The following is a 71,006-nucleotide window of genomic DNA, read 5'->3' on the forward strand; positions in this document are numbered from 1 at the left end:
ACCTTGTCAATGCCTTTGCTCAGTTGGTTTCCCCATGCCTAACATATCCTCCCTCCCTCCTCTCTAGCAACCCAAACCTTCCCCATCCTTCAAGGTGAGTCCCCCATCCTCCAAGAAGCCTTTCTTGGCCCTTCTCCGTCTTACCCCCACCATTGTCCTGCCTCCTATAAACAACCATACCATCCCTGGTCTGTACCTTACACCTTACTATTTAGCCCTAGTCTATATTATTTGTTGTTCTTTTCTGTTTCTTGTTCTTCTCTCTGCCCATTAGAATAGCCTCTTTGAGAGAAGAGACCTTATTTTCTCTCTGTATAACTTAGTATAGGACTGAACACTGTAATAAAAATAATCATGAAAAACAATAGCTCCCTTTATACAGCCTTTCAAAAGGCTTTTTTGGTATATTATTTCATTTGCTCATCCCAACAAATCTGCAAATTAGGAAATGAAGATAACATACTCCTAACTTGGCCATGTGATGTCTGGGGCCTCAGCCGGAGGCTAGAATCATCTGGTAGTTGGTGCTGGCTGGCCGCTGAGACTCAACTGGGGCCTCCGGCCAGAGCACCTACAAGTGCCCTCTCCATGTGGCTTGGGCTTCCTCACACCATTGCAGCCTCAGGGTAGTTGAACTTCTTACATGGTGGCCCAGGGCTCCATAGGCAAGTGTCCCAGAGGAACTAGGCAAACGTTGTATGACCTTTTCTGATCTAGTCTCCAAGGTCATGCAGGGTCACTTTCTACTACATTCTACTGGTTACAAGTGAGTCACTAAGATTGGCCCGGATTCAATCATAAGGGACATAGACACCCCTGGCCCCCACCACTTCTCAATGGCAGGAGTATCAAAGAATTTTCCCAACATGTTTTAAAACTGCCACAATTCCCCATTGGACAGATAGAAAAACTAAGGCCCAGAAAGGGTGAGTGAGCTTGCCCAATGTCATGCAGCTGACAAGAAAAGCAGAGTCAAAGTCACACCCCGCTCCCTGAAGAGGTGTCATCCTCCTATCTGGCACCTGATAGGCGATACGTTAATGGAGGATCTCGGGAAGGTGACGGCCAGGCCAAGAAGGACGGGGAGGGGCTGGTGGTCTTCTCTGCTCGGGTGGGTTCCTTGGATCTCTCTGACCATTTTGGACTCTAACCACTTTGAGAGGTGCCCACTTTCTCTGTGCTAAGAAATAACTCTCGCTAATAGCTAGGAGATAAATAAAGTAAGGAGATCACTGCCAAATGTGTGTGTTGTATATTGATCAACATATAGCAAGCAGATCTGTCTATGGCCTATTTCAGGATCCAGCTGTACAATCATGCAAAAGAGGCTGGGTTTGAAGTCTGAGCTGGAAGCTGGGGGCTGGCGGTTGGAACTGGAGGCTAAGGGCTGGGGGGCTGACGCTGGGGACTAAGACTGGGGGCTGGAGGTAGGGGTGCAGGAGCGACTGTTCCACATTCCAGTATGGTCTGATACTCACCCACAGTCTGCCTGCTTATTCACACATCTGCTCAGCACTTGCCTGCAATCATTTCAGTTTTATTATTGGACTTGTCACCATATTAATGTAGCTGTACCCTTAAATTGATTGTAAGTTTCTAAAAAACCTTGGGTTTTTTTGCAAGTATTAATTAACTGATTCACTTACATTAAAAACAATTATGTAACCACAGACCTGCCTTCCTAGCTCTTCATGTAAAAAATGGGGGTTTTGTGTAATGCATAAAATATGTAGATCAAAATTTCACAATTAAGGTCAATTTCCATTTGGAAAGGAAAGCTAATTAACTGACTCGCACCTTTAATCTCCTGACATGTTTCAATTAAGGAAACAATTCTTTATAAACTTTGTAATCTGGACACTCAGAGAACACATAAATACGGCTACTGATAAATAGAATCATTAACAAAATAAATCAGGACCCCTGGCTGCAAATCTGAGGTGGCATGTGTTTTCATGTTAAACCAATGACGCTAGAATTTGGGAAAGCTGGTACAAAGGCACAGCTGGGTCCTTAAGCAGCTGAGGAAAAAACACCGTGGCATTCTCTGGCCTGCCCCCGGAGGTACACAAAAGCTGAACATGCAAAGATTTTTCATGCTTCCTCTGCTGCTTCCTAGCTGAGTGACTCTGGGCAAGAGACTTGACCTCTCTGAGTCATTGTTTCCTCACTTATTACATGGAAATAAATTGTACCAATCTCATATTGCTGTTAGAATTGTGCATGAACTGATATATGTAATGTGCTCAGCACTGTGGCTGGTGTTAGTCAGAACTCAGTAAAAGGGAGATGCTTTGTGTCTGTTGAGGAATCTCTATCTGGGGAAACCTGGACAAGGCCCTTCCCCTCTCCGGCCCTCCAGCCTCATCTGTGGATGTCCTTCTGGGTGGCCCTCTGTGACCTCTCCCCCAGTGTGATGGGGTGAGGTACCAGCTCCCCCACCTCACGCTCCTTCGCGCATGCTGGGAGCTCACCCAAGGCCTCACACCCCATCAAGGTAAGCGAAGGAGTCTCCCAAAAGTCAAGGATCTCATCCATTTACAAGGTCTGTCCAAGGTCGTGGCAAAAGAGCAAGTAAATCCCTCAGCCCACAGCTGTCTTTGTGACAAGGCTCTGCTTTCATTCCCTGTCTGAGACACCCTCACCATAAACCCTAGAGATCCCCCGTTTTGCAGGCCTTAAGCCCCTCATGGGCAGTTGAACTCCCCAAACAATAGATCTGACCCCTTGAGACCCATTTTCAGAGTTGTCCAACAACAATAACTTCTCGATGTGTGCAGGTGGCAAGAGAGGGGAGAGGGAACCTGACCCCAGCTCAGGCCCACCTCTCCCCCGAGACTCCCCCAAGTCTCTAAATGAACTTGGCCCATCCCAGCCTCCCAGGCCCTTCGTTTCCTCATCCGGAAATGGGGCTGATTAGAGGAACTCCAAGGTCCCCTGTGCTCCCCAGTTATATATTCTTTTGTTATTCTTTCTTATCTCCTTCAGAATCTATTTTACTATTTTTACAAAGTCTAAGACTCAACAGAGGTGTTTGACATTCCTTTTCTAAAAAGAAGACACTTGCCCCGTGGGACTGGGGCTTTGATAGGTCTCTGGTAATGGGGTGGGCTTCTTTCCCTGACCCAGCCACCCCACAGGACCGCAAATCTCTCTCTGATTTCTCATTGAGGTTCAGTGCCCAGGGAGTTCCCATGGGGTAGATGGCAGGGTGGGACTGGGGGTCTGGCCAAGGAGGCTCGGGGTGGGGATCAGCCCTCCACCTGGGAGGTTGTCAGGCCAGCATGGTCCACAAAGTTCTCATCATTGCAAAGATAGCCCCCTCTGCACACTAGTCACACCATTCTCCCCCTCCTGGGAGTCTGTCCCCTCACTCTCCTGCCTGACACCCAGCAGGATGGTGACAGGGCAAAACTCCGAGGGCTGCCCTCCCCGATCCCACCCTCGACATGCCTTCTCATGCGGTCCCCCAAAGGTAGCTGTTGCATAAATTCCCTGGCTCCAAGGAGGCTAGGGTCTGCAGAGAGATGACCAGGAAAGCGAGGGCTGCAGGGGGAAGAGCTTCTGACTGAGAGCCGTGAGTCCCGGATTCTTTTGTTCATCCATTCAACAAAAGTTACTGAGGGCCAACTAAGTGCCAGGCACGCTTCTAGATCCTGAGGCTATGGATGTGAACAAAACAAATAAGATGCCTGCCATCATGGAGCTTACATTCTAGCGGGCAGTGAGAGACCATAAAAGAAAAAGTAGATAAAGTATAGAATATGGAGAAAAATAAAACAGGGAAGATCCCCAGGGATGGGGAGTGTGCAGTTTTTAAAAGGTGATCAGGGACAGTCTCACTGAGAGGGTAACATTGGATCAAAGACATGACACAGGTGAATTTCTCACTGTTGGCTCCTTGGGGAGCTGGGAGAGTTGCTTTCCTTCTGGGTTTTCCTGGAAAATAATCAAACAAATGGACTAACCTAAATCAGTAACTTACCCCCATTTTGCCCCCTGCAGCAGACTCCTTTAGTCAAATGAAGAATTACCCAAAACCCTGTAGATTAAGATTTCCAGACAAAAGACAGAACACTCCGTTAAATTTGGAATTTCCAGGAAACAATGAATCTTCTTTTAACATACGTATATCCCAAGTATTGCATGGGATGTATTCACACCAGAAAAGTATTTGTTGTTTATCCGAAATTCAAATTTCACTGGGCGTCCTGTCTTTTTGTTTGCTAAGTCCTGCAACTTATGGGAGCAGAAGGTACTTCTCAGGGCTCTGCGGCTCTCCTGCCCAGCGGCCTCTCTGAGCCTCTGTTTCTCTGGGGGAAGGTATCGCAGAGAGATAGTGATGGATCTCCATGGGAAGAATGAGTGATCACCACATTCCAGAGTTCAGCCTGAGGTAAATACCAGGCCAGGAGTCCTCAGATCATAGAGAGTTTTCACTCAAATACCCAAGGAGAGAGTGTCCCACCCAGGGCCTGGTGACGGTGGGTGCCCAGAAACTGTGTTTTGTTTGGGTCTAGTTTTCTGGAAAACCGCCTTGTCCTCTCCCCCGCCAGGCTTTCTGAAGGCCAACTTCTGGTCCATTTATCCCAGATGGCCCCTTAGCTCCCCAGGGCCAGGAAAAGGTTGACAGAGCATGTTACTGAGTCTGGGAAAGGACCCAGGAGGGCTTGGTGGTTTTCTCTCTTCCTGGAAGTTTGCTCATTCCTGGGCTGGTTGCGGAGCTGGGTTTGGCCCTTTCACCTCATTTGTCTTGGAAGGACTGGCCTCGGGCTCTCCCACCCAGTGAGAGCTTAATTGGAAAAAGGGTGACATTTTTTTAATGAAAAGCAAAACCACCCTCCAGGCTAGATAAAGAGCAGAAATGGGAACTGCAAAGTATCGGAAGGTTCCTGGCAGGTACTAGAAATGGTCTCTTAATGGCATGAAGTTGAAGAGAGGCCAACGGCTCCTCCAGAGCCCATAGCTTCGGAACATGCTCTGAGCAGCTGGGACTCCTCAGCTGGTAGCAAGCACTTGTTTTCTCCCCGGGGTAAAATCAGTAGCCAAGGCAGTCTGCTCTCAATTATCTGCGTTTTGGCTTCTCTGAGGTGGGAGACCTTCAGCATGAGGGAGAGGAGGACTGGGGACAGAAGGGAAGGGGTGAAGGCGGTCCTGAGGAAGGCACAACACGTCTGTGCCCATCCCTTTTAACTACGGCTGGGTCACAAACCACCCCAAAATACAGTGGCTTCAGACAACAATGTATCCTCATTTCTCGTGGTTTCTGTGGGTTGACCGGGCTTAGCTGGACAGTGCTCCCTTGCGGTCCCTCATGCGGTGGGCTTCCGATGGCAGCAAGCCTCGACCAGCCTGGGCATCCGTCCAAAAGCACTCCTTCATCCATGTGCCTGGTGCTTGGGCTCAGATGGTGGGAAGAGCTGGGGGAATGGTACCCGCACAGTCCCACTGTGGTGCTGGCTAGGCTTCCTCACAGCATGGCGGTCTGACGGTGGCGGACTTCTCACACCGTAGGGGCTTTCTCCAGATCGTGTGTTCCCAGAGACCAAGACAGAAGCTGCAAGGCTGTCTATGAACCAGTCTCAGAAGTCACACGGTGCTACTTTAAAGGCCAGCCCAGGTTCGGGGCCTGAGGGGCTACACAAGGTGTGTGAATTCTGGGGGCGGAGTTCATGGGGGGCCATGTGAGGGGAACTAGCTACACATGTCCTTTCTGTGGGGCTGGGGCTGGGGTGGAACACCAGCTGGTGGAGGACGGGTTGCCTATCAGCCCAGCTTCTGGGCAGAGCAGCGGTTGCTCACTGATGTAAACGATACTCCCAAACCTTGAACGGTAGGGTTCTGTGGCACAAAGAACCAAGAAACCCGGGTCCTTGGACTGGATCTAGTTTTCTCTAGCTGTGTGTCTTTGGGCAAGTCCCCAGGCCTCTCTGGGCACTGCCTTCCTCATCTTGAAATGGAGGCAATTGGATGAAATCACTTGAAGTTTCCTCTCAGCCCCGAATTAAGAAATAGAACATGTTACGTGAGTCCATCACAGAACTCAAGCCTCTCTCTCTCTCTCTTTCAAAAGGCAGAGACAAGCGTCCCAGGGCCATTTTCAGTACAACTAGAAGAATCAAGTCACCTGTCATCAATCCCCCCACTTTCTGGAGCCCCAAAACCCACGTGGCTAATTGGTATGTCCAATTCGGGGGACGCGACATGTCCCTTCCTGACTGCACGTGTGAGTGCTCGTGCATGTGTGTACGTGTGTGCGGGTCTGTGCTTGTGCGGGGTCAGTGTTGGGCAAGTGTCCCACTACACATTGTTTCTCCTCAAGAAAAGGCTGCCAACTGGGTAGTTTATACTGGAAACAGCCCGGAATATCTCACTATTTCTCTGACTATGTGTTGTGTGGCCTTTTAATTTAGCCCTCATTCCAAATGCATGACACGTCCTTTTGACACCTTGAAGAAATGTTTCTCAGATGGCAGGCTGGGCACAGCAGCTCCAGGCTGCGAAAGGAAAACACACAGCCCTGAAAATTAAAAGTGATTTAGGTCCTCTCAGGAAATGCCTTCCTTCAGGCTACTTGATGTGGTCATTTATTAAGTGACTTAATCAGGAAAGTAACACAATCTCAGAGCAATTAAGTCCCTTTCTGGGCACTCCTGGATCCTCCCAATTACGAGGCGGATAATGCATTCATGATGGGACTATCAGAAGAGAATCGCTTCCTGGGGCTGAGGAATGGTTAGCTGCTCAGCCAGGAGAGCTCTGTGTTGCTGAGAAACGTACTTAAACCACTAAGTCTGGGGAAACTTCCCTTTTGATTGAATTTAAGCAGTTATTAGCATGGTTTCACTTGCCCGACAGTGGGACATGTTAAGGTTAGAGAGTCACAGCCCATCAGAGAGTAAAGAATCTCAAAGCTCCCCTTATCCACACTTGCCACCTCTCTGCCAAGGAAACACAGAAAATGACAGTGCCCGAGGCCATACACCTTGCCTTTGCAGATTTGGAACCAGCACCCAGTCTCCTTTCTTGCATGTCAAGCCACTTGGCTAAACTAGAGGGGAAAGGGACCATGGGAGCCTCTGTTGGAATGGTGAGGGGACATTCTGGACTCTCCAAATAACCAGGTGTGGCTCTGGAGATGAGCAGGGACAAATGGACTCGATATTGCAGAAGCATCCTGTGCAAGGGTAAATGGCTAGATGAGTGCTCTGTGAGAGAATATGTTCAAAAATGTTTATTGAGGGCCTACTATGTGCCTAGAACAATGCCAGAAACCAGGAATACAGCAGAGAGCACAGTCTCAAGCCTAGTGAGGGAGCTTATGCTGGAGGAGGTGAGGAGGTAGGCAGAGAGGGGAAGGGAACAAGTGGCTGAATGGATGGATGAGTAAATAATGGATGGATGGAGAGATGGATAATAGGTGAATGGATGGATGGACGATTGGTTGCCACACTTAGAAAGCTAGGAGAGCAATAACACAGGAATAAGTTGGGCCTGGAGTCTGGCCCTGCCCTGCAAACCTGTCCCCCAGCCAGAATCACCTCTCCTGCTTAGAACAACTTAAGGGTCATCCAGTCCTCTGTAATCCATACCCTACCTCCCACAGCTGGCGCTCCGAGACTTGCCTTTCACCACAATCCCAGTTGATGTCATTACAGCGCCCTACCACCACCACTAATCAAACCCTCTCCTGCCCCTGGGCTGGGGCGGACACCCCTTGCTGGAATGCCACCCCCGCCCCCCCATTCAGCACCTCTGCTCAGTCCAGGCCTCTCTTCCTGGCCTGCCTGGGCCACGGGCCTAAATTCTTCCGGGACATGTGCTGTATCTGGCGAGCTGGACTCGTCTCCCCCAGCTCCTGCTATGTTGCCAGGTCACCAAGGATAGCAGCTGTCTTCCTCTTTAGGGTCCCCACAGAGTGGAGCATGTGGCTGGCCACACAAGGGATGATCCATAGAAATTCTGGGAATAATACCCACTCCGGACAAAGTAAATGGAGGAGGACCCCAGGGCAGGTGCCTGGCTTGGGCTCATCCCTAGGAAAGTCTGAAACCTGGGCTGTTCTCCTAGCACCTGCTTCATAAAGCCCCACACCCTCCACCCCTTTCTTGGAGGCATCCCCTCGGAATCAGAACTGGGTTGAGGCCTAGCATGCTGGGCAGGGATGGGAGACAGGCCTCTTGGGCTGTTGTACTACAAAAACTACCCTTCTGAGCTGGCCAGTGACTCAGCATCTTGGATCCCAAACTGAGAAAAGCTGTTTTCATCCTGGCACGCAGGAGGTGCAGAGGGTCCCACTGACTTTGTCAAATCCCGGCACCTAAAGGGTGGACTGCTCTGCCAACCTCCTGACCAGTCAGGAAGGGGGAAAGAACACCTCCTATTGATGTGCTTTGCCACCCCATTTTATGGATGGAGAAGTCGAGATCTAAACAGATCAAAACCTCTTAGGGTTCCCCAGGTCGTTCCTCTTTCTCCCCGATGTCTGGTCAGGACTCCTCTGAAGGAGGGTTGAAGGGTTAACTCTTATTCAAAATGGCTACAACTCTGCACTGGAGGGAGAACCCCTAAATACACATCAATTTCATGGGGGTCCTTAACCAGTTTTTGTGCCTTTGGCATCTGGTGAATCTGTCTATGCACCCCTTCTCAGAATAAAATTTTCTAATGCATAAAACAAAGCATGATTGCAAAGAAAACAGATTATGTTGAAATAAAGTTATAAAAGTAAATTTTTAAAGTGATAGAGTAACATACATGCTTCTTTATTAACATTTTAAATGGCAAGATCTAGGAGCGCCTGGGTGGCTCAGTTGGTTAAGCGTCTGCCTTCAGCTCAGGTCCTGATCCTGGGGTCCTGGGATTGAGCCCTGCGTCGAGCTCCTTACTCAGCGGGGGGCCTGCTTCTCCCTCTCCCACTTCCCCTGCTTGTGCTCTCTCTCTCTCTCTCTGACAAATAAATAAATAAAATATTTGAAAATAAATAAATAAATGGCAAGATCTAGCAGCAGGTCTGATAAGTACCAAAATGTCAAAGTAGAGATGAACATAATAATTGCAAGATGTCTGCATCAACGCTAAGATGGTATGAAAATATCCGTGGTTTCTGTTGGTGGGCAAGTCATCAATATTGCCTAACACTGTGATGGTGGAAGCCTACATTCTTGAAAAAGCAGCTAAATTTCAGAGAGGGATTGGTGGAAATGCAGATGCAATTTTCTTCCCATCCAAGTTCACAGCTAACTTGAATGCTGCCCACTGGACCTCTGAGTCAGCATCATCACAGAGTGACTGACTATTTAATGGTGGGATCACGGGCAAAAGCCTGACGTCCTCCTACCTCAGACCCAGTCCCCAGCACACCTCCAGACCCTGAAGGAAATGTGTTCTGGATTGACTCAAATACTTCTCAGCTCTCACTCATGAGTGAGGTGTGGATAGCAGACTACGCCTGCCTCCGTATCCAGCTCATTCCTGAAAGTTCGGGGCTTTTCATAGAGGGGCTTTATTTTCATTTATATATATTTGGAAGCAGAGGGAGTTGTCCCGGACCTGCTAATGGGAGACCCATACAGCAGCAGGAAACATTCAAGAACAGTTCATCCTTAGGAAAATACCCTCCCTCTGACACACCAGCTGGCTTGGGAGACGTGGGGCGCGGGGCAGTGGGAAAAGAATCTCCCTTCCCGAATGAGCTGGTTATTTCAGCGGGGCGGTTTCCCTCCTGCCCACCCCCTGGCTGAAAGAAAACACCAGTGAGGTGTTGCTGTGCTGGCTTGGCTTCGCAGCCCAGCTCAGGTTGTCCCTGGGACCGGCCCGGAGTGGGGGGCAGAGGGTCCCAGCCTGGCCACAGCGCTCCGTCGAGCAGGCACCCATGAGCCCGCCTGGCATCTGCACAGGCTTCGGGACCCCTTCTTCCCCCCTGCTCCTGCCCAATGGTGGCCAGTGTCCTCAACATTAACTGAACGGTTATGCTGCTCAGAGGAGCAATCTAGGAGAGCGGTTACAGGCTCAGACTTTGCCAGCAGACCTCAGTTCAACTCCTTGCTCTGCCACTTCGATAATGTGACCTCAGTGCACCCCAAGCACCCACTTCACCATCTGTAAGATGCGCCTAATAATGATATCCACTCTAGAGGGTTGTCAGGGAAATCACTGAAATGCTGACTTTAAAGCCCTTTGCTCGGTGCCAGCACATAGTAAAACATGCAATAAAATATAGCAATTACTTATAAATTAAGTTTGTTTTTGAGCTCCTGCTGGGACAGGGCACCTACAGCGTGCTGGGCCATTTCCACGTTCAAGGATGGGCAAGGGCTGCGAGGGAGAAATTATTCAATCAGTTAATTTTGAACAGCTATAGGAAAGGAAAAATATTTGGTGTTTAAGGAAATCGACCATATTAACTAAAGGCTAAAAACAGTACCTGCCCTCGACAATGGGACTGGCTGGATGAGCACAAAGATTTTTCCATCCACTTGTGCTTGTCAGGCTAGTGGCTGTGAAGGGAGGCAAAGGCTCTGTTCTTGACCCCCAAATGGGGTGCTAGAAACTCCCAGGAAGCACCACAGACCCAGCGGGAGCTCAGGGCTGGGGGTGTGGCGTCTGTGAGTTCCTGCAAGAGAATGCCACCTTCTATGTGCATGTGCATATGGGCATTTTCTTGGGAAGAGGAATTTCCTTGCATTTCTGACTGGATCTCTGACCCCCAAAGTTAGGGAGCCCCTGCTTTTCAGAATAGCTTCACCATCTTGTATGGTTCTCAGACTACAATTCAAACACCAGTCCTTTCTCTGCCATAAGACTGCATTTGCCATCCCTGGCTGTCCCCCAATGGGGCCAGAATAAACGTGCTTCGGGGGGTTCTGAATATTCCTACATATTTTGACTTTTCCCAGAAATCTCACTGTCTCACTTTGGGGAGCTGGAGGGAGAGAGGTGATGAATGCAAACCCTGGGAGGCCTTCCCAGGCATAGCTAAGGTAGGTCAGGAAGGCTTAGCCAGACTTTAGTCTGTCTCGCCCTCTATCCTAATTCTCCCTGTTGTTCAAACCCTACATTAAGACCACCTTTTCAAAGAAGGCTTCCTTGCCCACCCAGACACACAATATTTCCTTCCTCTCCACCTCTGTGCCTGGCCGTTTTGACAGCTTCACACAGCTCGGTTCTGTTGCCCTACTAGGCCATGAACTTCTAGAAGACAGAATAGTGTCTTCCTCTCTTCCCCCCCCGCCCGCCGCCCCCCCCCCCCCCCCCGACAGAGCCTAGCACAGAGTCGAACACAGAGTAGAAGCACTTCAAATACTCCTTAGACTGATACTTTAGGAAAGTAAGTATATTTGTTTCATTGACCGGAATGGGATGAGATTGAATTGAACTGAATTGCTGGTAGGTATTGTCAGTATTGATGTGGGTGACATTTGACCTTCCAGAAAGATCTCAGGTTAAATATGAGCTAGGAAAAAAATCTAGTAGAAACTACAGAATCCTTAAGAATGACCTTATCCCCAGCCCTGTCCCAAGTATCCACAAAGTCTGTAGCACATTGAGCATACAAATTTTTCCAATGAAGAACGCCTGCTATTCAGAGGGGGAAAACCTCAGTCACCGAATGTGTTTATATTTTCTAATTTCAGCCTCTACCCCTTACCAGCTAAATCTCCTTCCCCCAAACCCCCCAGTTATGACTAAACTCTCAAAGAGAACTGGTTTGGGGATGACCCAGAGGTATATTCACCAACCCATCGAGGGTGAAATGGTCCCCGTGACTTCAGGAATTATGTTCTCATGTGAGTATGAATGTGTGTATTCCTCATTTCCTATGACTATAAGTACATATGTGTTTGTGTGTATCCACATGTGTATGTGTGGGGACAGGTATTTGCCTATATAAACATTTATTTATATGTGTGTGCGTATACATTCCTGTTTTGTTTCTGTGTGTGTGTGTGTGTGTGTGTGTGTGTGGTCTCCAAACACCCTCTAAAGAAGATCCGAAATTAAAGTCTTGCTGAGACTACAAAATGTATCACTTAATAATCTTGGAGGCTTAATTTAAGCCTTCCCCACGAGGAAATCTCATTTTGTGAACCGCTCATGGATTTCATGGTCTGAATCTGTTCCTCGTCTGCACGAGTCTCTTCATGGTGCCTTTCCCTGGGTCTGCCCTCCTCCTGGCCCTGGCTCTAGCCCTCCCCATCTTGTGAGAGCCTCCGTTTAAGACAGGGAAACTTCACCCACTCGTACCTCAGCTTGCATCCACATTAGACTATTTTTGTTTACTCTCTAATATTAACTTACTGCTTAAAATTATATATTTTTATTGTAGGTCCTCTGTAGCAAGTTACAGTGCATGTCCTTTGAGGAGGAATGCGCTTGCTAGTAGTACAATATACTAGATTGTATCAAGAGCTTTCATAGGCCCCTAAAAGTATTAATCAGATGCTGAAAGCATGGGGAAAGAGGAGGCTTGACTCTCACAGCCATGGGTGGAGACGATTAGTTGGGTTCATAGCCCATCACAGACCCACTCAGAAAAGGACCTGAACTTCTGGGGTCAATGCTGGAGGACTGTGCCCACTATGGCTGGGAATATGCACTCAACTGGATGTGATTTCTTGCCCCTACAGATCTTCATGGATGTGCACATATGTCCTTAGGCGTGTGTGTGTGTGCATGTGTGTGTGTGTGGTAGGCAACACCCATGACCTCTGAGTTTTCAAACACCCCCGGAGTCTGGATGTTGACTTTGGCCAACATGGGCTCTGTGTGGAGCAAACTCAGCTTATGGAGTCTAAAACAGTGAGTCCTATGTGGTCAGAAGTTCAGAAGAGCACTTTCAAAAGCCCAGATCCTGCCAATTCTAACGGGGGATCCAGCATTTATTTCCACCCGTATGCTGGGACAGCATGAAAGGTCTTTGGGATGTTGTACATGATAGACTAGACATTAAAAGGGAAGGGGTATGGCCGAAGTGGAGGAGAGGATGACTCAGAAAGATTTGTTTGTAGCTATAACCCTTATGTCTATTTTGGAAGCTCTTCCTAGGCAACATTAATTCTGGCTGAATAAACTTATAACAATACTGAAAGTTTACCAAATGGTTCATGCATAGAATTACAGTTAGCCTTCACACTAACCTCATGAGGCAGCTGTTAATATGAATCTATTTGCAGAAGAAGAACGTGAAATATTGTCCTAATTTAGGCATCTCAACAAAGGCGTGGGCCACAGTGGCATGGACCAGGGAAAAGAACTGAAGCGCCCTCAGGGTGGGGAATTGCCCCAGCTGGGTCCTGGCCCATGATGGACAGCATGTGGGCAATGTCTGCTGTCCAGTGGGGACTGGGGCACTTAGGATGGATTCCCCACCCTAGCATGTGTGTCCAAGAGCTCTAGTCTAGGGCAGGCAGGAATTGGGGAAAGTACTATCCAAACCCAGATAGAAGGCAGCTCAGAGTTCCATAGGCTAAGATCTATCAGTTACCCCAGCCAGCAGCTGGGGATGTGGGCACGGTGTCTGCCCCCTAAGGTGAGAGGGCAGAGAGGCTGGGGTTTAGGACAGGTATTCTGATCCAAGAGAAAATTGGATTGTTAGGAGGAAAGCCAAATGTTCTCATTATCAATTGCTGTGTAGCAATCACTCCAAAACATAGTGGCTTAAAACAACAGCAATCATTTATTTTACTCACGGATCTGCAATGGGGACAGGGCTTGGCAGGGATGGCTCATCTCTGCTCTTTGTGTGTCAGCTGGGACCATTTGACTAGAGCTGGAAGATCCACTTTCAAGATGGCGCACTGACATGCTGGCAAATGAGTGCTGGTTGCTGCTTGGAGCTTAGCCAGCTCTGGGGCAGGGCAGTGGGGGAGGGCTCAGTTCTTTTCCACAGGGGCCTTTCAACAGGGCTTCCTTACAGCTTGGTGGCTGGTTCCAAGAGCTGGTGTCCCAAGAGAACTAGGCAAAAGCTGTATTGCCTTTCCTGACCTGGCCTCACAAGTCATATTGCGTCACTTCTGCCACCATGACAAGCCTGCCCAAATGTAAGGGGAAGAAACATAGACTACCACCTCCACACAAACACACACACACACATACCTCGAGAAGAAGAATATCAAAGACACATTAAAAGAAGAGTATATGGGATGGAGATACTGTCGTAGACGTCTTTAGAAAATCAAATCTGCCACACAAAGGTAGATTATTAACATCATCCCTTTTCAAAAATATTTTTTGAGAACTTACCATGCGCTAGCTGAACCAGAGGATCCAGTCCCTGCCTTCAAAGAGCTCACAGCCTGATAGTGAAGCCAGGTACAAAATCAAGGGGTTGTCGTACCATAAGACGGTGTAATGAGGGGGATGAGAATAGGAAGGTGACATGGGCACTGGTGTAGAGCCACAGACCCAACCTGGGGGAGGAAGAGCATCAGGACAGTTTTCCAAAGGAAGTAACATCCAATCTCAGTCCTGAAAAATAAGGGGTTTGGGAATGAGGGAGAGGTTTCCAGGGAGAAGGAATAGGACACACAGAGATCTGAGGGAGCGAGACTTAGCCCTTAACTCTGCTGCAGTGACAAACAACCCCCAAATCTCAGAGGCTTCCAGCCACGCACGGTATTTCCCACTCATAATAAATGCAGGCTGCTGGCCACTTGTGATTCTGCTTTAAGCTGGGGCTCTGCTCCATCTTCTTTTTCATCCTGTGACACAAGCTGGAGCAGCACCTGTCTGGGGGATGAGGGCAAAAGAAGAGAGAGTCCTGGTGGCAATTTGCAATGTCTCTAAAAGCTTCTGTTCACCCACTGACATTTCATTAGTCAAGCTTGTCATGTGAGGGTCAATGAGGCAGGGACTTAGGCTTCTCCCATAAAGGAATAAGTGGGTGGTGATGGATATGTATCACAGGAGTGGAAGAGTCCATGGAAATTACTCAGGATGGCTGAAGTGGGCAGCGTGGCAAGATGAGCTGGATACATGCACAAAGTCCGATGACAAAGGGCTTCAGAAACCATGCCTTTAAGGAGTCTAAATTTCATCCTGAGGTTAATAGGTGCCGTTAGAGGGATTTAAACACAGAATGGCACAATCGTATCTGTGCTCTAAATTGGTGGCTCTGGATGATTCTTGATTGAAGGACAGAAAAAAACAGCACACTGGGGAGTGAGGAGAAAGGGGAAGCCAAGGAACGAATATTTGTTTAATGCTTCTTATGTATCAGGCACTAACTTCTACATTCCGTAGCAGGCTAGAACAGTAGCCCACCCATCACCTCATTCTGCCATGTCTGGGCTCACAGTCCCTGCAGATGGGCAGTGGGCCATAGAGTCCCTCCCACCCACCCACCCAACATCACTGATTGCAGTGGGGATCACATGACCTAAGATAAGCCTATAAGATTTCCTTCCCCCCCCCTTTCTCCTCCATCCCTTTTTTCCCTCTCTCCCTCCTTCTCCCTCTCTCCCCCTCCCCCACTTCTCTCTCTCCCTCTCCCCCCTCCCCCTCCCTCCCTCAGTCTTCCTCTCCCCCTCTCCCTTCCCCCTCCCTCTCTTTCTCCCCTGAATTCCAAACAGGGGCAGAGATTCTAGAGTGCCTCCTGAGTGGCTGAACCAGGGGCTCAATGAAAAGCCAGGGAAGTATGAAAAGGAGTGGCACCAGGGAAAGTGGCTCTTCAGAGAGAAAACAAGGACGGACCCTCACAGGGGAGCAGAGGAGAGACCACTCTGCCAAGAGGAGGGAGGAAAAGCCTTGACTTCTAACTATTGTCAGGTTTCTGGATCCACCCCTGTTAAGGACAATGGTGTTCCCTGCCCTTGAATCCATGAACCCTGCCCATGAATTCCTATAATAAATTTATTCTTTTGTTTCTCCTGTTAGTCTGAGTGGATTTCGTGGTTTGTACCCCAAAATACCTTGACTAAGACACTTGAATTCTCTGAGTCCCCCAAGTTCACCCCAGGCATAATGGGACCCTGAGTCCGTCCAGACTTTACCTGCTTGGGACTGAGGCTGCTGTGCAGCTTGCCCTGATCCCAGAGGGTTCCTGCCCAGTAGGGGCTAAGACTGAAGGCCACAAACCCCATGGCCCGGGGGCTGAAATCTCAGAGGGGCAGAGATGGCTTTTCCTGGAACCTAGAGCCATCTTTCTGACATCGGCAAGCAACTCTCAATCACTGGGAGCTGGAAGTGCCCAGAGAACCTGAGTGGAAAGGAAAGAAAGGCTTGGGGGTGAGGGGGGAGAGCTTGGTGGAAGGCTGCCCCAGCGAAGTGGGTCAGAGCCAAATGACCCGGATGGAAAAACTCAGGTTTTCCATAGCTGCTGGACTTGTATTTAACTTCTCTGAGCCTCAGTGTCACCACCTGTAAAACGGAGCTATGAGTTATGCCTCGCTCATGGAGGTGTTTTGAGACTATGTGAGATACCACATTTCCTGGCACATAATAGGCATTCAGCAAATTCTTCCAGTTACTATTATCCTATTATTTTGCTATTATAGAGGAACTCAGGGCAGTAAGCCTTATGGTTTATAGTATGGGTTTTGGCATCAAGGACTGAAATTTCATAGGCTCTTTACCATCTGTATGGTAAGTTGGTCAAGTTGCTTAGCCTCTGAGCCTGTCTCCTCCTCCATAAATGCTGATAATACCCATTTTACAGCATTATAGCACCCACTATACATTAGTGTACTGCTTTGTGCCTAGAGGATACTCTCTTAGTGGAAGCCATTTTTAATTTTAACCCATAACAAGCTCTATCTCAGGACACAGGGGACTGATGAGGAAAGAGTTGGGGGGGTAGGGGTTTACTCTACGTCACAACACAATCCACACCTATCTATGGTGTGAATTCTGCTTTGTGAGAGCAAACACAACAGAAGAAGAAGCCTTGGTCTCCACCCCATAGGAACATGCTATGTCACACTTGTATGCAGCTGTCTTTTGATTTCTGAGATTTGTCTTAATGAGACCCAAATCCTGGAAACACCATAAGCTAATGCAGAACATTACGGCAGCCAGAGCTCTCCTGTTCCTCTCCAAACAGGGACCCAGCCTTTCCATGTTCATCTCCTCTTCCCCAAACCCTGGGAGCAAGGTGTTTGTTACGCCAACTTTTTATTCTCCCTAGACTGGCAAACTGACTCCATAAGATTAAGTGACTTACCTTTGGTCACACTGTTACTAAGTGGAAGAGGCAGCGTTTAACCAGATGGCCTGACTCCAAACCCTGCACTCATCCAAGGCTGCTGCGGACGGTGAGCTGCAGAGACCCAGGTCGTCTCTTGTGTGCAAGTTCTGACATTTCCAACTGCTCCAGAACCTCCAGCCACAGCTCTGAGCATTTCCCACAGTGCCTAGCCCAGGTCTGGCCATACGATGGAGCTCTGATAATATTTGTCACCTGGAAATTAAATCTGTCTTTTGACACTTAAGTCGGGTGCTTTCTGAAATAACATTAATTGTATGTAATTATGCAAACACACTATCCCCACCACATCCTGATAACAATAGCCCTAATTATCAAGCACCTATTGTGAACCAGATGCTGCATAAACGTTATCCCTAATCCCAAATGCAACTGTATTCAATTCAACAAGAAATTGTTGAATGCTTATTGTGCGCCAAGCACTGGGTCATTATTCTCATTTTCCAAATGAGCAAAATAGGCTCCAAGATTGAGTAATTTACTGAAGTGGTGGGTCTGGACCAAGGACCCAGGTCTGATGACAAAGCCCACGCCCTCTGCTCAACCCACACGACTGTCCCCAATTGTGAGCATTTACTAACAGTGCAACTATACTAGAATGATTGGAACAAAGATGGTAATTGCCAGAGGGCCAACCACACCTGTCATCACAAACCCGATGCCACAGCGCTACGAGAGGACATCTATTTGAGGCTGACATTGACCTGGTCCCTCTGCAGCAGCCTCATGCACAGGTTTTCCTAAGCTCTGTGCCCTCCCCCAGCAGGGCTGTATCTTGTTTCTACCTACTTTATTAGAGCGTTTTCACAGCACAGTGCATAAATTAATTAGCACACAGTCTTCGATAGGAAACAGCCCCTGGATTTTAGCCTTAATTCACAGAGACAACAAAATAAAGTATTGGATTTCCAAGCTAAGAACAATCTGGCTTTTTCCAGGTTCCCTTTAAAAAATGCAGAACTTGGTGGAAAGCCCTGTGTGCCTGCTTTCAATGGCTGGGGGAGAGTACCCCCTTGCCCAGGTGCCACCCAAATCAGGAGAGCCAAGAGCAGTCACCAGCCAGGGGGAGGGGGTATCACTGATGAGTGGGACTGATGCATTGTAATTAATGCTAATAAAAATAGATACTGCAGGAGAGAGAAGTGCCAAGCCAGGAATCCCTACTCCCGGATAGAATTTCTCACAGGTAATGGAAAGAAGAAGAAAAAAAAAAGCCACTTCTTATAGGAAACCTAATCTACACGTTGCCTACAGAGGATTTTTGTAAAGTAACTAAGGAAATGCAACTAAAGACAGCAGCCCCAGAAAAATTAGACTAGCTCGACTTAGAAAACTTTCCTGCAACCCAAGGGAACCTGGTAATGCTACAGGCGGAAAGAATTTCTAAGAGCAGCGCGTTCAGTCTGCAGTTTCTATGCGGTCCTACGGAGACTCCAGCACCCAGTGCTTCTGGTTGGAGGAAGCCAGCACAACTCTCGGAGACTTCCCCTACAAAGAGGACGAGAGCTGGGAGGGAAGAACAGGGGAAAAGGAGAGGAAAAGGGCCGTTTTCCCATTGGCCTGGTTCTTCTCAGTTGCGGCTGTCAATCAAATCCCACTGGTCATTCTGGCATCCATTCAAACATTTCCTGGGCACCTACTGTGTGCAAGGCAGATCCAGATCCTGGGGCGGGGAGAGGGGGGCGCTGGAGGGCAGGAGGTGGAGTAGAGGTGGTGGAGTTACGAGGGTGAAAAGCCGGTGTCCGTTCCCCAAGGATCACGTGATCAGACCCCGGCAACCTGGTGCGCCTCCGAGGGAGCGCACCTCCTGGACGCGCCGCACTGCTAGTGGCCTCTCTGCCAGAGCAAACGTCCGGCTAGTGCTGGGGGCCGGTGGGTACGGAGGCACCATCGGGCCCTCCCGGCGGCCTCCCCCTCCTCCGCTAGAGGCCTGGGAGCGCTGCGCATCCCCCCAACGACCCGGACTCTGGGTCCTGCCGCTTGGGGGCTCTCGCGGGCAGACCCGGCCAAAGGCAGGTTTAGGGACGCAAAGGCCCTCTGCGGCCCACACGAAAGAAAAAACAACAAAAAGCAAAAACAAAAACAAAAACCGGGCGGCGGACATAGGCGGCTTCCTGAACCCAAAGCCGAGAGCCTGGCCGCCTCACCGGATGCCCGGCCCGCCGTGCCCGCGCCCCAACCTCTCTCTAGGCGAAGGGGCCAGGCGTCCCCTGCCAGCCCGGGAGGGAGCGTGGCGCGGGCACGAAGGGACTCCAGCCCTGACCGTGACCGCGGGCGGGGACAGGAGGCTGGGCGTCGTCGGAGGGTGGGCAGCGCCCGGGGCCTGGGTACCCGCCTCAGGTCCCACTTGGTCTCGCCCGGTCCCGGCGCCTCCTCCGGCCGAGTCACCGGTTTGGCGGCCTCCAAACGGGCCCGAGCCCTAGTTCTCTCTCTTTTCGTTTGAACAAGAACCCCTGTGAGCCCGCGACCTCCAAACCGTTGTCTCGGGAGGGCCTTCTAGGCCGCCCCGTGGGTCCGGCCCAAAGAGGGACCCCCCTACTCCGGCCCTTGGGGGCCTGTGACCGTGCCAGGCACGTGCGGCGCAGGCGACGGCCCGAGTCGCGCCGTTTCCAGAGGCCTGCCGCCCGGAGCCCAGGGCCTGAAACCTTGCCCGGGGTTGGGGTGCCGTGGAGACCACTTTCTGAAATGGAGATTTATGTGAGCGGAATGCCTGCGCCTTGACTGCCCCCAAACGTTGGGCAACACAGAAAACCGTGGGGGCGGGATTCTGCAAATACCCCTCTTGTCCTCTGGGCCGCCGGGCGGCCAGGCAACCTAAGTGGGCCCAGGGCCCCGCGGCAGGGAGGCGCCCCGAGCTTCAGCGCACACCCGCCCTGCGCCGCTCGTCCGCTTGCAACGAAACGCGCCGCAGCCCAGGCGGGAGCGGGATGCCAGGTCTGAGCGAGCGTGCTGCGGGAACAGAGGGCTCTGAGATCGCGGACGCCGGCTGCCCCCACTACCCACAACACCGCCCCCACCCCCGACGGCGACGCCCCAGAACCCAGCCTGGTGCGAGCTGGGGGGAGGGCCCGAGGGGGGCGGTGCCAGGGCCATAGTCTTATGCCCAGGGGATTTCTGCAGCCTTCAAAGCCTGGAAAAAATAAAGATTAAAAAAAAGGGGGGGTGGTTCTAGTCTTCTGCTTTGGCACCGAGCCCCCCCCCACCCTCGCCCCCTCCTCTGCTGGTGTTAGAAATAGCCTGTAAGCAGCCCCTCCTTAGATCGTCCCCTTCTTTCCCAAATGGCCTCAACCCAAAGTCAGGGAAGCCCTTGGGGGGCTGGCAAGGCTACTTTCTCCCTTCCCCAAAAGTTCTGCTAGTGGGCAATGTGCTAGCGCTGGGCTGGGCAAGAGGTGCCATCTGTGGGGCCCTGGGGCCTTGCTCTGGGGAGCTCCCTGCCCAGCTCCAGACACAAAGGCCCCAGGCTGCCCCTGACCAAGAGTCAGGGGCAAAGGCATTCTGTCAGTGTGGGCTCATTGTAACACACCCATCCACCTGTGCTGCAGCCTTCCAGAAAGCGTGATCCCAGGGGATTTTCAGCACACCTTAGAGGGGAAAGGAGACATTTTAGTGAATCCCAAATTTCCACCAATCTACAAAAGTTTTCCCCTTCCCAGCCATGGAGCCTCTCCTATGTAAGCACACTTACTGAAATGGCAAGTGCAGGTCTCCCCAGTATGTCTTAGGGAAGGAAGGAATGTGGGATGGGGTAGATTGGGGTGGGTTAGAACCAAGGCTTCTCCAGCAGCTGCCTCGAGCACCGCAACCTGGGGCTGAGATCGCCTTAAAGTCATGCTGGCATTTATCAAATCCTCACCCAGATACCTCCCATGTGCTCTGTCCTGTGGCAAAGACTGCCAAGAAAGGGGCTAGGCAGGGAGGGGGCTTCAGACTGTGAAGAGCCTAGCTGAGCTTGTAACCTTTTTAGGGCAGGCACTCAGCTGTCCCGGCTAACAAGAGGTTCTAGCCCAGACCTGCTAGAGCCAGTTTCCTACAAATATGGGAGGAAGGGGAGAGCTGGTCGCATATGCTCATACACCCATACATTGGGTAATGGTGTTCCACGTTTTCTGTGCTTACTCTGTGATGACTTTTCACATGGCACACATGATATTATCCAGGTCCACGGCTGTTCTCTTGGCATGGGTGACTCTTGGGCTTGGCAGCCGGGGTCCCCAAAAAGGGCAAAGCTGGAAAGAACAGTGAGTCTGAAGTCCCCGAAAATGTGCCTTAGCTGAACAGGGCCGGGCCCAAATCTGGGGGAAGTTCAATCTTGAAGCTCCAAGAGTTCAGGGAGGGGTATATTCATGGTGGAAACTGTGGCTGAGGTTGCAAAGGTCACCTGCCTTTTCAAGGTGAGGATTCTCAGAGCCAGCCCAGCCCAGAATCAGCAGGGACGCAAAAGATCACACAAGCCTCATCTAATAGTGGGAGAAAGTGAAGTGGAGCAGACCATAAGCTGGCCCAGTCTTACACCAGGAAGCTACTGCCCAGGCCCATTCACTGACACCAGTGAGTGGTGTCAGGGCTCCCCCACAGCCCAGCCTGACCTTGCCAAGATGTAAGATGGCTATGGTGAGAGCTGGGACCAGCCTGCTGTCATTAACCATGTGGCTAAAGATGAGGTCTTGAAAAGAGTAGGTTGCCCATTCTTGGGGGTCAGTAAGGAGACTCTGAACATTAGTGCAGCCAGGGACAAATACTTCCCCATGTCTCCCAGAGGCCTCTAAGACTGACTATTGTGTGAACCCTGGGCAGCACACAGGACTCTGGATAGAGTGGCCTGGAGGCAACAGGGTTCCTCCCAGCCAACTGACAGAGACTCTGAAGATGCCACCTGCATTTCTACGGGGAGCTGTCCCTGGCACTGGCTTGGATCCTACTTTGACAGCCCTGGTCTCAACACACACGGGGCAAGTCCAAAAGCAAGTCTTAGGGTGAGTCCCAGGGTTCCACTCTTTCATGCCCGCAACTAGAATGCTAGAGCAGGGGGAAACTTTTGGAAATCTTGCTAAGGAGATGAACACTTAGAGAAACAAACACAGACTTTTCTCATAGACACCAAGCAAAACAAAAATTTGAACCCAAGGTTCTGGACGGCCATCCAGTGCTCCTAGCACAACCTCCGGAGAAAATTAAAAAGGATGGGGGAAAAAGAAATGTGGCCTAGACACAGGTTCCACAGTTCTAAGCTGAGGGCAGAGCCCAGGCTCTGTGCTGGCTTGGGTCCTGGAACTAGAAGCAAGGTTGACTCCAGCCTCCAACAGCTCAGAGCAAAGACAGGAAACGGAAGTGGAAAGGACCAGTCCGGGAAGAAGCTAAGCCCCGGGCTTTTCAAAACCGTAGAAACAGCAGCAACAACCCTCCCCCCTCCAGATTTTCCACCTACTCTCCATGCCCTCCTCCCAGAGAACCAGCACCACGTGTTTCCAAACGCGCCCATACAAAGACACAAACAAACCAGGATCCCCTTTTTAAGACCCTTATTCCGGAGCTCAGTGATCTGGTTCCCAGGCTGGAAGTGCCCGGAGCCAAGTTCGAGCTCAGAGGCCAGAGGGCGGGATGGTTCTTGCGCCCACTCTGTCCTCCCGGACCACCCACGGGGGAAGAGCCACGGGCGTCCTAGACTCTGCCCTCGCCTCCCCGTGGGCCGACTGCCGACGCAGCAGACAGAAGTCAATTTCCCTAGGGGTCCCAAGTTAGTGCCTGGCGTTTCCCGGGCCGTGGGACCCGTGGGGTTAAGTGTGAGTCCCCGCCCGGCGAAGAGCCGAGAGTGCCGGGCTGGGGCGGTACCGACCTCGGGGCAGCCGGCCGGGTTAGAACAGAGAGGAAAGGCGGGATCCTCCACGAAGTTGTGTTCTCAGGCGTCCGCCTGCGGCCACTGCCAAATCTTCTCCACTTCTGTCTCCTACTCCCTCCCCCTTTCCCTCGAAGACCGCCCAGGTCCAGAGTTCCTAGGATGGGGGCGGGGCGCTGTCCGCAGGAAAAGCCAAATCTTTGAGAGGCGCCCAAGCACTTCCAAACTCTCCCATCCCACTGGACCGCTCCTGGGCAGAATTTACCCCAAAAACTGCAGACCCGGGAGGGCGCTGAAGACCCGGAGTGGGGGTAGGGCACCCAGGGGGGCCTCGAGAAAGCTGTTTCTTCCCCCTCGAGGTACCCTCCACCCTTCTCCCTCCTCTTCCTCCCAGCACCCCCTTAAGCAGTTCCCCGCCTTCTCCTCTCCCCTCTTTCCTCCCCACCTCGATCCTCCCCTTTTCTTCTCCGGGCGTCTCCATCCCGCCCCCCGCTCCCGTGTCCGTCCCCTCCCTTGCTCTATGGGCGTCCGCCCCGTCAATCACCACCGCCGACGGCCCCCGCCCGGTCCTCTCCGCCTCCCAGGTTCTTGGAGCGCCTCCCGCTCCCGTCTCGGGCCGCCCTCCGCTTTGCGCGGAGCCGGGCGATCTGTCAGCGGAGCCGGCCGGGGGGAGCCGCCCGACCCGCCGGGGCTCGGGTTACCAGTGACTGACAGCGTCTCCATGGCGAATAATTTGACTCCGACTATTGTCTGGCGCGGGCAGGCCCCGGGTCAGATAACCAGACCAATCAGGGCGCGGGCCGCCGCGCCTCATGCCCGCTTAGAATAATATTATTAAAAAAGCAGCGAGCGAGCTAGACGGGAGGGAGAGCGAGCAAGAAGCGAGCGAGGGAGCGGCGGGCGGGCGCGGAGCATGCGGAGCGGCGCCCCGGGCGGCCCCCGGGCTTGGACGAGGGCGCAGGCGAGGCGCGCAGGCGGCGGGGGCGCGGAGGAGCGCGGCAGCCGCGGCGGGCGCGGGGACGGACCGCAGTGACTCGGGGTTCGCCGGGAGACCGCGCGGGGCCGGGGGGGCCGCCCCGCCCGCCTCTCGGCCCGGACGGCCCGGCGGGGAGGCGCCCATGCCGGACGGCGCAGCGCGGTGAGGGCGCGCGCGGGCGGGCGGGGACGCAGCCGGCACCATGTCCATGCTGCCCACCTTCGGCTTCACGCAGGAGCAAGTGGCGTGCGTGTGCGAGGTGCTGCAGCAGGGCGGCAACATCGAGCGGCTGGGCCGCTTCCTGTGGTCGCTGCCCGCCTGCGAGCACCTCCACAAGAATGAAAGCGTGCTCAAGGCCAAGGCGGTGGTGGCCTTCCACCGCGGCAACTTCCGCGAGCTCTACAAGATCCTGGAGAGCCACCAGTTCTCGCCGCACAACCACGCCAAGCTGCAGCAGCTGTGGCTCAAGGCGCACTACATCGAGGCGGAGAAGCTGCGCGGCCGGCCCCTGGGCGCCGTGGGCAAATACCGCGTGCGCCGCAAGTTTCCGCTGCCGCGCTCCATCTGGGACGGCGAGGAGACCAGCTACTGCTTCAAGGAGAAGAGCCGCAGCGTGCTGCGCGAGTGGTACGCGCATAACCCCTACCCCTCGCCGCGCGAGAAGCGCGAGCTGGCCGAGGCCACGGGCCTCACCACCACGCAGGTCAGCAACTGGTTCAAGAACCGGCGGCAGCGCGACCGCGCGGCTGAGGCCAAAGAAAGGTACGAGTAAGTAGAACTTCGGCGCCAGCTCCCCCGGGCTCCAGGGAGGGGGTCGCGGGGCGTGTGCACAGCCCCCAGGAGAGGCCTAGACTGGGTGCTCGGTCCCTGCCACGGCCCAGCTGCAGCCTCGTCTGACCCTGCGGGCCTTCAGGTCTTGTGGGAGGCCGAGAGGGCAGAAATTTGTCCAAAGCGGGCAAAGCGATCGGGGAAGTTGTCAATTAACTCCCTGGTCGCTGGTGAACAAAAGTGGAGAGGCAGCGAACTTTGGGGCGAAAGCAAGACAGTGGCTGGATCATATGCAAGGGGGACACAGCTGGCAGGGTCTGACAGTCTTCGTAAGGACCGAGGGGTTCGGAGGGGGACTATCAGGGCTGCAGATTTGGGGCTGCCTGTGCGAATTCACCGGCACTTCCCCGCACTTCCTGTTCGCCTTACTCAGCCCTAGGCCAAAGTGTGATTAGGGGCCAGGACTGGGATTGATACTTTCCTGGTGTGACCTGGATGTGGAAGGTCCTGGGCAAGAATATTCATTGTCTGGGTATGGAAGTAGAAAGGGAGACTTTTATCCTGCATGGGAAGGACCAAGAGGAGCAAAGCGATGGGGCGGAAGTGTCAGCTGTAGGAGAGCAAAACAGAAACACATGCCCCTTTTCCTGCCCTCTTGGACCCAGCAGTCCTTCCCTGGCCTGCCAGGCTCTTGACTCTTCTCCCCTCAGGCCCTACCGTCTTTAGTGGGGAGGCCGGTAGGTCTGGGGTAAACTGAGAGCAACAGAAGGCCTGGGAGTTGCTTGTCGTCAAGGAAACCAGGATTTCCTGAACTAGCTTAACAGTTGACCATTAGGCCCTTGTGGCTGCCAGTCTGTGGCTCCTCTGAACCCCAAATATGAAGAAGGAAATGGGAGAAAAACCGATTGTGGGAACAGAAATTCAGCCTGAGTGTAACAGCAAAACAAGACACCTGGGGTTAGTGGAATGGGGCGTGTGCAGCCCAGAGTAAATGATTAGGGTGGGGGGAGGTTGCTGAACAGTGGACCCAGATCTCTGGAAGTGGAAGGGGGAGCTTCAGGCCAACCCTGGCCTCTCAGACAATGAGGTTGGAGTATGTACAGTTGTAAGGTCTCCATTGCCAGCTATGTGGGAAGTTCCCTTCCAGGAAAACAGAAAGAAAAGGTCTTGGGAAGCCAGTGAGGAGAAAATCTACCCCAGATTCCAAATCTCTAGATCTGGTCGGGGCTGACCATCAAAGGCAGAGCAGGAGGTGGGTTCTCCCTCCTGGGGTCCCCCTCTTCCCAGCCTGGCATGCATCCAAACTCCTGAAGAACTAGGTTCTCAGGCCAGGCCCCAGGTGAGGGCTGCAGAACCCCTCAGTTTCTATATGATGGAAAAGTCTAGGCCAGGATTAGCAATCCCCTCCATGCTTCTCCCAAGGGCTGCCTTCCGAGCCCCCAGCTTCTAGCCTCCCAGCCGAAGTTTGCACTGTGCCACCAGGCAAAGGGAGTGCTACATCCTCAGGGCCTTGTCCTTAGGCCCAGCAAGGAGAGCCCTCACAAGACCTGCCAGGTTGGAGCTAGAAAGAAAGGACCCTTAGCTCCAGGAACCTGACCCCCAAAAAGAGATTTGCCTTAAGGGGAGAAAAGCAATGGGAGGTGAAGGCCCATGAGATCCCTAACTTCAAATGGGGCCCTCAGCCTAGGCTCTAGGGGCCCTCACTCTCCTGGCCCCACTGCTACTGAGCTGAGCAACCCTGGCTCGGGGAGCCAAGAATCTGAAAATCCAGGCATCTTCCCTTTCTTCCCTGTCTCCTTCCCCAACTCCACTGAGCTGCTCCGTGGGCCCCTCTCCTCTGGCAAAGAAATGTTAGAAACTCAGTGAAGGGGGGAGGGGGCCAGAACGTACAGAGAACAGGAAAGATATTCAAGAGGTTAAGAACAGAAGAGGTGGGGGGATAGAGACGGCACAGTGAAAAGAATAAGAGAGAGAAATCTTGTATTGACCGATTAAGAGAACTGGCAGAAAGCGCGAGAGCCCCAGGCCAGGCCGAGAAAATGGTAGAAACCGAAAACACCCGCAGGCAGCGCCGGGCGGCTCTGGCGCGGAGGCGAGCGGCGGCGTCTGGCTCCGGTTGACGCGGCGGCGCAGGGCGGCCTCGGTTTCCCCCGTTGACCCGGCTGCTTTGCTCCTGCATTTGCAGGGAGAACAGCGAGAACTCCAACAGCCACAACCCGCTGGCTGCGTCGCTGAATGGCAGCGGCAAGTCGGTGCTAGGCAGCTCGGAGGACGAGAAGACGCCGTCGGGGACGCCAGACCACTCGTCGTCCAGCCCCGCGCTGCTGCTCAGCCCGCCGCCGCCCCCCGGGCTGCCGTCCCTGCACAACCTGGGCCACCCTCCGGGCCCCAGCGCCGTACCCGTGCCCGTGCCGGGCGGAGGCGGCGCGGACCCTCTGCAGCACCACCACGGCCTGCAGGACTCCATCCTCAACCCCATGTCGGCCAACCTCGTGGACCTGGGCTCCTAGAGCCCCGCCTGCCTCGACGCGCTCGCCTTCCAGGCTTGGCGCTGGGGACCGGAGAGACGGTGTCGGGAGGGCGCCTTGCGCCGGCGGCTCCACCAGGTACTGAAAGACCCGCTCGCTGAGCGGGCAGAACCGCCGGCCGGGGCAGGGTGGATGGCTCTTTGGTTTGGTCTTTGTCCGCCGGGGTTTGTTTTCAACAAGTTGCTTCTGAGATCGTTTGGAACCCTGGGACCCGGCCTTGAACCCGCGAAGGGAATAAATTATACATTCTCATACTCTCTCTCCCGACCTTCTCATCCCTTCTTTCCTTTTCCCTCCCCTTCCCTTGCCTTCCTTGCTCTTTCTTCCAGATCTTTTCCTTTCCTTCTCTCTTGTCCTCTCTACCTCCCCTTCTTGCTTTCCCCGTTCCCCATCCCTCTATATTTCTGGTTTGTCACCCCTTGGTAGGTTTCTGTTTCTCTATTTCTGTTTTTCCGTTTCTCCCCTGGCCGGCCCCTTGCACTCCTGGCCCCAGGGTCTACACCCCTCAGCCTTTCTCCTCCTGCGCGGACACCTATTTGCGTCCTCCTTCCTCCCTTTCCTGGGTGGACGTGGCAGGGGGAAGAGCAGAGGAGCCAGGCCTTCTCCAGAGGCCCTGCCCGGGGTTCAGCGGGGCTGCAGGTGTCAGCTGTGCTCCTAGTAACTTCCGTGCAAGAGAAAGGACCGTGGCACGGGGCCTCTGAGCATGTCCCAGCCGCTTGCCCCTCTCTTTCTCTCGGTGAGGCCCGCCACGCTCTCTCCTCTTCCTCCTGGGACTGTGGTCACAGTGCTCCCGGCAGAGTGTGCCTCCCGAGCCACGGACTTGCCGTCTCCCTGTTACGCCCTCATGTGAATGTTCTTCGGGAAATATTTCTGCTTTTATTTTATAATAAAATTAGAAATCATAAATATATATATGGATATATACCACAAGGCCCGTGATCTGGGAGTGCAGCAGTGTCTGATTTCCCTACAGGGACTCGACACCCCGGGTGGACCGTTCTGGGCAGCGATGTCCCCAGGAGCCCCAGAAACCGGGAGCCGCCTTCCCCCATACACGTCGCTTGTATCAGCCCTAAGGTGAAGGGACTGAAAACTCTGAAACCTCCCCCCTCCCCCCAAAGCCCTCTGCTCCCTTTCCTGTGCGGGAAGCTCCCTGCAAAAGCAGGAAGGGGGTGGCCTGCTCCTCTTGGAGACTCTTCTCCCCCATCAGCGGAGCAGGGCCCTCACCCTCCTCTTTCTTCATTTCGGGGATGAGGATAAGAAAAGAGACGCTGTGTGCCGAACAAGGAAGGGACATATGTCTGGAGATGCCAAAGCTGGGGAACAAATCGGGCCACGGAGGTTTCCTTCGTGGAAAGAAGGTCGCAGTCCCTAGAACCTGGTGGGACGCCCTGGGCAAATTCGCTGGCCCCAAGGGCAGCCGCTGAGCCAGTGCAAAGCCCGGGTGGTGCGTGTGGACGTGGAGCAAAGGTCTCCAAGCTCAGAAATCGGTCATTTTGGGACGGTGATGAAAGGATGGGGGAGGAAGGGAAGTCCGAGGAGACTGGGGAGGCCCGGCCGGCGGGCGCGTGTTCTAAATGGGAGCAAGAGGGCACCAGGGCTTAGCCTGTGAGGCCAAGGGAGGGGGGCGCACCTCCGCACATCGAGCATGGTAGGTTCCTCTATAGCGGTACATTAACCTGCAGCGCCCTCTCCCTTCTGGGGGACCCAGTCCCACCTCTCCCCCACATTAAGCGACCCCTCTAAGCCTATCCTGCCAGATCCCAAGCGTGCAGGACTCCTCAAGGAGGAAGTTGTGGCTTTTGCGTCTCAGGTCCCCCGGGCTGTGGGTACCGAACATGTTCCTCCTCCGCGACCAGGACGCTTCTCGGCTCAGACATGCCACCTGGACCCCACGGGAAAGAGAGAATGAGGCGCTCTTCTGACGGCAAGATCCTAGAGTGCTCGGACACTTTCCTCTTTGGAGGCTTTCCTCTCTGATGAAATCAGCGTTCGCAGAAGACCCTTTTGCACATACTTTCGAAGTACCTTGGATTCCTTCCCGGCCGAGATTCACGCAGCCGCGCGGACAGCTGGGCAGGCTCACTTGGCTCAGGAGGCTATGCCTCCCGCCTTTCCTCTGTGCAGGCCTGAAGGTCAAGGGAATCGCCAGCAGGCTGAGACTGCTCCGCATGGGCCCGACCCTGCACCGCAAGAGGAATTCCAGCCCTGGCAGCTCGCTCCGCCTCTCTTGGAGGCTCTGCTCTAGAGGACAACCCAGGTCCCCCCAGGAGCAGATCTATGCTTACAGGGTCCCAGCTGCCTGACCTTCACTGAGTGGCGGAGTGAAGAACCAGCTATTGCCTGAGGGTCCGGAGAGGCTCAAGCGACCATAGACGCCACCTTGAGTCAGCGGAGCTGAGCCACCAGCCCCAGGCTTACTTCTGGGAAGGGAGGAAACACAGTAGACCCTGGAGCCCACATCACCCCTACCTGCCTATTTTCCACACTCCCACTCCCAGGGAAACAGGCTCTGCGAGAACTCTCACAAGGACACCAACATACACATTCATCATTCGATTCACTGGGATTGAAAGGCCGTTGTGTGCCAGGCCCTGTGGATGGCGCCAAAAACACACACCCTTTCACACAGTGGCCACGCAGGGAAACACACTGACTGTCACACACGTCCACACACACGAACAGAGAAGCAAACACACAGACTCTCAACCCATTCTTAGAGACACAAACACATGTCTTCGGGCAAAAACTAAACACTCTCTGCCCCAATATACATGAGATACTTACCCAAATGAGTCTCTCCCACACGTAAGCTCACACACACAAACACAAATACACATCATGCTTCTCCCCAGCAGCATACAAACCCACACTCACACCCGTGCCCCTACCAGCAGCCAGTCCTATTCTATCGATCTGCTGGGGCCAGGGCATGGCCATGCAGCGAAGCTTGCCTTGAAGGTCTCATTGGCTGGCCCCCAGGGAAAGAGATGGTCCTAGCCAGAGGAGGCAGACCGTCAGAGCTCCCACCTGTGGCACCTTCTTTCCGGGGCCCAGGTGGGATCGTTGGAGGTTACCGGGAGTTCTCACGGGCCAGTAGGGGGCAGGGTGGCTGTCCTGGAGCTTTATTCCGGCACAATCTCGCTACTTGTTGCAACTTCCCTCTTTCCCTCCCCCTTGGAAAGCTAACCCTGAAAATATTTACTTAAACGGGAAACTATGCAGAAGTTCTGAAAATAAACCCGAGCAGCTACTCACCCACTGCATAAACCTATAACAAGCCAGTCCTCCATTCCAAGCTCCACTAGACCCAGTGAGAGGTTGCTGCGGGCCCCACGAGAGCGTGCCAACTGGACATAACTTTTGCACAGATGCTGCCAGATGAATACAACCGCTCCCCCTAGGCGTCCACCAAACACAGTTCCTAATGGCTGCGTCACCCCTTCCCCGGTGGCAGCCAGAAGCCAAGAGTTTTGCTCTCGTGACCATAAAGGACACAGCGCTGGAAGCGCAAGTTTCCCTCCCTTTCTGTTCCCCTGACCTTGTCCGCCTTTCATTTGTTCCCAGCGAGGTTCCATACCCATGCAAACCCCGAAGGTGAAAATGAATGAAGAAGGTAGAATCCAGCCCTCCTGCACCGACCGACTCACCTGGTTGGGGGCATAAAAGCCAAGGGTGGCTGAGTGCACAGGGGAGCCAAGGGGCTCGCTGTGCCTCCTGGGCAGTCTTCTCCCCTCACTTCACGCTCGGCAGTAGACCTGGCTAGGATGTGGTCCTGGCCCAGACCCTGCTGTTCCCACCCTGAAAGTGCATCTCAAGGGAGTGACAGGTCTACGGGGGGGAGCAGGTGGTGATGACGTGCCACAAAAGCAAAAGTTAAACAGAGCCAGGGAGATCTGAGGAGGGAACACAAGGCTACTGAGGCCTGGATTGTCCCTAGTCCCTGTAGGAAACACTATTTTGGTGTCTGGGAAAGCAGGGATCAGCCAAGTGGGGGTGCGGGAGTCAGGACCCAGGGAATTTGGCCTCCACAACCCCACCAGTGCCCACCTCTTGCTGGAATACTGCTGGGGTACCTGGTGACATGCAAGTGTTTTTGTGTTGAGGGGCAGGTGGAGAAGGGTCGAGGAGGGTTTGGGCTCGTGACTGAGGCCCCTCCTTTTTTCATGTTGCCCACCCCAACCGTGGGGGGGTGGGCATCCGTACGCTCGGGTCACAAAGCTGCGTAGGGCATCTGGAAATGGCGGAGACCCAGTGCGTGAGGATGTACTGGGAAATGTGAGAAGGCCTGAGACAGCGTGTAGGCGCAAAAGGGTGGAAAAAGGCGCTGGTGTTCGTTGATGGGGCCGACGTGCGCCCTGGGAAGCTGGCTGTTTTTGAGTACATAGGTGGGCGGGTGAGACAGAGGTCTCTTGGCAGGCTACGCCCGCCCGTGCGCTCCCGCTCGCAAGGGAAGGCTCCGGGGGCTGGAGGAGGATCAGCCTCTCCTCTCACGCCGCCAGAAACCAACCGGGCGCAAGTGGGTCCTGATTCCTGAAGCCAATGCGGGCGGGGTGGGCCGGAGGGAACGGCGTTCCCTCCGTCGCTGCTGCCAGGGGCCGGACAGTGGAGCTGAGCCGGGGCCCCAAAGATCTCGAGTCCGAGTGTCAGGGTCAAGGCCTCGCTCGCCGCCTCTCTGGAGTCTGTTCTCGAAACTCCGTGGGTGTCTGTGCGACTGGAACTCAGAAATGACTTCTGGGTTGCGGGGATGAATCGGAGGGAAGAGAGTCAGATTGGGTGTCCCACAGTGGGGTGAGTTTCACAGTTTTCCCACAATCTCAGCAGCCGAGCTGCTCCCCTTCCAGGTAGGTGCCTGCTCCTGGCCGCCCGGCCGTGGAGAGAGTCTAAGTAACACCGCGTGGATGTGCCTGAAGAAAGCCCCCCTTCCGAGGCCCGACAGGCGCCCGTAATTGCCCCAAAGTCTCCCTTGCTTGGAGGACCCACAAACCCAACAGGCTGGCCCAGGGGCGGACACGTAGGGGGAGCCCTTCTTTAGGATGTTAGTGGCCCAGGCTCCAGGCAAGGCTAAATGGACAGCTCTCAGCGGCCCAGCCCCGCCGGAGTGCCTAGCGCGTCTTCACTCGCCGAGCAGTGCGTACGCGCCGGACTCTGGCGCGCTACGGGCAGAGATCGCGCCGCTCCGCCTGCCCCGCGGCCTCCGCAGCCCCACCAGCGCGCTGGGTGCCAGGCCCCGCGCGGCCGGCTTTCGGCTTTGGGCGCGAGTAGCCCGCGCGCTGCTTGGAGTCCCGCGAAGCTCTGGGGCCTGCGGGCCGGGGAGCTGGGAACCGCGGGGCTGGGAAGCCCCGTTCCTCCGGCCCTTCGAGCTGGCGGTCAGGCGCGAGGCAGAGACCTTTGGGACGTGCCACGGGCGACAAAATCATCCGCTACTGTGCCATCCCCAGTAGCCATCCTCTGCCCGTCCAGGGCACCCAAGACCCGACCGGCCCACACCCGGGCTTCTGCGGCCTGGGAGTCAGACCAGAGCTGCTCGAGTTCCCATAAAGAGAGTGACAGGTCAGGCGGGAAGGCAAGAGCCGCAGCGGGGGCGGACCTTGCCGAGCTACCAGTCCTCCACCCCTTCCTTCAGCGTCTTTCCCAAGGGCATGCGTTGCTCTGCCCAGCCAGGCGCTCCCACTAGCTGGAAAGCTCACTGCGGGCAGAATTATCCAGGTAACTTGCCCCGGGCCATGAAAACACAGCTCCATGGTGACTTGGTGGTCTCCGGAGTAACAGGTCATAACTGCCATTTCTTGAACGCTTACTGCGCGTCAGGCACTTTGCACACCTGGTATCTGTTGCATTCTCACGGCGGCCACACAAAGAAGCTATTATTACTGGTAGATGAAACTGAGACGCCGTGTTCGGGAACTTGCCCAGAGTCGCGCACGTTACAGCGGGAGGACTGGCATTTGAGCCTGCTCTCTGCGAGTCTGCAGCGCACGGTCTTCCCAGGGTAGCGGCTGGGCGGAGCGCGGGGCCGGGGCGGCCGAGGAGCGCGCAAGTGACTCCTGCGGGGATCCGGGCAGCGCCAGGCCACCCAGAAGCCTACGACGAGGACTGGCTCCAGCCTGAGCTGCGGCAGCGGAGCTCGCAGCCTCGTGACCCGCTGCGGTCCGGTGAAGAGGGTTCATCTCCGCGAGAATGGGGATAATTGCGCAGGTTCCCCACTTGCCGTCTACTACACAGACGGGGCGCACCGCCCACCACGGAGGGGGTTTCCACCGGTCAAGTTACTCTGTAGTAAAAATGGAACTTGGGGATCCTAGGATCAGCCTGCTGCTACCTCCCTCTTTGCCCTCCTGAGACTCTGGCTCCGTCTCTGCCATTCTGCTCAGGAAGATGACACCGTTTAGGGGACCCCCTGAGGGCTGAGACGTGAGTCTTGAATGGGACGCCCTCCTCTTTTTCCACCCCCCCCCCACCCCCATTAGCTCCGCGTTGCGGACAGAGCTCTCCATCTGGGGGGGCAGTAGGTGTATTAAGGCGTCACTTTATCAACATGGATTTACCGGTGGGGTGGGAGGAGGTCAGAAGGGACAGAGAACCCAGACGCCTTCTAGGCCCAGAACTGACCATGCGCATCCCGCCCTTCCCCCAACTTAGGCCCACGGAAGCCCCCATCCCCTTCTCGGTCGGCAGAGATGGTGGTGGTAAAAGCGCTCCGATTCCACCTGAGCTAGGTGATTCTTTCAGTCTCAAGATAGGGCATATGAAATAGCCTATTGTTGCGAGGCAGACCCACTGGCGACCCTGGAAAGCCACCGGGAGACACCTGAACTGACGGAGGGAGGTCACCGGTCCAAACCTGAGGAAGGGAGTGAGCGCGTGAGGGTGGATCGAGGCCCAACAAAGGAGGCCAACCCGGAAATGTCAGGTATTCCTCCCTTTTCCTCCCGAGGGAAGAGCCTCAGCCCAGTAGGGTGGAGGTAGGGGGTTGGAGGGAATTAGAAAAGGTGAAGTCAAACGGTCTCTAAAAGCAAAATACTCTAGATATTCCTAGCATGTGTGTGGCACTCTGTAGGGTGTCACTGGTTTCACAAACTCCCTATCATTTAATATTCTCAATTATATAAGGTGGGTAGAAAAGTAATTCTTATCCCCATTTGACAGATGAGGACATGAGACTAAGGAAGGTATTCTGTGTGGCTTTCCTGAGGTTCTTCCCTCTACACTCCATTGTTGAGGTGACTTGTTTAGTTTGGGAGAAATAGCAGGGTACCAAACCAGCCCAAAGAGTAAAGACTGTTCCCCTGGGGTTGGGGGAAGGATGCAGAGAGATGGCAGCCATCATGGATCCTGGAGATCTAGAGACTGCTGCAGAGACTTAAAGCAAGTGTACCTCAAAATCCGAACAGCCTATCCCTGCAATCACTAACAGGAATGCCTGAAACAGGTCTCTCTGGAAAGGCCACTTCCCTACAAGAGAAGCCTGAGGAAAGGGGCAGAGCTGAAAACTAGAGCTTTGTTTTCTCATTGGGCTCAGGACCTGTCAGTTAAGGCTCCCAGCAAATGAGTTGAGAGCCAGAAATTTTCTCAGAATGTAAGAATTTTGTGGGTGATCCCCAAAGGGCTGCAGGCTTTTTAACTGGAGAACATGGGAAGAGACTCAAGACTTCTGTTTACTCCGAAAGACTAGCTCCTGGTGTCAGTTCAGAGCTGTAAATGAAGAAGTCAAAACTCACTTTATCCTTTACTTATTATTCTTTAAAGGAGTAGGTTAAGCAGTCACCCTGAAGGCAAATAATATTACATAGGAAAGATAGGAGGGGGGCTAGGGACAAAATAGAAGTGAAGGCAAGACTTCAGAGAAAGGATGAAAGTCCAGAATGGCTGGAGCCAACACAGGGTCTCAGGGGTTAGGAAGGGCAGCCGGAAATGCCTCTCTCCCGGGAGACCAGGAATCAGGAGGGCTCAGGGAGGTCCCAAAGGGCAGTGTCACACCACTCAGAAGCAGCTGGGATGGGTTGGGTGCCAAACTTGAGACCAGAAAAGGCGAAAATCCCACCATACCTAGTAGCTGGGTCAACAAAAGTCTGCCTCACACTCAAAATCTACTCAACACAGGTAGGTTCCAACCCTAATCGATCTGAGGCAAAGGGGGAAAAGAGACTGTATTGCGCATGGATATAACTAATACATGCCCAAACATGAACTTATTTCTCACCCACGCAACAGTCCAAGAGGGGTGTTTCTGACAGCAGGTGGCTTCCATGAGGTGATTCATAAACCCAGGCTCCCTTGTCAGGTGGCTCCACCCTCACTTGGAACCTCTGAGTCCTTTGCATGCAGTTGCTGGTGGGGTAGGGAGCCTGGGGGATAGGCATGGGAGGTGGGGGGGGCAGGTTTGGAGTGGTGCAATCCGTTCCATTCATACCCCACTAGACGGGACTTAGTCATGTGACCAACCCAACTGCAAGGGAAATCAGGGAATGGAGCTACCTATGTGACTGGAAAGAAATCTAAGGAAAATGATTTACTGAGTCTGTATGAAGAGTTAGTCAATCTCCAGTGACTTTAGAACAGAGAAATCAGTGTTCTGTAAGTTTTCCTTTTTCTGAGGACCTGTATGCATTATTGTTGCTGCTTTTACTATTACGGTTGGGGTTTTGTTTTTGTTTTTTGTCTTGCTAATCTTGGTTTTTCTGTAGTGAAGAATACCTGTGGAGATACCACGCCTGCATTACAGACCACACATCCCTTCACTTCTCTGGGGCTCAGTTTCCTCATTTGGTGCACATTGTATTAGGGTAAGGTTCAGCTGGATGTGATGGAAAAAAAAAACCAGAGTGGTTAAGCATAATGGAAGATTATTTCTCTCACACTTCAACATCTAGGTAGGCAGTCGAGCACTGGTGCAAGCCAAGCTCTTCCTACTTTGTTGCTTCACTGTGCATGACCTCAACTTCATGCCCAAGATGGCAGTAATATGGAGGAAAGAATGAAGAAGGTACAAGCCATATGCTCACTGTCTCTTTTTTTCTTAAAGATTTTTTATTTACGAGGGCGTCTGGGTGGCTCAGTAGGTTAAGCGGCTGCCTTCGGCTCAGGTCATGATCCCAGGGTCCTGGGATCCAGCCCCGCATCAGGCTCCTTGCTCAGCGGGAAATCTGCTTCTCCCTCTCCCTCTGCTTCCACCCCCACCCCGCTCATGCTCGCTCTCTCAATAAGTAAAGAAATAAAATCTTTTAAAAAATAAATAAAAAGATCTTTTATTTATGAGAGAGAGAGCACAAGTTGGGGGCGGGTAAAGGGAGAGGGAGAAGCACACTCTCCACGGAGCAGGGAAACTGACATGGGGCTCGATCCCAGGACCCTGGGATCATGACCTGAGCCGAAGGCAGACACTTAACCAACTGAGCCACCAGATGCCCATGCCCACTGTCTGTTAAGAAAGATTTTTAAAAGCTGCTATACAACATTCCATTGGCCATAAGCTAGTTACATGATCACACTGAACTGCCAGGAAAGATACAAAATGTAGGTTTTGCTCAGAACAGCCGTGTGCAACTAAAATTTGGCCGTTCTATTGCTGAGGAAGAATGGGAGAATGGATATTAGGGGACACTGCATCTGAATTCATAGAGGATTAGACGTGGTAATCTCTAAGGTCCCTTACAGAGGTTCTGTGTTTCTATAAAAGCAATTAACAAGCAAAAAAAAAAAAAAAAAAAACACCAGCGAAGTATAAACAAAAAAGTTATTTTAAAAAAACAAAAGCAATTTGTTATCAAAAACTCTTGGCTAGGGGCGCCTGGGTGGCTCAGTTGTTAAGCATCTGCCTTCGGCTCAGGTCATGATCCCGGGGTCCTGGGATCAAGCCCCATATCGGGCTCCATGCTCAGCGGGAAGCCTGCTTTTCCTCTCCCACTCCCCCTGCTTGTGTTCCCTCTCTCGCTGTGTCTTTCTCTGTCAAATAAATAAACTTAAAAAAAAAAAAAAAAACTCGTGGCTAATTCATTTTAAAGTTAAAACTCACACCAATAGCCTTGATCTTCATCCTCCCTCCCCACGAATATATAATGTAGTTCCAGAATTCCGTTGACTGAATTTGCTTATTACGGGCCATTTAAAATTATTTCCCCATGCATTCACACGGAGATGTGAGGATGCAAGATGCATTTTGGGAGTGTGGAGAAACACTGGGGGGTCTGCAACCTCTTTCACTGCTAACAGAATACTGAGGGCCACGAAAACATTTCTGTGACCATGTAGTAAAAGAACTAGTTCATTCCTTCCTTCATTTTTTTATCCATTCACTTATTCATCTGTCCCAATTCAGTAAGTATTTCCTGGGTATCACCATCTGCTGAGTACTAGATGTGGGGATATGAATATTGTTTTTACCCATCTTCATTAATAATAGGATGGGTATCACCATCTGCTGAGTACTAGATGTGGGGATATGAATATTGTTTTTACCCATCTTCATTAATAATAGGACTATAGCCTGACATATGGCTGACCAACTACATGGCCTTTATCAGCCTCTTTTGTTAGGCTTGACCTTGTGAACAGGTGCTCCCCAAAGGGACATAAATAGACATGATGTGGGCCACTTTGAGGGCTGGCCTATAACATCTCCCCCATGAACTTCCCCATGCTCCCTTTCCACAAACTAGAATGGCAATAACTAGAGTCACCTTGGAAGTCATGCACCGAAGATGGCAGTCACGACTAGTCTCAGTCCCTAGATGCTTATGTGGAATAGAGCAGTATACACACACACCCTAACCTGAAGCAAATGCCCTGGACTAAATAAGAGAAATAAACGTGTGGGGGGCGGGGGGGTGGTGTCTGAGCCAACGTGGTATCTATTTGTTACCGCAAGTTAGTCTAACTCAGTTCTAGAGCATCACCAACCCTGGCAGGCACCATCCATACTGTATTCTAGGTGCTTCTGGAACACAACAGCCTAATTAACAAACCATATAGATGTGACGTGTGTGCTAGACAGGGCATCTCCAATGTAGACAGGTGACTGGATCTGTGTCCTCACTTGTGAAGTGAAAGGTCATCCTCTCCAAGTCCAACATGCGTGATTCTCTGGGACATACCACAGCAGGCAGTAGAGAATTCTAAAAGAGTGGACTTTTCTGGAAGCAATGCTTTGGGTGAAAATTTGTACTCCCCGAAAGCCAGGAGGGGTAGGATCCTATTCAAGAACCCTAAGAAACCCTTTCTTCATGATGTGTGGGAATAGGCTAATGCGGAGAGGAAAGGAGAGTAGGGAGAGATCAGTTGAGGCCAACACTTAACCATAATGGAGAACATGAGATTTTGTTTCACCCACACAGAGCAACCTGCATACACGTTTCTAGCTTCATCCCTTAGAGAGAGCACCAGTTGGGAAGACAGGAGATCTGGGGTTTTACCTCTATCCTCACTTTCTTGTGTAACCTTGAGCAAGTCAGCAAGACTTTCTGAACTTCAGTTCCCCTGACAATAAAGGAAGAGAGGACTCTCCATAGACTCTCATTCTATAGATGCGACAGAGGAAATCTCATCAGTGTGGAGAGCAGCCTCACATCTTTGGCAGAAAGACATTGGGAAGGATGGCATGGATAGGAGCACTGTTCCTTTAGAAGGCCATTGATCTTTGGCAGCACTCACACTACTCCACTGAACACGGGGTTAGAGGACAGTTATTTGAACCTACCGCCTTTCAGCTGCTGTGCTGGGATTTTTAAAAGTAAGCTTTAGGAGGGGAAAACATCTCCAGATGAAGAAAAAAGCCCACCCTCTCCATGAAAGCAACACCATAAAAAACCGGCAGAAACTGGCAGCCCCAAATTTTGAAAAATTTTTTAAAGATGTATATATTTATTTGAGAAGGGGGAGGGGCAGAGGGAGAGGAAGAGAGAGTCTCAAGCGGACTCCAGCTGAGCACAGAGCCCAATGTGGGGCTCAATCTCATGACCCTGAGATCATGACCCCAGCTGAAACCAAGAGTCGGATGCTCAACCGACTGAGCCATGCAGGTGCCCCTCAGCAGCAAATTTTTTTAGAATTCTGGAAACTAACTAAAAGCTTGAGCAACCCTGGGAGCCCTCATTCGAGAATATGACTGAATCTTAGGAAGAACATCAAGTTTTGTGGCATTTGAACTTACCCTGGTCACATCGCTCAGTTCTCAGCTCATCAGTAGCTTCGACATTTAACAGTGTGCATTCCCAGTGCTAGTACAGGAGGAAGAAGAATGGACCCCACTTACAAACTGATCTTAGTTAATCTGTATGGTGGCTTTCTGGAAAACCTACTCAAACGTTTGTCTTCATCTTGACTGCCTAATTGGAACTCACCTTCTGCTACAACCACCAACCAAGGACCATTTTCCAAAAACATTTATAGGCAAATGTTTCAGTTTCTGCTGCCTGAGGCAGTGGATAACGGTGGGGTGAAGAATAGGCCATCCCAAAAGCTTGATAGGAAGTGTTGGGGAGCGAGGTGCTTTGGGGAATGAGGTCTTTGAGAAGCTCCAACCTCTCCCTGGGATTCTAGAAGGGCACACCCATGCTGAGGGCTATGTACACACTCGGAGAAGACCTAAAAAGGCCCTAAGCATTTGCCTCTGACTATCCTGAGGCTCTGCATAAGCAGGAGGCAAAGGCTAAAGCAAAATTGTAGACTTCCTGGCTGAGCGTTGGAGCCCCAAGCCAACATGATACTGAATCTCTCCATAAAGACCAGGAGATTTTTTTTTTTAAGTAATCTCTACATCCAACATGGGGCTCAAATTCATGACCCCAAGATCAAGAGTTGCATGCTCCACTGTCTGAGCCAACCAAGTGTCAAGTCCTTTTTGGGTTCCAGGTTTTTAAGAAAATCCCGGTCCAAAAATTAGCTCACCACTAAGCTAATGGAATAGAGATTTCAGTGACTGTACATGACAAAAAATACAGATTTTACTAAATTAGTTTAGCACAGTTACTAAGCAATGAACAATGACAAGAAACAGCAATAATAGCAAACCCAGGAGAAGGAGAAAAATCTGATTTCCAGAGTTGCCACATGATAATATTTAAAATGTTTATTTTTGAACAATAACAATGAAAAACTACAAGGTTCATACCCATTAGAATGGCTGTCATTAAAAAAGCAGAAAATAACAGTACTGCTGGGGATGTGGAGAAATTGGAACCCTTGTGCATTGCTGGTGGGTTTGAGTTTAAAATGTAAAATGAGGAAATGAGTGCATTTGAGCACAATGGTGCACCAGCTGTGGAAAACAGGTTGGCAGTCCCTCAAAAAATTAAACATAGGGCACCTGGGTGGCTCAGTCAGTTAAGTGTCTGCCTTCAGCTCAGGTCATGATCCCAGAGTCCCGGGATCAGTTCTGTTGACCAGGGAGCCTGCTTCTCCCTCTGCCTCTGCCTCTCTCTCTCTCTCTCTCTTTCTCTCATGAATAAATAAAATCTTTAAAAAAAATTAAACATAGAATTACCATGTGTTCCAGCAATTCCACTCCTAAGTATATACCCAAAATAATTTAAAGGAGAAACTCGAACAGATACTTTCATACCAATGTTCACAGCAGCATTACTCACAATAGCCAAAAGGACACCCATGTATCCATCAACACATGAATAGATAAACAAAATGCGGTATATACATACAATGGAGTATTCATTTCAAAAATCCATAAAAAGGAATGAAATTCTTATACATGCCATGGCATGGATGAACCTTGAAAACATTATATTAAGTGAAACAAGGCCAGTCACAAAAGGATAAATATTGTGTGATTCCACTTATGTGAAGTATCTAGAATAGGCACCTTCATAAGAGACAGGGAGTAGAATAGAGGTTTTTAGGCTGCAGAAAGAGGATATGAGGAGCTATCATTTAATAATAACAAGGGTTGGGCGCCTGGGTGGCTCAGTTGGTTAAGCAACTGCCTTCGGCTCAGGTCATGATCCTGGAGTCCCGGGATCGAGTCCCGCATCGGGCTCCCTGCTCAGCAGGGGGTCTGCTTCTCCCTCTTACCCTCTTCCCTCTCGTGCTCTCTGTCTCTCATTCTCTCTCTCAAATAAATAAATAAAATCTTAAAATAATAATAATAATAATAATAACGAGGGTACAGAGTTTCTGTTTGGGAGGATGAAAAAGTTCTGGACATGGAGAGTGATGATGGTTGCCCAACATTGTGAATGTACTTAATGTCCCTGAATCATCCACTTTAAAATGATTAAAATTGTGGGGTGCCTGGGTGGCTCAGTCCTTAAGTGTCTGCCTTCGGCTCAGGTCATGGTCCCAGGGTCCTGGGATCGAGCCCCACATCGGGCTCCCTGCTCAGAGGGAAGCCTGCTTCTCCCTCTCCCACTCGCCCTGCTTGTGTTCCCTCTCTCACTGTGTCTCTCTCTGTCAAATAAATAAATAAAATCTTTTAAAAAAAGAAAAAAGAAAGAAAGGTGGAATGGTCTTTTGAAGATTTAGTTAAAGCACCAGTTAGGTGATCATACCTTGCATGGCTGGGGTGAGGTTCTCCAGAAAACTGTATATGCTCTGAATTAGCCTCCAATATATGTGTTTCTCCCATCACCAGAATTCAAAGGTCCAGGAATCAAGAGGTAGAAATGGAAGGGGCACCACTCCTTATTATCCCTAGTGACCCAGAGCACAGATTTTGCTCCCTGTTCCCATGACAATATGCTCTGCTGGCCTAGAGGTCTGAGTTCCAGAAGGAGAAATGCTTCCACCAGGAGACACAGTGATGATTCCATTGAACCAGAGGTTGAGACTGCCACCTGCCCACTGTGGGCTTCTCATGCTTCTGAATCAACAGGCAGAGAAGGACATTACTATGCTGGCTGGGTGATTTGCGCTGACCACCAAGGGGAAACTGGACTATACTCCACAATGGAGATAGGAGAGGGAATGTCTGGAAAAAAAATACGGAAGAATTATTTTTCACACTCATTCGTACTTTGTATGCTTGGCAGGATAATTAGCATCCTTTTCTTTCTGGGAACGGACTCTACTATCCCACCTCAGCACACGGTGCTCTTGGCCCCCTTTATTCGGTCTCCACATTTCCCGTAATAATAAACCTTCAATTTGTAGCTTGCCACGTGGCGGCCCAGATTAAAGACTACATTTTCCAGCCTCCCTTGCAGTAGGTGTACCACAGAACTAAGTTTTGACTAATGAATACAACTGGAAGTGTTGTATACAAATTTCTGGAAGTGTTCTTAAAGGAAGAAGATTCCTTTCTTCTCCCTTCCTCCTTCCTGCTGACAGGAATATAAATGTGATGATGGAGCTTCCACAGCCACCTTGGACCCATGAGACAGCATGCTGAAGTCAGTGGGAAAGCCAAGCAAAAGGGATGCCTGGGTGGCTCAATCAGTTAAGCGTCTGCCTTTAGCTCAGGTCATGATCCCAGGGTCCTGGGGTCAAGTCCCATGTTATGCTCCTTGCTCAGCGAGGAGCCTGCTTCTCCCTCTCCCTCTGCCTGCCGCTCCCCCTGCTTGTGCTCACACACTCTCTCTCTCTGACAAATAAATAAATAAAATCTTTTAAAAATGCCAAGCAAAAGGAGCCTGAATTTTATATGAATTTTATATGTAGCTACTTCAGCCCTAGACTTCCTACTCTTGACTTTATTAATGTAAAAGAAAAATAAACACCTCTTTTATTTAAAGCCCTTGGGTTTTCTGGCCCATGCAGTTGTATCTAACTAATTCTAACTACCTTTCCAAATTCAGAGTATAATCTTCCTGCTTGGAATCTACACTATGGCCCTTTTCTGTATGTAATTTGCATTTATCCTCTCAATATTTCTCTGACATGTAGCATTAAGTCTGACCATTCCTAGTTCACGAAGGTACAGTAAACTCACATACTTCCATTTACAGTGTTGCTAGGGCAATGAAGTCAGCTGAGCTGAGAAGTTGTACCTCCTAGTTCCCCAGTGCAGGCCGATCCTACCAGAGGGTACTGTGAAAGGTACATTACGGCCTAGCCCAGGCACCCGAATGCAGAAGTTCCCCATGCTTGCTTTCGGCAGCACATATGCTAATATTGAAATGATGTAGACAAAGCTCTCAGCCACTCAGATCCCTAGATAAATTTGTCTGGCCTCAGGAAGCTACCAGAGATATTTCTACTTTCTACTTCTACTCTACTCAGGCTGGCCATCTCAGGAAGAGTCCAGAGGCAGAGAGGGAAAAATCTGGAAGTGTTTCATAGTAGCTATATGGGGTAATGAGCTAGTGGAAGCCAGAGAGAATTGACTTTATCCCCTTCCCAGCCTGTAGGATCAGTACCCAAAGTATTTTACCTCATTCGTATAAATGCTCTGGAGGATCATGGTGAAGTCTGTAGATACACAGATGACACTCTGCTCTCCTAGGGAGTGAAGGACTAAGAGGATGAGAACAAGTTCAGGAAGATCTCACAAATTCACATGTGTGGGCAGAGCAATGACAGGTAAACTGAGGCAAGCAACTAACAACCTGGAGGTAAATAACCTAAATTTGTGGGCTGGGGAGCTGAAGGTGAAGGCACAGGGTTTATTGGCAATTACTCGTCAAAGACATTAACCAATGAATGGGCTGGTGTAGCCAAGAAGTTCAATGCAGTTCAGTTGTACGGTATCCATCAGGAGTCTATGATGTGCCAGGCAACATACCCAGTGCTAGTTTGCAAACACATGCAAGATGTGCGCCATGGTCTAGTTCCTAGTGTCACCAGGAAGGGATCTAGAAATATTCTCCTTCCCTGATTTCTGGGGCATTGTTCTGCTTGTATTATTTGTTTAGTTTTCTAAAGATTATTTGCAAAATTCTTTTGTGCCTCTTAACCATTTGGGGATGGACAATAATTTTTATTATTTTTTTTAAGATTCATTTATTTATTTGAGAGAGAGAGTGAGTGAGTGGAAGGAGGAGCAGAGGGAGAGAATCCTCAAGCAGACTCCCTGCTAAGCACAGAGCCCGATGAGGGGCTCGATCTCACAACCCGTGAGATCATGACCTGAACTGAAACCAAGAGTCAGACGCTTAACCGACTGAGCCACCCAGGCACCCCTGGATAATGTTTTTTAAACCAGATTTGATCATCCAGGCATTCAAGCACTGCTGTCACACAAGGAATACAAATGATTGAGGGCAGGGCGCCTGGGTGGCTCAGTTGGTTAAGCGACTGCTTTCGGCTCAGGTCATGATCCTGGAGTCCCGGGATCGAGTCCCGCATCGGGCTCCCTGCTCAGCGAGGAGCCTGCTTCTCCCTCTGACCCTCCCCCCTCTCATGTGCTCTCTCTCTCTCATTCTCTCTGTCTCAAATAAATAAATAAATAAAATCTTTAAAAAAAACCAAACAAACAAATGATTGAGGGCCTTTTATTCCTTTTGGGGAACATCCAATCTTCTCTTGGAGTTTCTTATATACAGCAGGTAACAACATATTTTCACCTGGAACTTGACCTAAAGATAGGGTACCAGCCTCAATCTATATGAAATATTAGTAAAGCTTCATTTTAAATTTTATAGCTAAAATTAAAATATGAAAGTTATTTTCTTGTCTCACCCCAAACAAAGGGTCATTTTGTGGACTGGGTCCTAGATCTAAGGTGTTTAGGGAGGCTGACTTGGAACTGGAAAAAGAGGTTTTAGATAGAGAAGGGCTAGATTTAGTAAGCACAGAGCGAGAGGCAGATATAGAAAAGGTAATTTCAATTCAGTAAGTGTGATGGTTTCAAAACCCTGTGACAGATTTTTTACATCTCTTCCATCAAGAGGCAGAATTCCTTCCCCTAGAGCCCCGGGCAAGCCTCTGACTATTTTGACCAACCAGATATGGTAGAAAGGGCATTCTGTGATTTCGGAGGTTAATAAGGCAAGGCTGGGAAGCTTCTACCTTGATCACTGAGCACTCACGTCTGGAGCTCTGAGCCTTCACTTAAAGAAACCCAGCCGCCCTGGGGCCACGTGCTAGAGGACTCGCAGGCGTTCTGGTTGACAGGTTCAGCCCAGCCCAGCCTTCCAGCCATCCCTGCCAAAGAGCCAAACATAGAAGAGAAGCTGACCCAGACCCTCCAGACCAGCTCATCAGCCAACTAAATGCTACTGCTTGACCTCTGTCAATGCCACACGGAACCAGAAGAATCAGCCAGGCAAGTGAATTCCTGACACACAGGGTTGTGAGATACAAGAACATGAAATATGGTTGTTTTAAATCACTGGATTTGGAGGTAGTTGTCATGCAACAGAGGATAACCAGACAATAAGGAAAGTGTTATTCAAAAATCAGAGCTACCAAACAGTGGGACAGACTGCCTTCAGAGGGAATGCTTGTCGGCAGTATTAAGGGCTGGACGGATGGTGGCCAATGGTGGGGTTGGGAGGTGGTTGTGTTGTCGTGGGAGTACTAATGTCAGGTGACCCTACTAGATCCTGCCCCTAAGTAGCTGTGAGGCCGGGGGCGAGTCACTTTACTATGCATCTCACAGGTCTAGACGAGGCATTGAAATGGATGTGAACACCGTCTGCAAACTTCGAAGGACACCGCTTTCCCCCACTGTCATATTGCAGGAGGGAATCCTGCATTGGGTGAGCAATTGGATTAGGTGAATTAACTCCAAGATTCTATAAAAAGAGAAGCAGTCCTACTTCATGCAGTAAGGCATAAACACGTATAAAAATATATGCTCCCATGTATGACTTATAGGTCAAGATTTCATCTTCCCAAAGACTGCTCAGAGTTAAAGACAGTGTTCTTGCTCTTTCCCCAGCCTCTGTGATGTGTTAGCTCGGCAAGAGATCTCTTTATTAGGTTGAAAATATAAGTAGATTTTAGAAGCTCTAGAAACAGATGACAAATCTCTCTAGAAGGAGGCTGGGGGTGTTTGGGGAAAGCCCCAGAATTTGAGAGTGATAGCATAATTATGCCTTGCTCAAATCCCTCCAGTGCCCTCAGTCTAGAAGGCCAATCAGTAAGTATTCCTGACAAGTGTGTTTATGATGCTGTTAAAGAATGAGAAATATTGCGGGTTTGGGAGGAGAGTGGGATGAAGAAGGTTCATTGGAGTTAGTTTGCAAAGCCCCAAATATGGAAAAGGGGAGTCCCAGGTCGTGATTCACATCCCAGGCTTGCAAACTCAAGAGCTGCCATCCCTGGCACTCGAGGCTTGAAGGTAAAGTTATGGCGCCACCTGCTGGAGAAACAGAGGTTAGATTCCCTCCACCAGCCGGTTGTTTCTCCTTAACAGCCCTCAAGCTCAACCCTCCAGGGACCCAACACCTGCAGGAGAGCCCCATCCCAGCCAGGTGGGAAACCACTATCAATATGCCTTCAGCTTTCCAAAGCCTGTGGCTTTTTGGGTTGGAGAATCGGAATGTGATAAGCCTAGCAGTCTTTCCCAAAGCAGACTGGGATAGGATGAACATGCTCTGAGTCCCTTAAAAAAGGCAGGGCCAGAGGAGAGATGGGGTCCCCTGAGATTGCCCTGCCTGCAAATCAGCAGCTCCTCCACCCTCCACCCCTGCCAGCCCACCAGAGCTTTCTGGAAGGGCACTGCTGTGGGTCTGAGGGAAGAGGCACAGGCAGGTAAGAGAAGGCACACATTTCCTGGCACACGAGTGAGCCCACAGAGATCCAAAGCCCATCCCAACATGGCTGAATTTGCCAGGGCCCCTTTCTGTGTGGACTGGCCTTAAAAGGCTCTGTAATAACCCAAGAATGGCCAGCAGATGCCTTAAAAATGGCTTCCTCCTTTAGGGATTGTTAGAAAGCTATTAAGGGTATCTAATTATTTCCTAGTGCTAATAAAGGTGCTAATAAGCCAGGCAAGTTTTCTCACTTTTATGGAGATAATTAGAAGGCAATTATTTTTTAGGGTGAAGACCTCGCTCCCATCTCTACAGCTGGGTTTTGTTCTGCCCTTTGTTACCGAAGCTGCTTTGTAGCACTTCATTATGCATGAGCAAGAATCCTGGGTTTTCAGACTCCATACCACCAGTCCACCTCAATAAAGCATTAGTCTGAAGGAAGCAGAGAGAGAAAACAGAGGCAATCTCTCTTTCTCTAGGACTTTGGGGGTAAGTGCATTCTCCTTCAGAAACTGGGTCCCATGTAGCTCTCAGACAGGGGTTCTCAAACTGGGGCACACATCCGAACCACCTGGAGGCTCGCTCAAACACTGGATCCACCCTGAAAGTTCTGACTCACTGCATCTGGGGAAGGGGGTGAGGATTTACATTTCCGGTGGAAAACATTGCTCATTTCCGGTGGAACAGGTGTTTCTAACTTGGAGTCCACAGATACCCTCCCTGACTCCCTCCCTGCCAAGAAATTAACAGGTAGGATTCAAAGGGCTACTTGACTTTGGGCGGCGAGGCGGGGGGAGCGGGGGATGATGTCTTTGTCTTCACTAACTTCTACCTGAAATTTAGCTGTTTCTTAAATTATGAATGCAGGCAATCAACCACAGCAGGCTTAGTGGTGATAACAGATATGCTCCAGTCCTGTTACAGCCTTAGCGGGTATCTGCAAATATCATCTGTGTGCATCCCTGCTCCAATGGTTATTTGTCCTGCCAGTAGGTTTTATTACATAATCCATTATTGGAGAAGCACATATATTACTATGTCACTACTTTAAAAAAATATTTTGATAACTATATTTCAAAATGAGTGGTTTCCTTTGAGGTCCTCAGTACTTTCTTTTATGCACCTGAAAATGTTATTCAGGCTGCCCAGGAAGGAGAGAGAAGGAAGGCGGGGCCCATAGCACACACACACAAAAAAAAGAGTAAAAACCTTGTTCTTGCAGTGTGAAATGAATCCTCAAGGAGAATTCAGAGCTTCCTTCAAGGGAAAAGTTTGAAAGAAGTGATGTTGGTGTTTGTATGGGCAAGGAGGTGGGTGTGGACAGGGAGGTGGCCTAGAGTTCCCAGGGGCAAGGAGAAGTTGGCAGGTTGTTAGCTTATCAAAGCAAACTTCTCTTAGCAAATCTTCCCTAGAATTCAGATCTTTCCAGCATATTTCTTAGCCAGAAGTAGTCTGGGACTTGCTTTCATTTTTTTTTAATGAAGATTTTTATTTATTTATTTATTTATTTGAGAGAGAGAATGAGAACAAGAGTTGGGGGGAGCAGAGGGAGAGGGAGAAGCAGGCTCCCCGCTGAGCAGGGAGCCCAGTGTAGGTCTCAATCCCAGGACCCTGGGATCATGACCTGAGCCGAAGGCAGACGCTTAACCGACTGAGCCACCCAGGTGCCCCTCTTTCATTTTTTTTTTCTTCCTCCCTGTGTGTTGAGACAAATCTCCCAAACTTGTGGTTTTGAGTACAGCCCCCCTACTTCTGCATCATCCCCCTTCTCAAACCACCCACTCTTTCTGGCTCCAGAGAAACACACTGAAGCTTTGTTCAAGAACTGGAAGGAACTGGGAACATTAATATCTCAAAGTCCTGCATTCAGACAATTTAATCCTTTTAGTTGCTCTGTGTCCTTAGGCAAGTCCCCTATCTTTTCTGGGCCTGGGACCAACACATCTGGTGAAGTCCAGAGAGATGGGTGCTCCATTTTCCTGAGTGTTCTAGAAGGGGAGGATAGAGGGTTCTTGTAAAGTTTGAGAGAAAGATGGCTGTTGCCCCACCCAGGACTCACAGAGCTCTTACGCAGCCTCTTTCCCATCCATCCATCCATCCATCCCTGACGCCTACCTTAAAAAGAAACAGAGAACATGACCCCTAGGCCTTCAGTATGGGAGAGACAGACTTATATACAAAAACGACAGCATGTTGGGCTAAGTGCTGTCTGGGACGTCTGTAAAAACACTCCAGGTGCAGGTGAGCAAGTGACTAATTCTTCCTGGAGCGGGACAACTGGGCTGAGACATGGGTCGCACCGTGGCTGCACATGGTGGGCTGAAGGAAAGGAGTTGGGGGGTGACATATTGGGGGATGGTGTTCCACTCACCAAACTGGGGCATTTAGGAGAAGCAGGTTTGCAGTGAAGGATGAGAGGAAAAATAAAATAATAAATAAATAATAATGCACGTGCGTATAGGCATGCCAGGTATTGGAAATCAGAAGTCAGAGCTGAACCCCAGCTCCCCCCAAGGCACTCCTGAGGGAAGAATGTGCTAGAGGGTAAGAGACAAGGCAATACTTATGACTGTTATTTATTGAGCACCTACTAAGTGCTAAGAGCTTGCTCAGTGTTTTGCTTTTCATTTAGCCCTCATGACAAACCCACAGGGTGGGTATCACTGCTCTCATTCTCCAGAGAGGAATCTGAAGCTGCAGGGGGCTGCACACTGAGCCTCTGATCACCTCCACCACGTGCCCAAGCCCTGGTGTGGTGCCTGGCGAGCACCTGTGGGACCCCTCAGAAGATTCCTTTAACTCCAGCTACTGGCCATGGGGCCAACAACCACCCTGGGCTGAATGGCCCCTTTGCGGTCCCCTCCCAAACTGGCTTTGAGCTCCAGGGGCTCCATCAGCTCCATCAGCATCATCTAGTAAGAAAGAGTCAAAAGCAACCGTAGGAGAGTCTCAGGCTGGGGATAAGGAGGGCAGGCCGGCAGGCCCACACTCCAGGCCCACAGCCACCTCAGGTGGCCAAGTCGGTGGGAGCTGCTGACAAGCAGGGCAGGAAGGAGGGGAGGCAGCCAGAGAGAACTAGAGGAGGCCTGCAACCCACTGGAGCCGACCTGGCAACTCTGACCCCAATTCAGCTTTTTCAGGCCCTCTTCTTACTCAACTAGGGAATTACATGCCCTGCCAGGACCCCAACTCTTCAGTGAGGGGGGTGGGAAAGAGGTGGAGGGAAGGGGAGCAGAGAGGAGCCTCCACATCCCCTCTTTCTGCCTTCTTCCTATTGACTCGGTGGGTTCAGTCAGTAGCCAAGGCCAAGAGGCTAACATCCAACCCACCTCCGCACCCAGGCAGGGCTCCTTCAGTGGGTGTGCAGAACTTACCTCGGACTCCGTCTGGGCTCCCCTGGCCCCACACCAGGTCAGGGAGACAAGCCCCAGACATGCCAGAAAACGGAGCTGAACGCCAGACATCAAACATGACAGCTGGCTCCGGGGTCCCTGAGGGGCCCGGCGGAGGAGATATGGCCCCAAGGGCCTGGAAGACGGGCTAGGCCAGGGCTGAGGGCTGCTGAGGTGCGCACAAGCCAGGGTCCCCACAGCTGGTAGCTTCTCTGAAGCGCTGCCAGTCCCCCTTCCCGCACCCCGGCTGAGAAAGCCCCTTGGGCAACTCTGAGTTTATAAGGACCGCCTTCTCTCTGCCCCTTGCCCCCTACCCCTGTTGGGGGGATCGGGGAGCTGCAGCTGCTCTCATTGCCACCGCCATTCGAAAAGTGAGCTTGCAGCAGTTCGTGCTCACCCCAGATTCCCGTCAAGAGTCCTAACACCTTAACTTCTCCCGGCCTCAGTTTCCCCATCTGTGAAGCAGGACTAAGATCAAAGGGGTTAATACCGGTAAAGAGCCCAGCCTTTATGTGGGTTGAGCCTGGCTCAACAGTAGGTGGCGCTCGGCAACCACGGTGTTGTCCCAGTCCTCCCCCACCCTCCCTCAGCACTGCACTCCCCGCCCCCCCCCCCCCCCCCCCCAGGGACTAGGATCGGAGCCCTGCCCCGAGCAAACCGGGTCCCCAAGGCTGCTGCTGGGCTGGGGGCCGATGGTCAGTTCTGGGCACGGGAGTTCTAGAACAAAGAGTTTCAAAAGCCAGGATGTTCACCTTCAGGGTGACTGGGTACTGGCCTCCAATATTTAAAGGGTGCTGCCCTTGGAGAAAAGGGAGCTGCATCGTCCAGAGGAGTCTCAAGGGGTAGCTAGTGGACCCCTTGGAGGGTGCTACGGGGGAGAGTGTGGTTGACTTGGGAAGGAAGAGCTCTTCAGAGGTGGGTCCAGGGATGCTGCAGGCTGGCTTCCGTGGTGGTGCATGCTCAGTGCTTGAGATGTTCACGCAGAGGCTGGTGAGGTCAAGAGGGTTTGGGCTGGGAGAAGGAATGGAGTAAGGGACCTTATACCTCCTCTAGTCTGGATCTTCTGAGTCTGCTAAAATAGGTGGCTGCTAAGGGGCATGACATGAGAAAGACTTCACCCAAATCTCTCTGTGTCCATTGCTGATGCCTGCGATTCCTTCCCTGCAGATTCATCATTTGGGGCTAAGGCACTGTCCCTTACAAAATGCCAGACTCCCTGGCTGGTGTCACGGTGATTCATCAGAGCCCTGGGGACGGTTCTGATGGGGAAGGTAGGAAGATGAGGGTGGGGCACATTTGGATTATGTCAACCCTTGCTTTTCTTGTTTTGTTTTGTTTGTTTGTTTGTTTGTTTATTTAACAGAGAGAGAGAAGCAATGAAAGAGGGAACACAAGCAGGGGGAGTGGGAGAAGGACAAGTAGGCTTCCTGCCGAGCAGGGAGCCAAATGCGGGGCTTGATCCCAGGATTCTGGGATCATGACCTGAGCTGAAGGCAGACACTCAACCACTGAGCCACCCCGGTGCCCCGTCAACCCTTGTTAAGGAGTAAAAAAGCCCTCCTGTGTTTTTAAAGAATATCAAGTATAAGTCCACGACTGGAGTGGCTATGCACACCGCACATTTTCTTTCCCATTTTAATCAGTTTTCTTGATTCATGCTTTCAGTTCTTATTCAATTAAAAACAAGGCACGTATATTTAAATATATCTTCTTATTGCTCTATAAATGCAATAAGGAATGCCCATAAAACACCAAGGCAGTTATAAAATGACAGCCCAGCCTCAAACACAGTAGTTAACAGTCCGATCTAGAACAATAACCCCACACAATGCGTGAAAGTACCACGTGTGAAAACATGCAGTGTGCATATCCACTCCTGCCCCGGGCTTATACTTGATATTCTCTAAAAACACAATATGGCACTTTAACTCCCTAGGAAGGATTGACATAATACAAAATGGTGCAAGTTATGGTGTCATTGGAGACCCAGGTTCTCACCCTGCCCTGGGGCAGTTCTCCATTTGACTGAAACGTAGTGTGTGTTATGGGGGTGGATGGAGAAGCTCTTTGGGCAACATGTAAATACACACTCAGGACTTGAACGGATACTGTGTGCCCCTGTTCATAGCAGCGTTATTCACAACAGCCAAAAGGTGGAAATGACCCAAGTGTTCGATGGATGAGTGGAGAAACAAAATGTGGTCTATGCACACAATGGAATATTATTTAGCCTTAAAAAGGAATGAAACTCTGATACATGTTACAACATGGATGACTTTGAACACATTATGCTCAGTGAACTAAGACAGACACAAAAGAACAAACACTGGAGGATTCCACTTACATGAGATACCTACAGCAGATCCTCGGGAGGTGGTGAGTTCCCCATCGTCAGAGATGTTCCAAGATAAGCTGTCCTCGGCCGATTTGTAGCCCTCTGTATGATGAGCTTCTTGGTTAAGAAAGGGGGCAGGATGGGGCGCCTGGGTGGCTCAGTCGGTTAAGCGACTGCCTTCGGCTCAGGTCATGATCCTGGAGTCCCTGGATCGAGTCCCTGGATCGAGTCCCGCATCGGGCTCCCTGCTCGGCGGGGAGTCTGTTTCTCCCTCTGACCCTCCACCCTCTCATGTGCTCTCTCTCATTCTCTCTCTCTCAAATAAATAAATAAAATCTTTAAAAAAATTTTTTTTTAAAAAAGAAAAAGAAAAAAAGAAAGGGGGCAGGAGATCCCCAGAAGGGGAGGTTTTTTCTGAAGGAGTGGCTGCGGCTTTTTCACAGGAAGCCACTAATCCTCGCAGGGAGCGATCTGGCCCAGGGCACTACATAATCCCAAACTGCCATTCTGGGGTTTACTTTCATCCTGGTGCCTGGCGTGAGGGACAGGGCAGCAGAGCCGTTTCAACGCTTCCTGGCAATGGTGCGGGGCAGGGGCAGACCGTCTGGCTCCCTGTGCCTTTGCCCTTAATTCCGGAGCGGGGAGGGGAGACGGCAGCAGGATGGCACAGAGAAGGAGGAAATGTCACCCTCACCGTCTTAAGGACGGCTTCAGAGCCGCGGGTGGAAGGGGAGGACTCGGTTCCCAGGATATAGCAGGTGCAGGGGTGCAGCCCATGACACAGATGGACGGTCCTGGGCGGCATGAGATGACAAGTTCTGCTTCCCGCAGCCTCCAACCTTTGGAAGGAGGGATGAACTCTACAGAGAGTGCTACGTTTTTAGGGATTTTTTGAGAGGACAATGGGTAGCCAAAGACTTGGATGATAGTCCATGGTGAGATTTAAGGTGGGGTTGGCAAGGGAATCTTTTTGAGCAGAGGGAATTTCCTGGCATTTTTCTACCCCAGCCCTCGGCCTGTCCCTCCTGGGAGCCCATCTGGCCTAGAGAGCAAGCACCAAGTCAGCACTCCTGGGCGGGAAGGTGTGTGTATACCTGAGGGTCCCACATGGAGCCACACATCAGAATCACCTCCAAGGCATATTATAAATACTGACTCTTACCTGTCAAGAAGCCTCTGAGGATCGTCTCTAGTAAAAACACAGGATTCCATAGCAAATGGATGAACTCAGGAATGAGAGCCAGGAAGGGAAACTCCCTGCTGGAGTTTTTGCCTAAGAGGGTTAAGGATCGGGTGGCAGCAAGAGGATTCTGCATGCCAGGTTCATGGGCATCCCACATGGGACAGGTAGAGTGCACTGTGCTAGCTTCCGAGGAGATGGGGATGGGAGAGGTACAGCACACAGCTTCATGAAACAGTCAGCAAACTCTGATGATGTATCCAATTGTCTGGGTCCCCGAGATGGCCCCGTGAGCCCCCACTCCTGAGCCCAGCATACAACCACACAGCAGCCAAGCTCCAGGGGAGTCGGTGAGTGTCCAGGGACCCTTCTCCATCCTCCCCCAGAACCTTAGCCGTGCATTCCTTCAGCAGCCCCTCCATGCCTGCACCAGTCTGGGCATCTGTGGCTGAGTTACTGGGCCAGCTGATGAGTATTTAGAGAACCCAGCAGGGGCTGTTTCCTCCCAGGGACAGGCTACCAGGTGCGGGCAACTTGCGAGATGTCACATCTGAGGATATGCAGGTCTGTCTTGTTAGCATCTCTGTGGCAGGCTTGCCAGAGGACCCGATCCCCAGGTCAGAGGTGAAGGTCGAAAGGGTCATTTTGAAAGCCCACACATGAAGCAGGATTCTGTTCTCTTCCCCACAGTGGAAAACGGCAGGGGGTTGGAGATGGTGGAAGAGCCCCATCCCTAATTGCCCTTAATTCCGGAGCAGGGAGGGGAGACGGCAGCAGGATGGCACAGAGAAGGAGGAGATGTCACCCTCACCGTCTTAAGGACGGCTTCAGAGCCACGGGTGGAAGGGGAGGACTCGGTTCCCGGGATATAGCAGGTGCAGGGGTGCAGCCCATGGCCTTTTTCTCAGAATTGCTTTAATCTGGTGGTTGTTTATCAACAACTCCTCTCCATCAGATCCTGATGGAGTGTAGATTCTTCTTAATGATGATCTGATTAACCAAGGGCTCATTTCTCTACCTGGCCTTCTACCTTCCTCCTGTTCTTCTGTACTCACATGCTACTGCTCATACAAAATTCAGTTATCTCTCATTTGCTGAGTTCTTACTATGCGCCAACCTCTGCTAAATCCTGCACGTGTGTTACCTGACGTTCATGCCACAGCCTCCTTCCTGAATACACTTCTTTGATTTCCAGGACAACCCCTGTTGGTTTTCTTTCTATCTCCCTGTTCTTTCCTTCTCAGCCTCTTTGGCTGGTTCTTTCTCTTGTCCTGGACCCATAACAGGTGGAGTGCTTAGGGCACTTGTTCCTTTCCTTTTCTCCATCTACTCTCTCCCTTGGTAAGATCATCCACCCCATAGCCTTAAACATCTATATAGAATATGCCAACAACTCCAACCCACCCAGACCATTCTTGAACTCCTACTTGCATATTCTACTGCCCACTCAACCTCTTTACCTGGAAGGTTCATAGACACTCAGACTCAACATGTCTAAATTAACTCCTGATCACCCCCCTCCCTGCCCCAAACATGCCCCGCCTTTAGTCTTATCAGTTTCAATGAATGGCCCCTCCCACCTTCCAATTACTCAGAACCCTCCTAGAGCTCCCATTGCTCTCAAGTGCAAGCCAGTTCTCTACAACAGCTGTATGGCCTGGCAGGCCCAATATGGCACCCAGGACCTGTACAGCACCCAGCCTCACTTCTGTGACCACCTCCAAATGCCCCCCGCTCAAATCACACTGGCCTCCTTGCTGGCCCTCAGACACAGCACACATGCCTCCAGGCCTCAATTCTAGCTCTTCTCTCTTCTTGGAACACGTTTCTTCCAGATGTTTACTTGACTCACCTCCTAAAGTCAGCCCACATCTCACTCTCTCTCTGAAGCCTAAGCTGACAACCCTGCCTTTGGCCATGCCTTGCCCCCACCACGTTCTTCCTGAGTCTCTTCCCTTCTTCTACTTTCTATTGTTCCCGTAGCCCTGTTACCTTCAAACACACTATATATTTACCAATATATTATATTTATTTTTTGGTCCATCTTCCTTAACATGAGGACACAGATCCTGACTATCTTTGTCCACTGATACAGCCCAAGTTCCTAGAACAATGCCTGCTGCATAGTAGATGCGTGAACACTGTGGAATAACTGACATAAGCCGAATCTCCTCCAGGCCAGTTGGAAGAACTTCACAAGCTGCATAGCCCATAATGTTACCAGTCTCACCTCATTTCCTGCTTAAAATATTTTGTCTATGGAATCTTTACACATGTAATTTATGATTAGCTTGAATGTCTGTCATGGAGCATACTTGGAAAGTCCTGGGAAGTGTGAGATTCTAGTTTAAAATTCAGTCTCAAGTTTTTCATGAATATAAATGAACTTTGGAAATACTAACAAAATATGTATTTATTGTGACTTTGCAGTTTTCCTTTCATATTTTGGAGTCAGAATGTATTTCTGAGATCTGAAACATTGTCACAAGTCCTAGGCCATGGGACCCTGGTCCGTGCAGAACAAACAGCCTGATGATGTTCGTGATGGAAATGAAGAGTGGGCCAATCCTACCTGCTAAGGGGACAGCCATGTTACCTTGATTCTAGAGATGCCTGCAATCCTGAGCAACCTTCTGATATCCTAATAGCTCACTCTTCAGTCTCTGTGGGGCCCTCCAGGCAGCTTTCCTTGGGTTCTCTGAGGCCCGGAGTCACAGTCAAGACCCTTTTCATGTTCATTTCCACATGCATCTGCACTGTGAGTAGTGGCTTCTGGCAAGAGCACATGACTCTCTACTCTGAGTCAAAAGAACCCCACCAACCCTCTCTCCACACTCCAGTTCCCATTTTCTCTGTCCTTTCTGCAGATTGGGTCACTGGATGGACCCTGGTATCCCTCATCACCTTCTGACCTGGGATCCCTTCAGGTGTGGGATATGCGCACAATGGGGAGAGCACACAAAAATGTATGCATGAGGCTCTGCAAAGTCACAGTTCAAAGAATCTTAGTGTTGGGGGCGCTGGCTGGCTCAGTCAGTAGAGCCTGTGACTCGATTTAGGGGGTAGGAGTTCAAGCCCCATGTTGGGTGTAGAGATTACTTTAAAAAAAATAAAATCTTTATTTAAAAAAAAAAAGAATCTTTCTGTTTGTTCACTCTCCCGATCTTAAATAGCTTGGCATCCGAACAGCATTAGCCTGTCTCACGAAGTAAGGAAGTTGTTTCTTCCAACCCTTACCATGTATTCTCATCCCCTGTCAGCGCTGCCCACACGGACTCATGCTGAGCCCCAGGCATGCTGGCGGCCCACCAGTCCCCCATCTGGGTTCTCTGTGATGGTCTTTTGGTTGGGCCTCTGAGCTTGCACCTCTAATTTTTGGCTAACCTGCACTCACTCTGCAGCTGTCCTCACCCTCTTGGGAATCCTCCTGGTTTCTTTCCATTTCTTCTGCAATTTCAGATGCACAGGGCTGTGGACCAGCCACATCTTAGTAACTTTGCAGGCACAATTTTCCAACACCATGATGCTCCCTTCCCTCTGGCTTCCAGGAAGCCCCATCCTGCCTTCTGTCTGCTCCTTTTCTCTACCCCTTCTACCCCTAGCTCTTGACACTGGAGCTACATGCAACATGTGGTATAAAAGGAACGTGAGCCTTGGAAGTGTACAAATTCAGGTTCCAATTTTGAATGTGCCACTTATGACCTCAGTGATCTTGCATGGGTCATCGGCATGCCACTTAACCTCTCTGACCTTCATTTTTTTTTTCATTAGTTGGATAGGTTTAATAATAGTTATCTCAGAGGCTTTGTGAGAAATAATTGATAAAAAGTACCTTGGACAGTGCTCAGTGCAGAATAAGTGCTCACTTAAAAGGGAGTCTTCCCCTGGCCTTGACTTTCTGCCCTCTGTCTAATATCTGCAGGTAGTTTTTTAAAAGGAAGAGGCTTGGCTTCAGTCTTAATTCTTCCAACTCAGGCTCACGTATGTCGTCAACAGCCAATGCGATTCCTTCTGCCTTCTGTCTTTCACCAGTCCTTCTTAGAGTCCTGCTTAATTCCTCTGTAGGACAAAGCATAGGAGGATGCTGGGGTGGACCCCTCTGGGATCAGGGTTCACCATGACCCCACAAATCTCCAAAAATGCCTTGTTCTCTCTCCCCCTTACTAGCCCCATCTTCTGTGGTCAAGAGAGGAAGAGGTGAGAGGTTGTGTCTTTCCCACAGTTGACAATAATTCTGAGTCTTATGGACAGTGAGGTTAAAAATCACTCCTCCTTGACAGAAGTAAACACATGACATTTTTCTATTTACAAAGAGGGTCACCTCTTTATACCACTCGGGCAGCCCCCAAGATTCCTGCAGGACCAGGCACTTTGCTATCTCCCCCCAGGCCTTATATAGGCACAAATGCTTGCAAAGAACTTTGAGCAATGGCCTTGGCCTGTGATTCATTGGTTATCAGATTTCTGAGATGACACTGTGATGCCATTTAGCACTTGCATATTTGGCTCAGATGCTACTAGATATTTCCCACACACACACTGTCCCCTGTCCTGACTGAGGAAGAGGACCCCATTTCTGAAGCTGCTCCATCTCCAACTGGCTTGGGATATGGCCGGCCTTGTCTGCAGGCAGAGGTGTAGATAAACTTGACGGGTACTCTGGCTTTTGCAGCCCATAACTCCGGAAACAGGCATTCTCTGCTGATGCCGCCGCCAAGGTGGAAACCTTTTTCCCACATAAAAAGTTACCATCGGCCTGGCTGCTGGCAGGGGAGCCAAGGGGAAGAAGATCTTAAGTTAGTCTTCAGTAGGTGCTCTAAGGTTTGAGATCAGCCCACAGTACCCTCCTTAGCAGAGTGAGTCCTGGGGGATGTAGGTTCTGAACCCACCCCTCACCCCACGTCCTCCCCAACCCCATCCCTAGTTCTCTGTAGACAAATAAAATTAAACAGAACAGCCTCAAAAGAAGAAGTTGCAAAAACACAGTGTGAGGGAAAATGGGGGAGAAGCAGTCCCTCATCTCTTTAGGGCTGGGGACAAAGAGGTCAAAGGTTCCATCTCTTCCATTGAATCTTGTCAATCTCAGATCTCCTGGGGACCACCTGGTAGAGATTTCCCACCGGCTCTCATGGGAACCACTAAATCTGAGATGACTGGTCTCAGGGCCCATGACAACCACCTCTACTTTCCACACCCTAATAATTTCTCAGGTCCTTTGAGACAATAGAACACTAATAGTTCTCAAGGTCCTTCCCTGCCAATAAATTCCGTTTTATTCCAGGGACAGTGGGAGCATAAGAAAAGTATTTCTGCAGCAGTTACACACCTGCTATGGTCTGTGCATTCCCTTTCATGTCTAACCACCACCCCTGGGTCTTGCTGCAAGAGGGATGGTCTGCAGGCACTGAGCCACGCCAGTGTGGGGGATGGAAATGATGTCCTCTGCCACCAAATGAGACAGCTCACATTCGACCTCGCTTTTCCCTGTCCATCGATGGGTGAAGCACATTGTAACAGGAGGGCTATCACTCTTGGATCCTTTGAGGTGACACCACCCCTGCTCTACCAACAAACCCAACACCTAGTCAATACCAAGCTCCTTAGAGTTTGCCCACGAGGTATGAATATTGGGGACCGAGGAATAAGAGAGGTAAAGGAGAAACTGAGGCAGGGGCAGAGGCCAGGCCAGCGGGTGTCGCTGCTTCTGAGGCAGCTGGGGAGGAGGTATTCCATTTCCTGAGCTGCACTTGTCCCATTTCAGTTTGAACAGATGGAAATATAGTTCAATGTTTCAACATCATTTGCCTTTCTCATGCTAAAATATTGATAAGTGCTGCCCAGGCTGATGCCCCGCAGTTGCGAGCAGTAACTGGAGCATGATGTGTACTGAAGTGAGACACGGCAAAGCCTTTAACGAGTGTTTAAAATTCCTGGAATAATGCTCAACGCTGGCTTAGCTCATTCGGCTCCTGAAAACCTCCCCCTCCCTCCACCCCGGGCCGCCTCCTAAGCGACAGGAGGAGTGTGAGCCCGGCCCCGACCCCCTGCTGGTGGCACTTAGTGCGGCAGCTGCTCATCTTCAGGATGGGAAACAAAGCAGGAGGTGCCTGCATCTGCCGCAGAGCTGGGGGGGGTGGGGAGCTGACGCACTGGGGGGCAGACGGGGACGCGGGGTGCTGGCTATCCCGCCTGCAGGAGCTCAGGCCCCAGAAAGAGGGGGCACTGGGCAGGGCTCTCAAGAAAGGCAGGTGAGAGGAGGGCAGGAAAAGAGGAAAGAGGAACATGAAGAGGGTGGGGCCTGGGGAAAAGAAAAGAAGAAAGAGCGGGGAAGAAGGAGGCCATTGCCAGGAGTACCTTGAGAAGAGCTCCCAGTCCCTGAAAGGAGAATTCAGCTTGTGCCCTGAGGAAAAGGAAAAGGGTCTCAGCCAGTGGCACCCCCAGGTCCCGGGACACCCCTCTTCAAATTCCAGCCATGACAAAGGCCCCCAGACCTACAAGTGCACCCCCCATGCCACGCCCAAGGTCTGGAACAATATGGGCTGCTCAGATGAAGCTCACTCTGGATCTCAGTCTCCCCACATGGAGACAAGATGGTCTCACTTTGGAGGTCCCGGCCACATTAAATTTCTCCCACACTTTAAGCTTCTGGGTTTCAGATTCCTGATTTAAAAAAAAAAAAAAAACTCTTTATAGATCTTTGTGGGACTGTTCAGAGGAATGTTTTCCAAGAGGACTACCTGAATCCTCTTACAGGGAGAGGACATCTGCCTTCCTCGGGAGTGACCGAGTGAGAGCACTCAGGTGGGAGAAAGCAGGGCTGTGTTCCAGAAAGTGGTGGGCCACCCCCACCCCCCGGAAGGAATTCTGAGCTGGTAGTTGCATGGGACTCCAATCGGTGTAAGTCAATGCCACCGACCGAAAACTGACAGAAATGATTGTAGGATGAATAATACTTACAGCCGGGGAGACAGAATAAGAAATCCACAATGAGTTGGAAAGCAGGGTCTGACAATTATGCTCAACCTCTGCCTTCCATAAAATAAAACTCAACGGAGTCCTGTAAATATAATGATCCTGTCTTCTGAGACGGAAAAAAAAAAGGAACATGTGATCTGACATGCAGGGGGACATGTATGGGAACAAATAGGATGAGTATAAAACCGAAGGGGCGGGAAAGGAAAATGTAGGGCCCACAGCTATCGTGAATAGACGGGCTAGGGCCCACTGCGGGGACAAATCCTAGTGGAGGAGAAATTGGAGCTGAGAAATGCTGTGGGCTCTGGGGAGATTGGCAATAGCCTCGTTCTCCTTCCAGAAGTCAGTCCCGCTGACCAGGGAACACCTTGTCTGGTGGCCCACCACACACACATCTGCTCACCCCGTGATGTTCCAGCTGCTGGCCCCAGTTCAGCCACCCTCTAGCCCTAAGCCTCTCAAAACGCCTGCCCGTCACCCAAAGTAATGTCCATGTGGGCTGTTTCTGGGGCTAGCCCCGTTGCTCTGGACTTAAGCCCTGCCAGTGGGACTGTCCCTCTGGGAATGGGGCTCTGGGGCTGTTTTCCCAGTCCTGCCCTATTTTCGTGGCCACAGGATGGCTATGGGCGTGGCCAAGGTGACACAGTGATGACCCAATGGGATACCGACCTCCAGGGGGCATGCGCGCAGTTGGCCTGGGCACTGCGGTGGGGTAGGAAGGCAGATGGGATGGGGAGTCCCAGGGTGGCCAGAGTGAAAGGAGCAACAGTGGGGCAAGGGCCAGACAACAACTCTAAGCTCTGTGAGACGCTTCCAACTCAGCATCCAATCCGATCAGCACAACCTCTGGCAGATACTGTTATCACCCCATGTACAGAGGAGAAAGGCAAGAGCTTATGGTGCAATGACATGACTAAGGTCACAAGGCCCCAATTTTCCACCGACACAATGTCACCTCCTTAAGGAATCGCAAACCCCACGATGCCCCCTTGGGTAGAAATCATGTGAAGGTTTTGTTAAATGCCGGTTGGGTTTGAATCTAGGACTACAGTCCGCAGAAGTTCCCGGGTGACCTCAGTGCCATGCAGACCTCACACACATACACTCTGAGTGGCTAGGTTCCGGAGCAGTGTTTTCCCATCTCGTTTGTTCATAAGAATCACCTGGAATACCTGGAGATTCCGATTCGATAAGGACTCAGGATTGTGACGGCTTGACAAGAGTCTCAGGTACCCTTAAGGGTCAGAAGAGTTTGGGAAATGCTGCCCCAGAAGTGTGGGAAAGATGTGACCACAGCAGGGAGGCTTTGGCAGGGTACCAGAGGCAGGGCATTCTTCACTGGGCTCCCAGGTTTACCAGATGCCCTTTCTTTTGCAGGAGAATGCCTGCCTTGACCTTTGCATTGCTTTGGTGTTCTGTCTTGGGTAAGCTCCTTTCCATCTCTCTGCCTCTGCTTTGTCAACTGTAATATGGGAACACATAGCCAAAGCCTGGCACACTTGGCCAACAAAATGGAGGGAGGCACCAAGGGAAGGGGGATGCTGGAGGAGGTGTCAGGGATGAGGCAGTGCCCATCTTGCAAGGAAGAGAGAGATGGATGGAGAGGAAAAACAGCAGAAAGGGCAAGGAGAGAAAACCATAGTGCTGGGTGCAGAAGAGCACAGGTGGGCCAGGTAGTTCGGTGCAAATCACCTCCAGACTACTCTCCTTCCCAGCGCCCACTGCACCCTCATACAAGCCTAGTTTCATGGCCTGTCCAGGGATGCCCGCCCTGCTCTCTCTCACCCTGCTCTGTCAGCACTTCCTCCAGCAAGCTTGTTGCTGACCCCAGAGAATCCTCCTGTTGGCTCCAGGCTATCCTGCCCTGCCCAGGCAGTCCTCACCTCCACTATTTTTGGGGGGTATCTCCAGGTTCAGCATGTGCTACCTGGGTCACCTACTGGTTTCTCTAGACGAATTCTGTGGCCCACAGGTAATACCTGGGTTCCCAGTCCATGGCCCTGAGCTGGTACTTATCACTCACTCACTCAGTCACTCACTCACTCATTGATTCAACAAATACATGCCAGACTTTTGTGTTAGGTGCTGTAGGCAATCCAAAGGGGCATTCGATACAGCCCTGCCCCCAGTCTAGTTGGGAAACTAAGCCCTGCACCCAAATCCCTATAAGGCCAGGGAGAATGTGGCTGTGACTCCTTGGTGGCCAAGGTATCTCAGTGAGAGCACTGTGTTTATCTAGCACCTTCTGTTTATCTAGCACCTTAGTTATACCGTGTATAACTCCACAGCCTGAGTGAGTCCCTCCTGCTATTTGAGAAACCACTTCTCCCTTTGGGTCACCTGCTGAGTTCCTGTTGCCTCTGCCTCTGGACCCACCAGGATGACTCAGGGCTCAGCTTACCACCCCACCCTGTCTCCAAGCTGTTCTCCTGTGACTCAGGTGCCCGGATGTTCCTGGACAGTGCAGTTCAAGACTCTCCTCACCCAAGTCTTACTGTTAATAATACCTTAAGCGAACATCGCAAACAACACAGCCCAAGCTCTCACAGAGCGCCAGGGCCGAGGAGCGAGTTCTGCCCCAGACAGAGGAGCTGAACGGCCACAGGAGAAGATGCGCCCTGGTGGAGGGGCAGGAGCTTTCCCTGGCGGGACAAGGGCATGTGTCATCATTCTGACGATTTGTCTCTGAGGGAGCCTCTGGGAAAGGAGCTCCACGGGATTATCCTTAAGCCAGGCCTTCAGGGAACCACCCCTTCCCTTTCCCCCGGAACTCAGGGGGCCCCAGCCACTGCCTCACAAGGGATGGACCCCCATCGCCACCAGCAGGCTCTGAAGAAGGAGAGAGGGGTGCCTGTGATGGAACTCCTCACCCCCGTGCAAGGTGACTTCAGACGATGGAGAAGACCAGCAAGCGCTCTCTAGTTCTCTCAGCCCCTCAACATCCTCACTTGTAAAATGGGGATAAGGATGCTGATGGCCAGGATGCTTAAAAGAAATAAGACAGCGAAAGAACCCGGGACACAGCCTGCTGCCTCATGAACAGTCAACTCAGGTTCCTTTCCTTCCTCCCTTGGCACCGTGTCTCATGTAAAGGGTTAAAGCTTGAGGCTCGTACCTGTGGCTTTAGGGTAGAAATGGACTGTGTCCCCAGGTTACCCGGGGGTGAGACTAGTGAACACCTGGCTGTCCCCAAACTGACCCGGAGCGGGGAGTCCAGTGTTTCCCTGGGTCTAGAGAAAGGGTGAAGCCTGGCACCAAAGGCAGAGTCCCAGTCTGGGAGGGAATGGCAATTAAAAATGAGAGCTGAGGGGCACCTGAGTGGCTCAGTCATTAGGCATCTGCCTTCGGCTCAGGTCATGATCTCAGGGTCCCGGGATAGAGCCCCGCATCGGGCTCCTTTCTCTGCGGGGAGCCTGCTTCTCCCTCTCCCTCTCCCACTCCCCCTGCTTGTGTTCCTTCTCTCACTGTGTCTCTTTCTGTCAAGTACATAAATAAAATCTTTAAAAAAGAAAAGAAAAAAAATGAGAGCTGAAAGTCCTCATCGCAAGAAAAAACAATTTGTAACTATGTATGCATAGGGATGGATGTTAACTAGAGGTATTGTGATCATTTTGCAATGTACACAGATATTGAATCATGATGTTGTACACCTGAAACTAATATAATGTTATTTGTCAGTTATACCTCAATAAAAAATAATGATGAGGGGCGCCTGGGTGGCTCATTCGGTTAAGCATCCAACTCTTGATTTCGGTTCAGTTCATGATCTTGGGGGTCATGGGATCAAGCCCTGCATCAGACTCCCTGCTCAGCGGGGAGTCTGCTTGTCCCTCTCCCTCTGCCCTTCCCCACTCTCTCCCTCTCAAATACATACATAAATCCTTTAAAAAAATAAGGATGAGACCTGGTCCCAGCCAAGGGGTCAGTTTAGCAGCTGAGTCAGAGATCTAATCTCTGCAGAGTTACAGATGTCCTTGAAAAACACCTTTTTTTGATTTTTGAAGTTTGGAGCATCTTGAACCAAGCCCCTCTTTCCGCTGAAGGTGAAGCCTGCATCTTCCCCTTGGCCATGTGGTAAATGGAAGAAGGAGCAGGCACCAAGAGCCAGGATACAGAAACCCAGAGGGAGGGAGGAGGACAGCCCACTGCCTGCTCTCATCCCAGGCTGGCCTGCCAGGCTTCCCCCACTCCAGGTGGACCCTGCTGTCACCAGCACCCTAGCTCCAAGTGCTTACAGATACCCTGTCTCTTGTCCTAGCAGGATTCGATCCCCATTTCTTCTTTTCACCCAGCATCAAGTTAGAACCATCCTAAATGGACATATTGGGAAATAACAGGGTGTGCAGGGTGTGTGTTGGGGAGGAGGACCCTGAAAACTACAACAGCCGCGTATACTCAGCCCAGATGACTTCTCTTTCTAAGGCTAAAATACAAGTCACCTGCAGGCTGGGGTGGCCCCACACACAAGGTGGGGGGACCTGCAAGTCCTCCCTCCTTATCTGTGAAAGCCCCCTTTCATCAGCTGATAAATAAATAAAATGTGGTATATCCATATACGGGATATTTTTCAGCCATAAAAAAGAATGAAGTATGAGACATGCTACAAAGTGGATGAATCTTGAAAACATTATGCTAAGTGAAAGAAACCACATACATGAGGCCATATATAGTATGATTCCCATTAGCTGGAATGTCCAGATCAGGTACAGCCGTAGAGACAGACAGTAGATGAGTGGTTGCCAGGGGCTGGGGGGAGAGAGCGAGGGGACCATGGGAGCAATTGCATATGGGGTTTAATGGGTACAGGTTTCTTTTTGGGGTGATGAGAATGTTCTAGAACTAGACAGTGGTGATGGCTACACATCATAAGTGTACTAAATGCCAATGAACTGTACACTTTAAAATGGTTTAAATGGTGGGGCGCCTGGGTGGCTCAGTTGGTTAAGCCACTGCCTTCGGCTCAGGTCATGATCCTGGAGTCCCGGGATCGAGTCCCGCATCGGGCTCCCTGCTCGGCAGGGAGTCTGCTTCTCCCTCTGACCCTCCCCCTTCTCATGCTCTCTCTCTCTATCTCATTCTCTCTCTCAAATAAATAAACAAAAAATCTTAAAAAAATGGTTTAAATGGTGAATTTTATGTTACGTGTCTTTTTGCCACAATTTTCTAAAAAACAAAACCTTTTCAGGCCTTGAATATTTCTTCCTCCAGTTCTATCCTTCTGACTCTTCCCCCATTTAAGAAGAAGAGTTCGAGGGACACCTGGGTGGCTCAGTCGATTGAGCGTCTGCCTTAGGCTCAGGTCATGATCCCAGGGTCCCAAGGATCAAGCCCTGTGCTGGACTCCCCGTTCAGCAGAGAGTCTGCTTCTCCCTCTGACCCTCCCCCGTCTCATGCCCTCTCTCTCTCTCAAATAAATAAATAAAATCTTTTAAGAAAAGAAGAAGAGGTCCAGAGCCCATGTGAGTGAAAAGAAATTTTAAGCTGGCCAAAGGACAGCCCCTCAGAGCCTTGACTGAGGCTGTGAGTATCACCCTCAGACCTACCATCCTGGACTAAGAATGAGAAGAAAAAAACCCAGCCTCGTCCAACCCAGGGCTTCATCCTCACCCATCTCCCTGCCCAGCCTGCCAGCACCAAGCTTTCCAAGTGGTCCCCAACCAGGGAGCAGAGGAAACTGACCCACCATGTCTTAAGTCCATCTTCTTCCAGAAATTCTGACTGCTGTCACAGAAGGGCAGGCAGGATGGAGTCCAAGCTCAAGGCGTCCAACAACTGTATGGAGGTTCACCTGGAAGACCATAAGGCTGGTCTGGACAGCCCCTCCATGCTGACCAGGCCCACTGTTGGAATGCGTACAGATCACCGCCGAAGGCCTGGATCTCCTCCCTCCTTGGAGATAACCTGGAACTTCATGAGGCACCACACTCAGTTTGTGGTGGACCAAACTTGGTCTGGGAGCCAGCCAGCCCAAACTACCATGACATGTCCAGGAGAAACCGACACGGGGCTTGGATGTGCCAGGGAAGAGAAAGGGTGTTTGGAGACAGAGGCCTGGGCCTGGGCACTCTTCCAGCTGGATGGCAGGAAGACATCCAGAAAGATACATTTTCCCAGATGCCCCTGTGGCTCCTCTCACCCCTAATGCCAGGAGTCAAGATTTATCTGCCTTCTCCAGCTTGTGTAGAAATCAAGACTCCAGGCCCTGGCGCTGTCCAGGATGCCACCAGCTTTGCCACACTCGCCCTGTGACTCTGGTCCACAGCCTTCCTGTGGACTTGGCCCTTCATGGTTTATGCACTTCCATAATTCACATTCCAACTCTTCCAACTTACTCTCCCGCCATGAACCTCTTTATCCTTAGAATATACACATTCAACACAATGGACCCTATTCGCTTTCCCAAAACCTTTGGGGTGAGATGTGTTCGGGGATTCAGAATTTTGGAGATTTCGGGAAAGTACATACAATGGTACCTGTAGTACATGTCACTCAGTACCACCCCAGAGGGGACAGAGCGGTACCTGTAATCAAGCACATTAGTATTTCCACAGCGAAACATTTGATATCCCTGCCAAGTGGGATAAATGAGGGCTATAAATAGCTTCACAATGGTTTAGCTCAGGTTTCGCTGCCAAATTGTTTTGGCAGCAAATATAACAAACAAACAAGCCGAAACAAAGCTTTCGGAATTCTGGATTTGTAGAGAAGAGACTGGGGATCAGTATTTATATTGCATAAGGGAGAATAAGGAAGCAAACTATCCTTAAGAGAATAAAAGGAAAAGGCTTCTCAAGCCCACCCCCTGCCACCACCCTCCCTTCTGAGATTGGTGGGCATCAGAGCCCCACCTCCCTGAAGCAGTGTTCAGGACTCTGTAGAGTTACAGGCCACCTAACTAGCTAGCTATGTGCTTAAGGCCAGAGACTGAGCCATTCTAAGTCTTATTTTCCTGATCTCTTGAAATGGGAAAGAAAATGATTCCAAAGGCTCCTTTTACGTCTGACACTTTGTCATCCTACTCAATACATTAGCCAAAGCTGGCCATGTTGTTCAGAAAGAAGCAGTGCCTCCCCCATCAGGGGCAGCCCAAGAAAACAGCTCAGCACCCAGTGCCCCTTCCCACCTGAGTGGAGGGGAGGGGTGGGTGCCAGGTGGGTATGTCTTCTCACCACACAGGCCACCATGGTGGAAGCAGAGCCCCACACTTCACCTGTAAGAGACCCGGAGGCATCTGCAGGAGAAGGAGAGCCTTAGCAGGAGACCCATATGGCAAGTCCAGGTGGATAGCTCCCGGGTCAAATCGTTAAGACAAAGCTAGACAGGTTAACCCAAATCCCACAGGTCAAGGTGGAGAGTCCTACAGGCGCAAGACCATGGATTTTGGTATAAAACAGGGTTTGGTCCATCGAAGATCCCTTTAAGAGTAGAAAGTGGCTACCCTGGGGTAAGAGGTGCTGGGAGAAATCAAGCGGGAAAAGAAAGGGCCTCAGGGCGAGTCCCTCTCGCGTCCGCATCCCGCCTACACATCCAGAGCCCGCGGCGCAGAGAACTGGGCCGCTGCGCGCCGCCGCCGCGAGGTGGCAGCAAAAACCCGCCAACGGCCCGCGGCGCGCTGCCTCCCGCCTGGACCTGATTTTACTTTTTGCCTGGGCGCTCACCTAGAGAGCAGAAGAGGTAACCCCTCCGACGGGGTGGAGGGCTGGGTGCCTTGGCCAGGCTCTCCCGGAGGCGGAAGAGGAGGCTTTCTCTGGTATCCTGCTCATAAATGTTCTTAACCTGGTGTCTGGAAACTTCTCGAGGGACTCGGAACCTCGATTCCCTGACCCACTCCCCTCTTCTGCATTCCCCCTACCGTGTCACCCCCTGGGGGAATGGATCCAATTCTCCCTCTCCCATCCCTGCTCGCTCTGCAGACAGGGTCAAGTCCAGGAACAGAGCTTTCCCACTCACAGCTCAGGCGAGGACGTGAGAGCGAGTCTGGAAGCTGAGACTTCCTGGTCTTGCTCCCTGACACCTGTCACACCCAGCCACACACCCTCCGTAGACACGTGCGGGCGCCGAAACTCAATCTCACCGACTCGCCGGGGTCGCGAGGAGCAGACGTGAGAGGCCGCCAGGTGCAATGGAAGAATCTCGGGATCTGGCGCGGAGAAAACTTGAGTTCAACTCACTCCCTTCCTCCGTCTCTAAACCCGAGTTTGCGTCCAATAACGAGATGGCTAAGCAGTCTGGATGCTCAGGAGCCGATGCCTCCTCGGTTTTCCAAGCGCCGCTGTAGCCTGGAAAGTCTTCTTTAATGTCCCAAAGGCTCAAACGGAACACCCCGGCGCTGGGCTGCCTCCCTTCCCGGGAGCCCGCGACGGGGAGGACGCGGAAACAGTTTGCAGGAGGCTGCGTGCCTGGAAGTCGCGCTAAGACGAAGACTCCCCAGCCCCGCCAGGAGCATGAGCATCTCTGACCCTCGGGGACCCCTCGCGTGGGTCACACTCCCATTCACCTAGGATGCTGGTCTCCTCAGGTCACTCCAGCCACTCCCCGAGGACACTTCAGGCCTGGGACCCTGAGACTCAAGCTTTCACCCTTGCCCCCTTCCCGTAGCCCACTTGGAAAGGGTATTATTGAGCAACCAGCAGAACTAAAGCAGAAAGTGGGGGACATGGGAGGAGACCTGGCCATACTGGACTCCATCCTGGGTAGGGGATGGCTTTCCCAACAAGGTGCACTAGTCTGATTGGCTCTTGGGATCCACCGACAGACGCCTCCAAGGAACCCGTGTGAACCTTAGGAGAGGTTGAAGGGCATGATGCTGCTGGACGAACCGGGGGTCAGAGGATGAGATCTGGGACCAAGTCACAGATCCATGAAATCATGTCATCAGGGGGCCCATAGGTCTTCAACTGGTCAAGGTCTTCCCCACTCTTCCTTGGAAATGTCTTTAACTGGTTTTGCAGCCTTAGCTCAATCCCCCTTCAGTTCTTGCCTGCTCTTTGGAAATAGCCCCCTAACCCACCTTCCTGTCTACAGCCTCACTCCCTCCAGCCAAAGTTCTGAAGCAGAGCTCTGAGTACAACCACTTTAGCTCTCCATAAAGCCACATCAGGCTCCCCAGTGCCCACGGGATCCAGGCCACACAACTTGCCAGACCTTGTAGCTGACCCAGTCACCCATCTCTCAGACTCCATTACCAGCCTACTTAGGCAGCAGGCACCAGCCACACTGCTCTGCTCTGGAATCCAAACCTTCTCCATGCCTTTGCTCCCTCTGTTCCAGCCTAGAATCTCCTCCAAGCAATCCAATTCATCTTCCTGGCCAAAACCACCTCTTCCGAGAAGCCCTTCCTGTTCCCCACCCCCAAAGTTGTAATTAATCTTGAAGTTCCCACTCTCCAAAACACTCTGTATGCAACTACAATGGATTTGTTGTTTTTCAGTGATGACGTTGACCATCCACTGGACTATGAATAACTTGAGGGCAAAGCTTCACCTACCCCTCCGTTCTTATTTTTGGACTAGGTTGGATGTATTCATACCCACAAGCACACATCCGATCTGGACACTGCCCCCCCCCACCCCCCCCTCCCCGCCAGGCACAGGGGCAGGTAGATGTGTCCTGAGGTCCTGAAATCAGTATTTCTCCTGCTTCTCATGGGAATGGGTACAGCAGTCTCACTGCATACTCAACAAAATTCACATACACGTACACTTCACACTCACATACACACCGTGGAGTCCCGTGCAGTGGGAAGAGTTGGTGGTGTAAGTGGGGCTCAGTCCAATCCGGAAGAGGAGCCCGCTGAGATCTCTGCTCATCCTCTGGGCTTCAGAGGAATGCCAGCGTGTAGTGTGGCTCCTTGCTTAGGGCGGCTCTCGGGCCCAGTCCCTGTGGGAGGTGCGTTTTGGTTGGGGCCAAATGCGAGCGAAGTCCGGGTGGAGGAGCGAGCGAGAACATGCGCCCAGACAGGCAGAGCCTGAGGCGGCCTCTCCCCGCCCTTTCCCACTCCCTTCTCTCGAATTTGCCTCATCTTGCGCGCTCAAAAACAGGATCTTAGGAAAGGATTCGCTCGGCTACAGGGAGCGCACGGGCGAGAACGATTGGAGGGGGGCGCCGGACGTACAGCTACGGCAGAGTGAATGAAGGTGGGGGCCGGCTGTGTGACGGTGGCCAAGTCATGGCCCTCTCTGAGCTTCGCTTTCCTCTTCGCATGTCCTCAGAGCCGCCTCCAGCTCAGAG

At 51.3% G+C, this 71,006-nt stretch overlaps 1 protein-coding gene across 1 annotated transcript; it reads left to right on the forward strand.

Annotated features, from left to right (window-relative positions):
* The first annotated feature begins 23,211 nt into the window (after positions 1 to 23,211).
* SIX2 (SIX homeobox 2) lies at positions 23,212 to 28,165 on the forward strand. Its single transcript, XM_045883784.3, has 2 exons — positions 23,212 to 24,774; positions 26,966 to 28,165. Exons 1-2 carry the CDS (start codon positions 24,215 to 24,217, stop codon positions 27,288 to 27,290), a joined length of 885 nt encoding a protein of 294 aa, XP_045739740.1. The 5' UTR covers positions 23,212 to 24,214; the 3' UTR covers positions 27,291 to 28,165.
* Positions 28,166 to 71,006: the final 42,841 nt, after the last annotated feature.

This window comes from Mirounga angustirostris, unplaced genomic scaffold (genome assembly GCF_029215605.1).
Source record: "Mirounga angustirostris isolate CCGP_5_RB_7025 unplaced genomic scaffold, mMirAng1.0.hap1 SCAF_10, whole genome shotgun sequence".
Lineage (NCBI taxonomy): Eukaryota > Metazoa > Chordata > Mammalia > Carnivora > Phocidae > Mirounga > Mirounga angustirostris.

Coding starts and splice junctions, on each gene's coding strand:
- SIX2 (XM_045883784.3), top strand. CDS start 24,215: ATGTCCATGCTGCCCACCTTCGGCTTCACGCAGGAGCAAGTGGCGTGC. Junction 24,775..26,965: donor GCGGCTGAGGCCAAAGAAAG/GTACGAGTAAGT, acceptor CTGCATTTGCAG/GGAGAACAGCGAGAACTCCA.